The 72,089-nt window shown below is 36.5% G+C and overlaps 2 long non-coding RNA genes across 4 annotated transcripts; both read right to left on the reverse strand.

Annotated features, from left to right (window-relative positions):
- Positions 1–19,213: 19,213 nt before the first annotated feature.
- On the reverse strand, positions 19,214–22,041 carry LOC145797011 (uncharacterized). Its single transcript, XR_014337929.1, has 2 exons — positions 19,637–22,041; positions 19,214–19,557 (listed from the first exon to the last, which is right to left on the reverse strand). It is a non-coding gene; the product is annotated as an uncharacterized LOC145797011 (long non-coding RNA).
- Positions 22,042–25,391: 3,350 nt separating this feature from the next.
- Positions 25,392–31,527, reverse strand: LOC114312389 (uncharacterized). Of its 3 annotated transcripts, XR_014337928.1 has the most exons (6): positions 31,369–31,527; positions 30,869–31,246; positions 29,736–29,788; positions 26,385–26,478; positions 25,706–25,900; positions 25,392–25,576 (listed from the first exon to the last, which is right to left on the reverse strand). It is a non-coding gene; the product is annotated as an uncharacterized LOC114312389 (long non-coding RNA). The 3 variants fall into 3 exon arrangements; XR_014337927.1 differs by lacking the exons at positions 30,869–31,246; positions 31,369–31,527 and having other exon boundaries at positions 25,392–25,427; positions 25,509–25,576; positions 29,736–30,791; XR_014337926.1 differs by lacking the exons at positions 30,869–31,246; positions 31,369–31,527 and having other exon boundaries at positions 29,736–30,791.
- Between the last annotated feature and the right edge of the window lie 40,562 nt (positions 31,528–72,089).

Consider the following 72,089-nt stretch of genomic DNA (forward strand, 5'->3'; position numbering starts at 1 on the left):
AAATCAAGAGGGCAGAAGGTACCTCCCAGGTTCTCCAATAGCCGCCGACTATGTTCCCCCGTCCGCGGGAGGTCGCACTCATATAGCAATAGAGGGTAGCCAAGCTGGCGTCACCCCAGTCATACTGACCAACCTGCGTAAGGTCCACCAGGGCGCTCAGCAAATATAGCCCAACGGTGTTCGCCCTATCGGCAAACATAGTAGTCCCGAAGAGGAACATCAAAAACTCACGGGCGTACTGTGCAATCTCCTCAGGAGTCTCGGTCTCAATCCCCCTAAACAGTGTAGAAAACCAGGTGTATCGGACTCAGCCCGAAGATCGGTCGACCAGTGGGTGAACTCCCAACAGATAAACCCAGGCAGCCTCCCACTCACCCATGTCCTCATCGTAGGGGATCGCCCAGCCTCCCACGTCGAGGCCTGTCAACACGGCGAAGTCAAATGGGGTCATGGTCATGTCCCTGGCAGCTGAGAAATGGAAGGAGTTGGTGGTGTCCCACCATCTCTCCACCAGGGCGCCCATCAATGTCCGGCTAGCTGGATAGCAAGATATCCCGGTACAAAAGGTCCCGAATCCTGCCAGATCAACCCAATCGCGGACAGCCTCCGGGAGCTCCCCATACCAATCTCTCGCAGCAATGGAGCCGTATCCCCGTGTAACGCGGGAGGATGTCTGCATTCATAATAAACACATGTATTCAGTTTCAGAACGAAATGAATAAGCTGTGTGCAAACGAAAATATATGAGCTGTGTACAAATCAAATCAAATTCAATCAAATGTGGGCTGCGTGTTCACCATCAAATTTGGGATGTGTGTTCAGATTTCAGAAATTTAAAGTTTGGGCTGCGTGTTCAACTTTCAATCAAATGTGGGCTGCGTGTTCACCATCAAATTTGGGCTGTGTGTTCAGATTTCAGAAATTTAAAGTTTGGGCTGCGTGTTCACCATCAAATTTGGGCTGTGTGTTCAGATTTCAGAAATTTAAAGTTTGGGTTGTGTGTTTAACTTTCAATCAAATGTGGGCTGCGTGTTCACCATCAAATTTGGGCTGTGTGTTCAGATTTCAAAAACTTAAAGTTTGGGCTGCGTGTTCAACTTTCAATCAAATGTGGGCTACGTGTTCACCATCAAATTTGGGCTGTGTGTTTCGATTTCAGAAATTTAAAGTTTGGGCTGCGTGTTCAACTTTCAATCAAATGTGGGTTGCGTGTTCACCATCAAATTTGGGCTGTGTGTTCAGATTTCAGAAATTTAAAGTTTGGGCTGCGTGTTCAACTTTCAATCAAATGTGGGCTACGTGTTCACCATCAAATTTGGGCTGTGTGTTCAGATTTCAGAAATTTAAAGTTTGGGCTGCGTGTTCAACTTTCAATCAAATGTGGGCTGCGTGTTCACAATCAAATTTGGGCTGTGTGTTCAGATTTCAGAAATTTAAAGTTTGGGGTGCGTGTTCAACTTTCAACAAATGTGGGCTGCGTGTTCACCATCAAATTTGGGCTGTGTGTTCAGATTTCAGAAATTTAAAGTTTGGGCTACGTGTTCAATTTTCAACGAATGTGGGCTGCGTGTTCACAATTAAATTTGGGCTGTGTGTTCAGATTTCAGAGATTCAAGTGATTGAGTTGTGTGTTCAAGACAGAGTATTGTGTTATAGACTAAGCATGCAGAACAAGCTATGTACTAGAATGAGCAGAAGTATGACATGCGAATGTGTTCAGAACAAGCAATAAGCATACATAGCATGAAATGCACAAAAAATGCAGAATAAAGGCAGGAAATATAAAAAGGTGAAGTACATACCTCTCGCGCCTGATGGGAGAGATGGGACTCCGACTCCTGCAGTAGCAGGTCCACAGGAGCTCGAGAGTCGAAGTCGATAAAGTGATAAAAAACCGCCTGATGAAGGACATGAGTCGGAGGATCGTACCTCTTAGGGATGAATGGCCGAATCCTCGACAGCAGAGACATGATGTCTAGATCGCCTCCGGCACCTGGAGAACCTCCGCCATGGGGAAATTGACCCGCCATCTCTGGGAATCTGCAAAAATGAGCGAAATGAGCCAAAATTGAAAAAAGTCAACGAAAGTCAACTCTCGGGAAATGAAAAAGTCAACAAAAGTCAACTCCCGAGAAAATCTTCCAAATATTGAGACAAACTTACCTCAAGTGGTGAAAATGAGAAAAGGAGCTCCGAAATCAAATTTTAATGGGTTCAAAGTGAAGAAAACTGAAAATTTTCGCGAAACAACTTTGCGTGGGGCGTTGGAAAACTCGTATAGAGCGCAGATCTGAGAGAGAAAATGGTTTAGGAAGGAGGAGAAGGCAGTTTCGGAGTTGAAGTTATGAGGAAAAGAGCTTTGGACATGTACATTTAAAGAAATGAGAGCAAAAAGACCAAATTGCCCTAGATTTGGGCTAGGTGGTCGGCCGGCCACCTTTTCTGGTAGGCCGACCACCCCCTGCACTGAAACCTGGTCGGTGGCCTCCCCTGGACTCCAAACCTGGTCGGTGGTGTTCCCAAGGTGGTCTCCAAGGTCTCTTCAAATTTTGGTAGTCATCGGAGTCCCCGGAACCCGAGAAAGTACAAGAAAAGTGCACTTTTCGTCGCAAAATCCCTCTGCGGGAACTCCAACTCCAACTTTTGATGCGTGTCTCATCGTCACTCGTCAAGAGCAAGATGTATCCTTTTTGAGTATGCTGTGACCCTTTCGGGAGGTAAACCGGAGGTCGCGATTGAGTCGCACTCGTCAAAACTTGCATTTCTTTGCTCGTTGTTTCGTGTCGAACATGCATTCGAATTTGCACTTATCCTGCATTGTTGTGCATGTCACTTGCATTCTCATGCATACCACTTGCATTGTTGTGCACGTTTCATTGGTATTGTTATACCCTCACGCTTAGCTTGCGTTGTTACGCGCGTGTCTCTCGTATTGCGATGCGCTTGCCCATCAACACCCTGTTTGTCTGCATTCGATGTAGCGTTGAACATGTGTTGCTAACTATGTTGTACTTGTTAAGTTTCTTCCTCTTTCAGGCACGATATTGTATGTACGGTTCATTTGAAGCTGGTGCGACCAGACGAATCACGCAGGTATTGTATCTTCTCCGTGTGAGACGTGGCGAGAATTGAACAATTCTCCACATTCTTAAACTGCATGAAATGTAGTTCTTGCTTTGCATTCTTGCTTAAAACTATTGCGTGCGCGCTTCATTACAGCTTGCTGCTTTGCATAATCATGAGTTATATCCGGCTTTGTGCATATCATTTTGCATTTTGCCCCTGCCTGCGGGCACGTCTTTGTTATCTTGCATGTTTGTCTAAGTCTTCGGCCTTGTCAAAAATGGGTCGTCTCTGGGCTTTGACATTCACTCCCGTCACTTATGACTTCCGAGTTTTGTCAAAGAGGGACAACTATAGACACCCCATTTTTGACCGACCTTAAGACTTAGACGTCACCAGTTGAGTACTCGGTGATGTTGCATTTTGTGCTCGATCTGAGGTTTCAGAGTCTCGGCTGCGAGCCTTGCCTCCGGACTTCGGGGCTCTTTTTGTGCCTTGCCTCGGTTTGCGAACCGGGTCCTATTTTCTCTGTTTTCACTTCCCAAAGGGAGGGAGAGGTCTCGTAGATCATCTCTCAGTGGCTGTAGGCTACGTTTCGTGGTCGTAGGCCATTTTTCCCATTTGGAGCCCGATTTCCGGTTTTCGGAGCCGTCGGCCGTGTGCCTCGGTTTGGGACTGCTTAACTACCTCCGTTTGCTCCGTTTTTTGGCACACACCTTATTTCCTCCCTTTAGAGGGACACTATGGCCCTGGAGACCACCTTCGTGGTCATACACTACTTCCGGTGCCTAACAGCCTGTTTTCGGGGCCCCGAACCGCGCGTTTTGGCCACCGAACCTTCGTTTTGCATCCGTTTTGGTCCATTTTTGGTAGATACCCTATTTTCATTGTTAGGAAGGTGGTAGGATGGTGGCCGGCCACCTTTTCTCTTGAAAAACTAGTTTTCTCATTTTTTCTCTCCAAAAGCCGATTTTTCTGACAGAAAGCTGGTTTTTCTCACTTTTGAGCCACATTTTCTGGCTTTTCATACCACCATTGTGATCTACTCATCTGGGAGGCCACCAATATGCTAGGCCGACTAGTTTTCTCTTCTTGACCCTCTTGAACCTTGCTTAAAAGCTAGCTTTTCTCTCTCTTGGGTCGCATTTTCTAGTTTTTCTCTACATAGCTGTGTTGCACTCATCTAGGAGGCCACCTTTCTGGGGTGGCCGGCCAGAAAATTTTGTTGACCCTTTTGCCCCTGGTCGGCTGACCAGGGGGAGTGGCCGGCCGGCCTGCTTATTGCTTTTTGCTTTTTCTGAGTGTAGTCCAGTTGTGCCAGCTGGAGGCAATTTGGTGTATCCTCCATACACGTGTATAGAGGATACATGGGGACCTTTTTGGATAGTTTGGAACCTCTCCTCTATAAAGGAGAGGCTTGGCTTCATATCAAAGGGTTGAACAAAATTTACTAAGGCTTATAACCTCCCTCCTCCATTGTCATTATTCCAAGCTTCAAAACCCTAATTTTCTTGGTCCATTTGCACTACAACCCTTAGCACCACACCTCCATCATCCATTCCAGCACCTTGGAAGTCATTTGAAGAGGTTGAAAGCTCACCAACTTGGTCCAAAAGCTACTGGAGGTCGGCTCTTCAAGGGTAAGTGTCTATTTCCCTTAAACTTGCATTTTTTTGCTTCATTACTTAGCTTCACTTGCAAGTATTTCTGGGCTTTTTCATAAACTAGAAAGTGTCATATTTTGAGCTCCTCTTCAACTTTGTTTAAGGAAACTTTGCTGTTTAAGGTCATCTACTTCCCCTTTCCCTCTATCTCTCTTTTAGGGCTTTTTTTTCATCATACTTTAGACTTACTTGTGAACATTTTTGAGATTTGTTATAAACTGGAAAAAGCCTTGTTTTGACCTCCTCTTTAAGTTTTCTTGAGGTCACTTTTCTGTTTGGAGTCATCTCCTTCCTTGCATGCTTCATTCCTTCATATTTAGGGCTATGCATTAGAGCATTTGCATTGGACTTGTTTTAGCCTCTTAGCCACTGAAATCCAGAGGATTTTCAGTGGCTTTAATGAGGTTTTGAGCTTTGAAATCATGGAGGGGTGACCCTCTCACCCCTCATTTTCTTTACTAGCGTCATTGGCTTTCCAAAGGGGCTCTATTTTTCATGCATTGAAGTCACTTTTTGGGCCCAATTTTGTGGGTTTTAAGGTCTGCCTTAGGTCTGTCTGGGGCCCTTTTGATCATATTTTATGTCTATAGTGCATGTGCAGAACAATTCCATTCAAGGCCTTTTGAGGGGGCCTTTCATCGTATGCTTCCTTGACTGATTTCAGGGCCAATTTTGTGAGTTTTAGGGCTGTCATAACTCATTTCCAGAGTTGGTTTTTCCATGCTAAGTGTCTATCTTGTATGTGCTTAACAATCCCTTGCAAGGCCCTCCAAAGAAGCCCCTCATTTTTGCATGCATTGGCTGCATTTCAGTGATTATTTAGGCATATTTTGGCATATTTTATTCACTGTTTTTGGCTGGTTTGATGAGTTCTCATTTTCTTCATATACATGCCATGTAAACTATGCTTGTTAGCCAATGTTGCATGCTATGTTAGTCCATCATGTTAGCATCTTTTGGTCATGCTTTAAACCAGAAATGTGCATATTTTGGGACTGTCTTGGCTCTGTCTTTATGCTTCATGATCAAATAATGCTTGCTTTGTGCGCTTGTGGTTCAATGCATGTGCCTAGTTTTGAGTTTCGGGTCTTATTCCATGCATTGGGTGCCATATTTCCATGTTTCGGGACCATTTAGCATCATGTTTCAGTGCTAAAAATTACATGTTTGAATACCATGCTTCATCCTTGCCATGCTTTGGTAGAGTGGCATTTAATGCCTTAGGTTCGGTCCTCAGTTTGCGTGCATGTGTGCACGCATTTCGGTCATCTCATTCTCATCTTATGGCTACTGATGTGAGTGTGGCTGAGGTCCACTCATGATTGGTGTAAGTCCATTATGCATTGTGTATGCCTTTTCAATTCATAGCATTGCGTATGCTAGGTTGCGTGTTAGTGCATTGTGTATGCCATGTTACATCGAGCATCGTGTATGCCATCTCATTTGCATTGTGTTTGGGATAGGAGTTAGCCCGAGCACGGGAAACGAGGGACGTTTCGTACTCCGAGTGATGGAACGTGTCTCAATTCCCTATCACCGACACTCCGGATTACCCATGATGGAGTTTAGGTCTTGTTGTGTTTTCATGTGCATTCATTTCATATTAAGTCGTGCAATTTGGCTCCTCGGCCATCATGCATCGATATGCGTGATTGGTGGCACGAGGATCGAGGACTACACTCCCTGAAGAGTAGTCATGCATACATATATGAAATGCTTTGCCATGCCCCTTTGTTGCTCTCTGTTGCAGTAAATCAGAAATCAGTGGCCTTCTGGAGCGTTGCGCAATATTCCGAAAACAATTGCAAACAGAGGCAAACCGGGGCATCGTAATGGATTTCTACGCAAGGCAACTCGAGCATGCATCATTCATCATTTGGAACAGAGCTGAGGCGGTCCATGGATTTACGTAATTTACCTGCTTTCCTAGATTAATTTGTTAATTAATTAGGATTTTCTATTTATTCGGACTGTACTATTTATTCGGACTGTATTATTCATTCAGACTGTATTATTCTTTCGGACCCTCCGAGCGAGGGCAATGTTGTAATAAGTGTACGTGAGTGTGATGTATGTCTTCCAACCCCACATCTTTCTCCCTTTTATTTACCTGCTTATGATGGTTAGATTAGGACATGTTTCAATTAGCGTACAGTATGATAGCATGTTTGCATTCATTCATCTGTCTTGCATGCACCGGGCTCGGTGCATCATACTAACTGCATTTGTATTTCAATTCCAAGTTGAATACTTGTTAGTTGTAGCATTTCATATGCCATCTTTAGAATAGCCGAGCCTATCTTAGTTGCATTTTGCATGTCTTGCATTTGGCATTTCTATATAGTTAGGATCATGCATGGATTTCTAACATAGCTTCTGTTTTGGCTCGGAGTACTAGGTAAGATTTTATGCTTTAGCATCCTTGCATGAGTGTGAGTGTTGCCATGATAGCATGCTTGCCATGAGGCTAACGGCTTATGTGATATAACTACCTGAATGCCTGTGGGTGAAGGTTGGGTTATTTGAATTGGAACAATTCGTCAATTACGAGTTTTAAGCCCACTTGAGAGTGACAAATCATCATGTTTTCTAAGCCCACCTGAGGGTGGCAAATCCACATTTTAGCCTGGTTGCGAGTAGCAAACCATTTTCAAATAAACAAACATGAGATGTGTTGTTCCAATTCAGGCGATCCAGTCTATACTTGTATGTTGTGCGCATCACATAGTAAATCTAGGCTAATAACCGGAATAAGAATGCATAATGTTTTCAAAACTAGATATCATGGTTAGTAGAGGCCGATCTTTGATCGGGCGAGCGGGGGTGCTCACGAAGTGACCTTCCCCAATCGTACCCAAGTTCCCGAGCCGAGGCAACTTTGGTGATGATGGACACGTGGCCTTAGGCAATGAGTTAGGGTTTCCTAAATTTCCCCAAATAAAATATTTAGATGACGACTCTGTATCTGACAAAGCAGTCCATGTTTGGAACTTCTTTCAAAAAAATCTGTTTTCAAAAACGATTTGCCGGATTTGGACTCTTTGATGATTTCGTCAGTCTTGCATTGCACTCTGCGAGATTAGATACAGGACCGTGACATTGAGTCCTGAACTGTAGTGAGCCCAATGAACAAAACGGGGGGGATTCCCTCCCGGGACATTTAGGGACGTCTACAGTATACACACCCCATTTTTTACCGCCCTTAAGACTTGGGCACCTCATGTTGATAGCCTAATGGTGAAAAGCTATACTGTACACATGCTCAATTTTCTCAGCAAAAAGCCTCGATTCTCGAGTTTCAGCAAAAAGCTACGCTATACCTTGCATCACCTTTGGACCAAAACCTGATTTTTTTCAAGCCTGACCACCTAGAGGCTTGCAGGTCAACAGATGGCCAGCTGGCCAAAAATTGGTAGCCGGCCGTCCCCTACCTGACCGGCCGGTCGGCCAGCCAGGTTTCTCGACTAGTAGATATTTTCCTCATGTACATGCACTGCACCAACTGGCTTAATATAGATATTTACGACTAAGGCATAAGGTTTTCTATATATAGAGGACCATAACTTATGTTTTTAGGTTAGAAAAAATTCCAAGAGCTCAAATTCTTGAAAATCTCTCTCTCTCTCTCTCTCTCTCTCTCTTGCAACACGCATACACCCTACCTATACTTTCTAAACCAATATTTTAGCTCTCTTTGTTGAGATTCTTGAGTTTAAATTTCAACTCTTGAGGGTGCTTACTTATGAGTTTGTGAATCAAAGAGTTTCTTATCTTCAAGAGGTATAATCTTGGCCTTCTTTACACTACTTCTCCTCTATCTTTTGTTGTTGTTTTTGTACTGGCTTTACACTATTTTTATGGGCTGACACTTGTGGCTTAAAGCTATCAAAGGTGATAAGGTTAACCCCCATTCTTTGAACCTTTTTTTCTAAGATTTTGCCCTTGTGTTTCCCACTTCTTTCTCAACTTTTTTCCAACATTTTACCACTGCTTTTCAGAGTTTTTTAGAGGCTAAAAATGTAGTTTTGAAGTTCGAAAAATGGAGGGGTTAGCCACCCCTCCTTATGCTTGCTTACTAGCTTCATTTCTCCATTATTTTAGTTAACTTTTTTAGCTTTTTCATTCTAATTTCACCATTGTTTTTGTGAGTTTTAGGACTGTTTTAGTGTGTTTACTTCATTCATGCTTTGTATAGTATGCTTGTAGTGTTGTAGTCCTCATAGGTTTGGCAGTTTAGGCCTTAGACACCAACCTATTTGAGTTGATAGCTTTTATTTTATGATTTTCATACATGTATTCACACTTGTAATAACCATCTCTACACCCTCCCTCCTTTCTTGGTTTTATTTGTTTGAGAGTTGTTTCAAATGAGTGTTGTTTAAAGCATGCAAAAGAGACCCTTCCATGCTTAATTGTTTAATCTCTTCAGAGGCTCATTACCAAGACATTACATCTCTCTCATGTTAAGAATAACTTATTGTTTGACACTTCCCTCCATTTAGTGGACTTAATTCCCATTTTTGGACTAAATGATTAAAGAATGGAAAGGTAATTAAAAGAGGCTAATAAAATTGAACTAAAATGGTAACAAGAGTAATAAAATCAATTCAGGTTCAATCGGACGTTAATTAAATCCATTGAGTCTAGAGTCATTTCATACTCTCTAGTGATGATAATGGCTCAAGAATCAATGTCCACCACCTCCCTTGAGATAACTCCATGATAGGGAGGAGGTTTTGTTGGTCTTTACTTTCCATTTATTGAGACTTTGTCCCGTCAATTCATAGATCATCACACAACAAGTTTGCATTGATTGATGGTTTGCAAATCGAGACTACCCCTTCCTTGATCTGTTTCATGATAGGGAGAGGCAGGAAGGACAAACATCCCCTGAAAATACTCTGTTTGTGCTCTGTTTCCTTTCTGTTGTAGCAGGGCAGACCCCCAAAATAGTGGCCAGCCAGCCACCTAACCATCCAGCCGACCACTTTTTCTGGTCGGCCGGCCACTTCATTTTACATAGGCAATGCCATTTTCATGGCAGAACAAAGCAGAGGCTGGGGAGAAAACAGTTTAATTTTCTAACTGCAGCGCAGAATAGAAATTAGCAGTAAACAAAGAAGTTTTGGGGCAGAAATTCATGTTCACGCATGTGCACTTCTTCGCTATCTGTGGCTCATGAAATTAATGCTTTAATAGTAGTATATTGTAACTAAGTACTTAGATTTATTGGAACTTGTATTAGTGTCACAACCCAAACCTACCCGTAAAAGTTTGGCCATGACCAACTTGTACTGAGGCCTCAAAAGCAAAAGTTTTACAAAATAAATGCTAATCCATAACGGGGCCTAAAGCGATAGCAAATAAATAGCAGAATGTCCATTGTGCAGTGCTTATATGCCAAGATCATTAAACACCATAGTCAGATGATTCATATACATGGTTCATATATATATGTACAAATCATGTACGTTAACAACCCAAAAAAAAAAATTACATATTCACAAGTCCAAGCAACAGGCTTCAAAAGACTTAACAAATGTGGAGACAATTTCAAAAGACAAAAGGCTCCATTTGGAGGCTGAAGAAAACTGGCCCATCAAAAGTTTCCTGAAGCTGACCTAGGGCTGTCCTCCAAGCTTCACCTACATAAACATATATAAAAACGGAGTGAGCAAGGCTTAGTGAATAATAATAATGTAAGGAGGTTCGGGTGAATAGGCATATGTCTTGGAGAATATTTATTTAACGTATACATGTCCCTATAATCATATTCCAAAATGGCCTCGGGCCCATATAAGATGGAACGGCCTAGGGCCCAACGTAAGACGAAACGGCCTTAGGCCTAACATGATGCACAATGGCCTCAGGCCCAACATAATACATAACGGCCTTCGGCCAAACATATCAACAGCTGTTCTAGACTTTATAGGGTAGATAGAACATCGGCATGTCTCCATCTCCTTTTGCCTTAGAGCCATTAATCATAATAATTCATATCATGGTAGGGTAGATGGAACATCGACATGTCTCCACCTCCCTCAGCCTTAAGGCCATCATATATAACAGAAACAGAACGACCTTAGGTCCATTTCATATGCCATTGCTCATACTTGTACCATTGCTCAATCGTTTTCACCAAGGTATATTTTATGTAACGTATGCCATTCACAATCATAATACATAAATCAAAGCACAATTTAGCACACTTTATCTTGAATATACCAAACACAATCAAGGTACATAATTTATAAACAAAAATACAGAAATAAACATATCGTTACACTATTATTACTCACAGTGGTTTAGTCGAGCAACGGTCGATTCCGGTACGTGACCTACACATGGCACACAACTTGTAAGTAATTCACTTTTTCTTGGCCTTTTCTCTTTAGTCATTTGTCCGATTTGTTTAATTCTTATTCAATTGTCAGCATTTCAAAAGGATCAAATGTACACATTAACAAATTTAGAGGGTCAAAAAGAGTAACAGAAATGGACAAAATTTTTCCCTAATTCCCGCACGTGCGGAAGTCCCTCACCGCACATGCGGAGAGGTGTGCCACACGTGCCTTATTTCAGAATGCTGAAGTTGTTTTCCCTGTTTTCCACACGTGCGGCCGTGAGCCCCGCACGTGCAGTCCTGGGCCTGTTTGAGCAGCCCGAAAATTCAGCAATTTCAACCAATTTCACTTCAACAACATATCATATGATCATAATAAACATGAAACCTAAACTCAAGTGGATCATAACTTACTTTAATTTGGCATATACAACTCTAACTTTTATATTCCTTCATCTTCTTCATCTTTTCATGATATATAGATACAAACATATACATACATATATACATGAGTTAAAAACATGCCAAAATTAAAGATAAAAAGGCAATGGCCCACAATCTAACTCAAGACAACTCAAAACACAAGAATCAACCCTTTAATTAGCCAAATCCAAAGATTACATTTTCAATTTCATGAAATTGGTTAAGTTAAGACCATAACCCAAAACCCTAACTTATATACATGTAAGAAACTTCATTTTAAGATTTGATTCCAAGCAATTGAAGAAATATTGTTAGTATTTGAGTTGATTAACACTTACCTTGAGCCAATCTTTAAATTACTCTTCCAATCTCCAAGCTTAACTTGAATTCTCTTATTTTCTTTCTCTCTCTTGGGTGACTCTCCAGATTTTTCCACTCACCAAAATGAGAGGAGATGAGCTCAAAAGGGGCTTACATTACATATATATGTATATAGCTAAACTACTTGCCAAACAAGCTTTAACGAATCAGACTAAATAAATTTTCAATTATACTTCCCAAATGGCTCTAAAAATTCTCATTAACATATTCATGTACTCAATTTCGGTTTTTGAACTCATTAAAGTCATTAATTTCAGTTTCACAGTATAACTCTAGGAGTTTTAGCCAAAAAAAAAAACTAACTAATTCATTACGAATCAAATTTTTACAAAACTTCGTATTATGTTCTAAAAATCATGCTAATCATAATTGTAAAGTCAATTTCGATTTATCGTGCCTCTAAGGCTTTCAATTTTCAGTCTAAAGGTTGTAATTTCAACAAATGTTCTTATAATTGACAGATACACGTTCAGAAATATGGAATTCACACATTTAAACATGTAATTTCACATCAAGTACATAAGCACACATATAATCACACATATAATTAGGGAATCAAAGCAAATGTGAGAGTCGGGTTATTACAATTAGTTAGTTAGCATAGTTAATTAATTCATTCGGTTTGCAATAGCTAGTTAAAATTTGGATACTTGGGCATTCGGACCCTCCTACGTGAGGGCATATATGTAATAATGCATGTATGTCTTCCAACCCCCATTTCTTTCTCCCTTTTATTTACTCGCTTACGATGGATAGCATATAGCATCATATTTTCCTCAGCATTTTCCATGACTTGCATCCATTCGTCTTCCATGCATAAAGGTTCGGCTTATCATACTAATCAATGTCAATTTCAACTTTCTTAAATCGAATACATGCTTTACTGCATGCTTGAATTGACTCACATGCCATGCTAGGTGCCGAGCCTATTAATGCATATTGCATGTGTTGCATTAGGCATTTCATAGTTAGGATCATGCATTTTTCCAACTATTTTCTTTCTTTTGGCTCGCTTCGGATATTTTGGGGTACGCATGTTTTTGCTTTAGCATATTTACATGCGTGCGATTGTTGCCATGTCAAGCATATCTACCATGAGGCTAAGTGCTTAGTTAATATACTTGTTTGAAATGCTTGTGAATGGAGGCTCTTCACTTAAGTTGGGATGATTTGAATGAATATAAGTATGAGATCACTTTGTCAAGTGGTACATATTCAAAACACTTTTCAAAACAAACATGAAATCAAAACATTCCAACTTCTGTGAATTAGTCTATACTTGTATGTGTCACCTAGTGATGATAGCATAATAATCGAAAAAAGAGCATATAATGTACATAATAATCATATCATGATTAGTAGAGGCCGATCTTTGATCCGGTGAGTAAGGTGCTCAATTCATGACCTTTCCCTCTCATACCTAAGTTCTCGAGCCAAGACACTTTGGTGATGATCGACTAACGGCCTTTGGCACGAGTCACGGGTTTCCTAACTTTTCCAAACATATTTAGGTGGCGACTCTAAAATCTGGCAAAGCGGTCCATTTTTGACATTTTTTATTCAAAATCAAATTTTCAAAAGATTTGTCAGATTTGGACTCATTTGTGTATATTTATTTCACATTACACTTGTGAAATCAGATTCAGAACCACGGGAGTCCGAACTGTAGGCCTCTCATATTCGAGGAGACTAAACCCCTCCGATAAGCACCAAAAGCAAGCTACACCACGTTGATCAAGCATGTTTCCAACAAGACCTCAAAGTGAGTCGACCGGTGACAAGTATCATCCTAGAAACTTGGCACTATATTCACATAAATGCAACACATAAGTCCAAACACCTATCCTAACGATATGAAAACGCCCTCACCAAGCATAACAAACTCGCTATAGTAAAACCACTTCCCACAACACCAAGGTATTCAAACCCAGCTAACTCTAATACCAAGTTGTAACGCCCCACTTTTTATTTCACGGATACCATTACCAAATCCATTATTATAATACAATTTCAGAAAGAACGTTCGAAAATTCAATACATTAATAAGAACAATTAAGTAAAGGTTCTCTCATTCGAATGCAACATGAATGCAACATGAGTTATAATTAAATAAATTGCCCACAAGCTTACATCATTACATATAAAAGAAAAGGTCCAACCCTTTTTTATTTACAACAACGGCGTTCCGCCAACAAATAAAAAGGCATTGTGGCCAATAGATGAAGAAGATCCTCGATCTTGAACCACTTCTCAACATTCACCTGGAAAAAAAAAAATTAACAACGTGGGATGAACATAATGTCCAATAAGGATCCCAACATGATCCTAACAATAATAACTTATAGAGAACAATGATCATGAATGTTTCATCTCATACTATATAAATAATGTGACGGTTTATAACCAAAGTATACTTACATATGTACTTTTTCCAAAATCATCCAATTTATTCAACAATACAAACGGTTCACCTTCCCTTGTCATTTGCCATTTCATAAATATCACTCACCACTGGTTATTTGAAAACATGTTTATTTTTAGTACATTCATCGCATTTCTTGGCCTTAAACTCATGGTAAAAAAAAAACACTTTCAACAACTCACGAATATGCCCAAGTACATACGTATACATCTTACACGAAAACGGAAACAACACTTGTTTAACAACCTCTACCTAGTCATATAAGACAATCCGTACTCATTTAACCATAACCATCGCCATACTTGATATACACAAATACATTGGGATAATAATGATAAACAAACTCTATTTTACCTATCTTAAGCATGGTAAGCCAAGAATACACATTTTCATAACAAAATGCCAATTTACTAGACGCCAGCTGGAAAGTAATGGTACTTATACTAAGTTCTCCAAGCACTAGCTGGAAGGTAATGGTACCTTTGCCAAGTTCTCCAGGCGTTAGCTAGAAGATACTGGAACTTCTCATTCTAAGCGCTGCCAAGTTTTGCAAGCACTAGCTTCTTTTCTTTTTTTTTCTTCTCCTTTTCTCTTCTTCTTTTCTTTTTTCCAACTTCCCCCATGATCACACCACTCCCACTAAATAATCACTTCACCAACCCGCTGCATAATCACTTCACCAATCTACATGCACCGCACCCTCGTCAAGAAATTAGTAGAATACCGAAGGTGTCACGCATGAATGAAAAAGAAATTACATGAAAGCCACTAAATGTCAGTAGCGCTGTGGATTTCGACAAAAAATTTCTTTCTAATTCTATATTTATATTTTTCTTCTTTTCTAGTTCAACAAAAATGTTTAATCAATTACAAACTCTTAAAATGGCCAATACCCAGATTTGATTTTCCACTCCTCAGGTGACACATCAATCTCTCACCCTCTTTTTCTATCTATTTTTCTTTTATTTTAGTTGTCTAAATCTAATACTTCTTTGTTGCCAAACTATATATATGTGTGTATATTTAATAGATAGAAAACAATTCTTTCACAACACAGTGGAGATAATTTGTTTGGGTCAGTGAAGACATTGTGTTATTATCATCGTTAGTGCCAAAGCAACATGAATAAATGAGAATCGGTAAAGTGATTTGCTGGTGTGCAGGTGTTGCTTGGGAATTTGTTGAAGTTGGGATAGAATTTGCTATAGTTGGCAACAATGGGGAGGAAGAAGAAAGAATATATATATATATATATAGAGAGAGAGAGAGAGAGAGAGAGAGAAGACGAGGGCAAAAAGTTCAATTTACCTGTTTTGTTAACAGAAGTTAGTGTGCGTTTTAATCCACAAACTACATAGGATTATGTGATTATTTCCAAATGTTAAGATGATAAATTGCACATGGTCCAAACCATAGGAGGTAAGGTGATCTCTGCCCTCAAAGATTTTACAGCAAAGTTGTAAAGACGTTAATCTCATTTTTTTTTCTTACTTTATTGTTTTATTAATTTATTATTATTATGTTTATGTATGTATTTTTGGTAAAATGATAAGATTAAAATTGAAAAACAAAATAGAGTAGCACTGAAAAACAAAAGGATAAACTACTAATCACTATGCTTGGTTACCACTTTTCAAAAACGCTTTTTAAAAAATTCTACTTTCTTATTTTCCGTATTTTTTTTGTTTTTACTGAATTTTTTTAATATTTTGAGCAATTTTTTTTTTATTTTTAGACATACTTAACATAAATATACCTAAAAGGTTAAAAAAAAAAATTGAAAAAAACCTTTTAAAAATTCACTAAATACCAAAAATATAAAAAAAAAAAATATGAGAATTTAGTACATTTTTTGCATTTTTATGTATTTATTAATTTTTAAAAATATTTTTTTCACAAATTTTTTACTTTTTAGATACATCTAAGTAAGGTGTATCTAAAAAAGTAAAAAAAAAATGTTTAAAATTTTAAAAATATTCACTAAAAACAAAAAAATACGAAAATCAAAAAATTCAGTTTTCAAAAAACTTAATTCAAAAAACTCAAACCAAACACACTGAATAGGTCTTAATAGTTAGACTTAATTCCATTAAAATTTATAATTATTGACAAATTTTTGAAATTGTTGCTGAAAGTTCAAAATTAGTGACATTTTTTTTGATAATTTTTTTAAATTGTCACTAAAACTTATAATTAGTGACATTTTGTAACAAAATTTTCAAATTGTTACTGAAAATTAACAATTAGTGACGTTTTTTAATAGCGTTTGATGAAAACGTCATTAATTCTCACAAGACCTATTGAACGATAAGTTCACCTATTACGACCTACAAGTGAGTCCTCTACAAAACAAAATAGAGTAGCACACTAACAATGAAATTAGTAACCTCCATTTTTTACCAAATTATGTAGATCAAGATCAAGCTCATGGTCTGGATCTCCTCACCAAGTAAGATACCATAGATTAATTTTTTGGGGGGAAAAGAAACAATTATGCATCATTCACAGACTGCATGTGTACACACTGGCGTCATTAATAATATATTAACCTCTCTGAATTGGATGATTTGCCTGAGTTTTTTTGGAAAAGTGCATTACGAAAATTTGGAAAAACATATTTTAGCATTTAGGCCTCGTTTGGGAACAGGCTAATTTAGTAATTTTTTGGCTATTTAGTTAAAATATGAGCTAAAAAAAACTAGTATGTTTGGGATGACGTTTTGGCTTTTTACGAAAAGATATGCAAAAAGTAGAGAAAAAATAGAATTTTTGACTTTTTGGTATGAGTTATTAGCTTTTTGACTAAAAGGGAGGATTCCCAAATGAGGGTTTACTGTTATTATTAATATTATTATATCATTATGATTATGTCTGAATGAAATGTCATGGACTTATTGTTGAAACTTGATCTTGTTTGAGGCAGGATCAACTCAGGTAGTGGCTAACTTCTATACAACCGGAGTGAACTTTTTGTAGCCTGCTTGGATGAGACAGTTCGAGAGCATTTTTTTTTTATTGCATCTGAGTAGACTAATTATTTGAAAATGTCATTTATAAACCAATTCTAGGACTAGGTCTGAAAAAAATTTCATTATCATGAAGTTTGTCAATCGACTGAATCTGATCTTTGTGTTTTGTATTGTCATTAATTGTGAGTTAAAAACACTGTATGAATGGTTGGTGAATTTTTATTTATTTTATGATAGACTCTGGATTGTAGAACTGATCAGCTTATAACATTGAGGTTTGCTTTCTATGTCCAATGGAATTAGATATGTTGATGTGTGGACTTAAAAGACTCCACAAATGTTAATGCAGGATTATATTCATTTTTCTTCTGCAAACTTTGGGTCTTACGTAACAATCCCTCAACTGAACTACGGCTTAGGTTGTGTTTAGGTGAACAATAGCTCTAGTCATTCTAGCAGATGAGTAGGAAATGTTCACTAGTTGCGTTTGTAAGACTGCTTTTGAATCTTGAATCTTGAATTTTTTTATTTTTAGTTTGGATACATTGAGGGAGTTGTGGCCTACGGAGATGGAATCTTGGCTGTTGTAAGGCATGAACCTTTGATTTTAGAGGCTTAATATATTATGTCCAGTTATGATATTTGTAGTCTTTGAGTATGATTAATGGTGATGTTAGTAATGATTTATTATAATTATTATTTTGGTTATGATTTAATAAGTTTTTTGTTATATTTTATGTGATCTTGTGTTATGGTAACTTGCATATGATATACTGTTTTGAGGACGGAAATTCTAGAATGGCCCATTTATTTATGTTAGTATTAGTGTACAACTACAAGAAATTCGAGTTTTAGACATTTTTAAAATGCCACTAAAAGTCTGAAAATGCCACAAAATGTTACAGCAACAGTTAAATTTTCATCGTTAATACGATTGTCGCAATAGCTTTATCACATTTGAAAACTATCGCTAAAACCATTAGGCCCATTTTTTTAAAACGCCACAAAATCTTTGACATCCGCTCCTGCTTCTGCTACAAATTAACATGTGACGTCATCATGACGTCATTTAGTGACTTTTTTTTTAAAAAAATGCCACTTTTTTTGTTTTTCCGTTTTTTTCCTCCTAATTCTAAAATTTGAGCAGAATTACAATCAGTATCTTTTTTTTAGTTTTTTCCTTTTTTTCCTCCAAATTCTAAAATATGAGAAGAATTATAATCAATATCTTGTTCAAAGCATAACATTTCAGAAGATATGCACTGAAAGATTCAAATACAGTTATGAGGCCCCGTTTGCCAAGAATCTAAAATACAATAGAAGCCAAAGAATTTAACTAAAGAAGGTAGCTTGAAAATTTAACTATGAACACAAATGACTCAGATTCACATATGCACCAACCATACATCAAGCTAATTAAAATTTTTATACATCCAATATATTATAATCAACACATCATAAAATATTATACGGAGTTGGAAAAAAGTACATAAAAGGACTCAAACTCGTCTATGAACCTTGGACTGAGTTAATCCCATTGAATTCTACAGTATAGGAATTTTCTTCTAAGGCGTCTTCTGGTACTGAGTCTGAGTCTACAACACACGTGGTTGCTCCTGTATCCAGGATTACATTGTCACCTTCAATTCGAACACCTCCATACATTGATCTGATGAAGTTGCAGCCGATAATCATTTGAATCCTTCCGCCAAGATGAAACTTCACGCCTGAACTACCTTGATCTTGCCTCAAAAGAAAAGCCATCCACAAAAGAACTAGCTCATAATATTTCTGTAATCTACAACAGAGTTTGTTTATTAAGTAAAGTCTCTCTTAAGGAATTTCGAAATCTTTCGTTAGAAAATAGCTCCTTAAAGTTATCTGTGGAAAAACTTAACCAGATACTGATATTTATGGGCATCATACAGAGTATCCCAATGTGGCTGGGCAAATTAATTGCACATTTCTTGAGATGTTTACTACACACAATATATCCCAAAAAAACAATCCACGTGCAACAATCAACCATCATCGACTAAATTAGACACGGAATATATCGGAAAAAAAACAGTTCAATTCATATTGCTACGTGCTACAGTAGTATAGTATTTATATTGCTGACGTGCAATGTCAGTAGATGCATCCACTTCAATTCCTTACATTTGTTACAGAACTTAGGCCAAGACAATAAACCTCCATCACGGGTGTGTATCTCTGCCCTGATCTCTGACCGATTCATCTGCAAACTGTAGCTTCCTGGCCACCCCTCACCATATCAGTCAAAGGAAAAACCTTCATTATATTAGTGAGACATTAAACAGTCCAAAAAAATAAAAATAAAATAACTCCATTCACAACTTGGAAAGCTTACGTGTAATAGATCAATGGTGTATTGCTAGGGCTCTGGACCCTCCAAAGGCAAAAATATATTCAGTTTTAGCACAGCACACACTAATAATTTATAGAATCATCTATACCCGTAGAACATAACTCTGCTTAGAAAGTTTTTAAAAGAAGCAGCTGTCTAAAAATATAAACACAAATCATCATGATGCCCTAATGCAGAAGGTTGCATGAGATAAACTTTGATACATATATATTGTACAAATATCTAATTAGGGAATCATAAAATTATGTATCAGTTCACAAAAATACAAATATATGGGAATACATATGGGATACATAGGTAAGCCATAAATATATGACAGAGTCACACGAAGGAGCACAAAAAACTAAAGGTCAAAAAGTTATTTGACCTTGGAAGAACTCAAACAACAAGCACAGTTTTAGTTTATAATTAAGTTGCATTCATATCATCTGATTTAGCCAGCTTATAAGGTTTCTAAACCACTTGCCAAATTGAGAATCTAAAAATTCATGAATGCCTCCTCCAGACTGCAAGCAATCACGGGGTGGTCAACCACAAGTTTTTGAATTCAAGGATTGTCCCGTATAATATTACAAAGAAAAATATACCTTAACAGCAAAGTATGTCCACACATTTGGCTTGCTGTTAAAACTCAGCTCTGTAAAAAATCCAATGACTTGGTAAATGTTCATAATGAAACAAACCCCCCAAATAATATGATAAGGCGAGGAGTGACTGAGCAAGAAGAAAAGGATGCTGCGGCAAGGAACATAAGCTTCACCTAATCCCAATCTACCTAATCCCAATCTGGTAGGACGGACTCCAGAGATCAAGCACCGGGTATATCCGGTTAGTCTCAACTCATGGGATTCTTCTCATTCCACTTGTCACTCGGAACAGGACCAGTAGAAGCTGGCACAAGCTCAGTGCTAGGATGAAAGCCCCTAGTGGGAGTACTTTTTATCGTTCCCGCTAACCTCTTAAGAGTAAGGAAGGCCAAGGAAATGCTCTTCTTAATATGAATGGTAAGAAACTGAACCCAAAGAAAGGTAGCTAAACGGGAGTGATTCCTGACTATCAGTCAGGATGACCCGAGTTCTCTCGTTTTAGAGCAAGCAGAAGAAGTGGCTCAAGAGCTAAACTGGTATGAAAGGTAAATGGGAGGCGCCCAAACAAAAGAAAACTTTGGCACAGGATTCAGTTGAAAGGTGGAAAGGAAAGGTTTATCCGTTCATAATGATTGTAGAGTCCCCCCGGGTTGGAGGTTTAATAGTAGTCACATCAAGTCCTCCCCCTCTTACTCAAGATAGCTAGCAAGAGGAATACTACTTATTATCCATGAAAGAAGGCTTTGAAGAATGAAATAAATCTTATCTAAGGATAGAGAGGCCCCCACCTTCGTTTTCAGATACGAGTCAGTGAGCACTTTCTCCATTTATTTTCAAGCTTGCTCTTCAAACTGGCCTATCGCTCTCCTCTATGAAAAGGTTCTTCCTAAATTACTTTGAATAAGGCATCCATTCCCTTTTCAAATGAAAAGAAAACTATACTTTTTTCTTCATCATTGAAATCCTCCATTCAATCACAGTGCGCGGTGCTCTAAAAAAGCTCAATCTTTTAACGCTGAAACGAACAGATCAGGAATTTAACCTGGGATCCACCCGTTCCGATCCTTGCTTACTAAACGCACCCCCAGATATGTATGTTGCGAGAACCACATGATTCTTCCATATGGAAGGGAAGGAAGAAAGAAGGCAAACACGAATACTAAAAAGCGGTTCATGGGGACCTAAAAAAATAGTGGATAGAGAGCGCGGAACGGGCTTTCCAAGCATAAAACAATCCTTACCTACACATTACATGGCAACAGACGGAAGGCAGTTTTGTCATCGTTGTTAACCCCAGGCCCATTCCCATTCCCAATAATCTCCATGAAAAGACTACCATTATTCCCCAACGAACCAAGGGAGAATCGAGGCATGAAAAAACTTTTCTATGATCCGGTTATTTTCAAGTACGTATCATCTGCTGCGTTATCCGCCGCCTCTGCGGCCACCAAAAGAGTTTACTACTCCGTTGATCAATCCAACGCGGCTAGGCATCGGGCTCAATTCGGCATCAGGCAACAGAATCGGAAAGAAAAAACCTTACTCAAAACAAAGAAAACCGGGTAGGGGTCCTTTCAAGGAAATGGGATTTGTATTCTTAACCTACGGAGATACCGAAAGAAAGACGAGACTTGAAGCTTGAAAAGAAGAAGCTTTTTTTTCCCAACCGACTTGTGCGTGCTATTCCTTCCGCCCGGGTTCAAGGCTAAATAAAAGACTAGCCAAGGCTTACGTAGTGAAAAAGGGAACTAGCTCATCCCCCCAACCTCTTCAATTGGAGCTAGCTATAGAGATGTTTTTCTGGTAGTGACCCAGATTTAGGGGTTGTTTGGGATGACCTAAATAAATGCACTTTTTGTCTTTTTACGAAAAGATATGCAGAAAAGTAGAGAGATGATGTGATGGAAAAAAGATAAAAAGATAAAAAAGTATGTACTTATTTAGGATAGCCAAACTTGGCCTTAGACGCATTCCAAAAAGAAATTAAATATGGATTGAAAGGATTCAAAAGGCCCATAGCGAAAAAACATTTATCCAAAAGATTTATTCATTACTACTACATAAAGAACTACATTACATAAACAACCACATATGTCTTTACTAGAGCTTTAAAAGCATTATGCTAACTACATTAATTATTTAAAAAACATAAAGAAGTAACAAGATAGGCCTTAACAAGTAGACAAAAGATAAGGTAACTACTTTTCTTAATTTCTTCTAGTGGTTTTCCTGGTCACTGAAGGTGACAGCACGCACAATGAGTGCTTGCTGCTCCTCCCGCAACACTTGTAGCCTCCTCTCCAAATACCTTATGTTCTGTCTCGCAACGCCAATGCATTCTTCTGCCTCTGCAGGATCTCTTGCTCTAACATTTCTCAAAAAGAGGTTTAACACTCTACGACGCTCTTGAATTTTATTTTGTAGCTGCCCCATTTCGGTAGCAATTGCAAAAAGCCTGTTTGTAGCAGTCATAGCCACACATGTTGTTACTCAATTTTTTTGATTTGAATTTGATGAAGACACTTGTCAAGCCTCCATTTATAGAATGGTAGAATAATCTAGCCATGCAGCACGAATTTGATGGTAGGCACAATCCTTATTTTATTAGTTTTCTGCAGTTGATCGGGAAGGACTAGCAGAAGAGGAAAAGGCTGGAGGGCTTGGCTTTCAGTTGCTGCCAACTCTCTTTCGCTTTGCCCTTGACTTAGTAGGGACGATCCCTTGACTCACGCAAAGGCGAGCCTCCCTACACCTTTTCCTCACCGCCACTCTCATGACTTGGGATTTGAACCAATCAAGCAACTTTCTCTTTAAAACTAGCTGACAGAGCAGCTAACTCACTAGCTGACAAAGCGGCTAACTCACTAGCTAATAGAGATTGAACCTTGATACAAAGGCTAAAGTGGTTGCAGAAATGAATAAGCAGAGAGTTCACTAGATGATAGAGATATAAGTTGGCTATCTATTTCTTCAAGTGAGAGATCAAATCGAAAAATCTCGCCCAAAAGTGCCTTGACTAAGGCCAGTCACCGATTTCGAGTAAATCCTCTCAGTACAAATCAGAAAGTGAGTTCCAAGAAAGCGGTCGTTCACGTCAGGTTGATGTAGTTGCTTGTAGTCTAATTTTGTCGTGATTGTGTTGGTGTTCCGTGTACCTGAGTACAAGATCGAAAGCTTTGCATTCTTTCTTTTTTTTCGATATACCGCTCCGCGAGCAAGGAGCGAAAGAACCAAAGATCGGTGATGATGTTAGAATTTTCACCTATTTATTTAGTGATTGGTCTGCTAGTTTCTTTGATTCTACTCGGTGTTCCTTTTTCCAACAGTTCAACCTATCCCATTTTCATTCCTTTCCTCTTCCTAGCCACTATAGTTTTGTTTTTTTTATCATTTTTGTTTGAAAATAGGTTTGATTTGCTTCACACTTGATAGAAGCACTAGTCCCGCACGACTCCCATGTCTACTTGTTTGTCTGTCTGCTGTGCTCTTGTTTGAATTTACTGAATCAGGAATTAGCCTAAAGGGTGCATTCTTGAGGAGAAGCGTAGGCTTGGTGCTTCACTCGATAGAAGCGCGGAGAAAGAAGGAATAGCGCAGCTAGTTTCTAATTCAAGGGCAAAGCCAAAAAGAGCCAACAACAACTGAAAGCCAAACCCTCCAGCCTTTCCCTCTTCTGCTAGCCCTTCTCAATCAACTGTAAATAACTAATAAAATAAGGACTGTGTCTACTATCAAATTCGTGCCGCACAGCTAGATTACTCTACCACTCTATAAATGGAGGCTCGATAAGTGTCTTCATCAAATTCAAATCAAAGACATTGAGTAATAACACGTATGACTATAGCGGCTACAAATAGGCTTTCTGCAATTGCTGCCGAAATGGGACAACTGCAAAATAAAATTCAAGAGCGTCGTAGAGAGCTAAATCTCTTTTTGAGAAATGTTAGAGCAAGAGATCCTACAGAGACAGAAGAACGCATTGGTGCTGCCAGAGAGAACATAACAGATTTGGAGAGGAGGCGGTAAGTGCTGTGGGAGGAGCAGCAAGCACTCATTGTGCGTGCTATCACCCTCGGTGACCGGGAAAACCACTAGAAGAAATTAAAAAAAATAGTTACATATCTTCTGTCTACTTGTTAAGGTCTATCCTTTTACTTTTTTATGTTTTTTAAATAGTTACTGTAGTTAGCATAATACTTTTAAAGCTCTAGCAAAGACATATGTGGTTGTTTATATAATGTACTTCTTTATGTAGTAGTAATGAATAAATCTTTTGAATAAATGTTTTTTTCTCTACAGGCCTCTTGAATCCTTTCAATCCATATTTAATTTCTTTTTGGAATGCTCAAAATTCTACTTGCGCATCTAAATCTGAGTCACTACCAACAAAAACATCTCCGAACAAGATTCTAGCACCATACAAAATGTGTCCGAATAATAAAAGCAAATGAACTCTGCCCTAAAGTAAACCAACCCCTTAGATTGCTATGAAAAACACCATCAGATTTCAAAGTAGCACGATCAAATTCACAACTCTCAGGTGTCAATTGGGACCTGAGAGTTGTAACCAAGTCGTACAAGTGGGTTGACAAGGCAGTTGTGTTTAGGCCGGAGCTTGGGAACTGACAATCATCAATTATAGACAGGTTGTTAGTCATCTTTGCTCCAACTCCCTTCTACTCGTTCCACGCCCAATTTGATCAAACTCGTGTCTTGATTCAAGACTCGGATCCTCTCTTAATATAGAAGGAATTCATCCCAAAGCAAGGACCCAAGCTGGGAAGGTGCATAATATTGTAGTGTAAGCAAAAAGATAGGTCTGAAAGCGATGAGCAGCAAAAAGGTAGCTTAACAGCAAAACCCTCCTTTTACTAAAGTAGAGAAGTGGGAGATTGATTCGTTTAAGTAGTTAAGGCCATTAGCCTTTAATGGAATCACTAGTAATCGTGCATTAGCATGCCAGCTTTGCAGCTATTTCGGAGTGGGGTAATTTTCCTAAGAATAAGAAAGAGTAAAGAAGTACTTTGTTCGAATAAACGTGTGTCACGAATGAGATTGGTTCTCTTTTTACCTTCCTTTAGTTTATAATTAAGTTGCATTCATATCATCTGATTTAACCAGTCTATTAGGTTTCTAAGCCACTTACCAAATTGAGAATCTAAAAATTCATGAATGCCTCCTTCAGACTGCAAACAATCACGGGGTGGTCAACCACAAGTTTTTGAATTCAAGGATTGTCTCCTATAATATTACAAAGAAAAATATACCTTAACAGAAAAGTATGCCCACACATTTGGCTTGCTTTTAAAACTCAGCTCTGTAAAAATTCCAATGACTACAAAACCCACCCCCCCCCCCAAAAAAAAAAAAAAACCCAAAATAAATAAATAGATAAATAAATAATAATAAAAGAAATAAATGAGATAATAAAAGAAAGACTTCCAACTATCCTTGATAATCTAACCTGTACTTTCCCACTAGTAGGCTTAAAACCATCATCTGGATCCTCACTTGTTACACGCACAGCTATATCGTCATGAAAATGGCGTCGGACCTTCTTGTCAATCTTCTTAAGATCAGAAAGTCTGTATTTCGCATTGAGTGGTTCCCTGTTGAACCGGACATCTTTCATATAAACATCACCTATAGATCTAGAAACCTGAATCAAATAAAACCATGAAGTTTATAAATAGAATCAGTAATCAAGAAAGCATTCAAGATTCAAATTACTAGCTTCTAAAATGGAGAACATACTAAAACGATGAGTTTTTTTCTTCTCTTTTTTTAGTAAGTACTAAAATCTGAGAAAATATCTCTAGAGAATTTTCTTAAAATAAATGGTTTCAAAAGTAATAAAAATCAACAAGATCTGGTTCTTGCGTTTCCTTCAAACAATTAAAATCCATTGTTGTAATTTTCAAACTAAAGGCAACAAAGCTTGTATGTGGTACAATTTCTACTCCCCATTTTTTCCCCTTTCTTCGTAAGGTTAGGAATTAGTCACTACCATAAAGTGCTAAAGAAACTCATCCAAAAAATCACCTAATTTCTAGTTAAATAGGCACAGGAAAATAATTGACATAAATAACACAAAAAATTGTAAAGATTTTAAAACAAAACACCCAAATCTGGTAAGATTATACCGGGAATTTGCCAGAGAGGAATCCCCGTTCCCACTGCAACCTGTACTGCTGGCAGATTTATTTCAGCTATCCACTCAGTCACAGGGTGTTCTACCTACAGTAGAGCTTGTTGTAAGAAATTTATAATGATCATGGTGAACATACATGATAAAGAATAGGGACTAGGATTGGATATTATTGATAAAGAATTATTCTAGAGCTGAAACAGAGAACATAAGAAAAGTAAATCTAAGCTGAATTGGACTTTCTACGATCTTGTATGTCGAAGATAATGTAACTTTGTGAAGTAAAGAATTATGTTCTCACTATTCAATTCATTGCTCAAAAGACTTACAAAACAGAACAAGACATGAAAAGTTAAGAAATTATGTTATTACAGTTCAAGTAATTGCTCAATAGTCTTAAAACACAAACAAACACCACTACAAACATGTGTATCATTCATTCTAAATTTGAGTTTGAGTTTAGCAACACAGAAGAGAGAAGCCAGATCTGAGTTAGAATAGTAAATATGTAACAAAACTAACACTTCTTAGAAATCACCAACACCATCTTCAGGATTGCAATCTTTGGTGAAAATAATTCATCAAACTGCTGCAGATCAGGTCCCATGTGAACTGTGGGCTCACAACACCCAGTCTAGCTATTGCTTGCTCATTTGAATTTTGCTCCCTGGCTTTCATTTGGCTAGGAAGTAGTCAACGTTTGGTGACCAAACAATTCAATCCGGAAAATGATATTCAAACAGAATTTTTATACAAAATTTAAGACGACAATAATATAGCAATGACATTTTACAATTATGAACAAATGTGATTAATATTTTTGACTTCCAACAAATCCTTTAATGCTCATCGAAAGCATTCTAGTGGCCGATTGACACTAAGAGACCATAGCTAGGGGAACAAATGGGATTAGATACTTGGAGAGATTTTCATGACGACTTCAAAAGCTCAAGAGACACTGATAGGTCGACCTCACATGATCTTAAAACTAAAGCTAAAACCCTCTCTAGCACCAATTAGTTTTAAGAGAGACATGGTGAAAGCAATATTAACAGATTAAAAGGAACACCTTATGGAGAAAGATTTGGAATCATACACATAACATTGTAAATAAAATAAAATATTAACCCAATAGTACTAAATAAATTCTAAATAAGCACATCAAATATAGAGAGAGAGGGACGTGAATGGTGAGAGACGGATGTGAATGTTGTCTTTCACCATCAAGTGTAGCCAGTTATGAGGATAGTAAATTAATGTATCAACCAATCCAGTGATTTAAGTGAAGAGACCCTCCAATGCCAAACAGATCACCATCATCACACAAATCTAATGTAGATGATAGGTTAAAAGTATAACATCCAATATTCTTCAAACCTTCCAATGTGAATTTTATTCAAGCACATGATAACTGCCAAAAACATGGTGAGAAATTAAATTAGAATTTAAAACTAAAACCAGCATAATTCCAAATGTTCAATACCAAAAAAAAAAACAAAAAGCAGCAACTCCAAATTCAATAGCAAGGACAAGCAGTAATCCCATAAGCAAACAATGCACAATAATCCCATGTAAAAGTATCTCTAACAGCAGCAGCCACCAATTAAAATAGCAACATTAAATACACAACCTCATTACTAATTTTGAGATCATATTTTGTGAATACTTCATTCAACCAGTAGATTTAACAATTACATTGTCAAATTGTTCAAAAGACGTAGCCTCATACTAAATTTCCCCATATAACTACTGCAAAGTAAAATAAATTCAGAAGCCACAAAAAGAAACAAATCGAACACAGCCAAGGTTCTGAAAAGCGGTTGCGGTCGCCGTAACGGTGGCGGTGACGCGGTTGCGGTTGCGGGGTGTAAAGGCCGTAGTGTAACGGTTGCAGTAACCGGAACCGTGAATTTTTTTATTTTTTGCACAATTTGAAAAAAACTTACCGATACGCATATTTTTTTTCCATGATCATATTTATTGGGTTAAAAATAAATATTGATCAATTTTTATAAATTTTTAAGTATGATGCAATATATTTCATATTTTTAAATCACTATAAACTGAGTTTTTTACATTTTATTTTAATAATTAATGACTTTATATTATACAAAAAATCAATTACTAACTATTATACATAAGATAAACAATGACAAAAGTAAGAGAATAAATAAGAGGCTAAATATATATATATATATTTACATATTTTAACCAAGCCAAATAGATAATGACCACACTTATTATTATTATTATTATTATTTTCAAACAATATATAGATAGACACACACAAACAAAATGGTTTAGTAATAGCAGCTGAATAGAATAGCATAGGTCTTACAGTTTCAACAAATTAATAACATGTTCTTCATCTTCCCTCTTCTCTCTCTCTATCTCTTGCTCCTCCATTTTCTCTCTTTATCTTCTCTCTTCTCTCTTCTCTCTATCCCTCTTCCCCCATTTTTAGCTTCTTTTTTTGTGTTTTTTTTCGGAAGAAACAGTTTGGAACTGTTACGTAACGGTGCATAACAGGCCGTTACGGCTGTTACAGCACCGTTACGACCGCTACAGCAACCGCTACGGCCGACACACCTGTGAATCTCAATCACACTGCAAAAGCGACTGTAACGGGTGGCGATAACCGCCAAAACCGTTACCTAACGGCATTACGTAACGGTTGCGGCCGCTTTTTAAAACCTTGAACACAGCCTATAAATCACATTTGAAAGATGAATAGAAAAGGGCAAATCATACCTGTCATTGTCATAATCCATTTGGGCAAAAAGTATCATTTAGAACACTTGAATTGACAGTGTGTTTGGTTTGAGTTTTTTGAATTAAGTTATTTGAAAACTGAGTTTTTTTATTTTCGTGTTTTTTTGTTTTTAGTGAATATTTTTAAAATTTTAAACATTTTTTTTTACTTTTTTAGATGCACCTTACTTAGATGTATCTAAAAATTGTGAAAAAATATTTTAAAAAATTAAAAAATACATAAAAATACAAAAAATGTACCGCATTCTTGTTTTTTTTTTTTTTTGTATTTTTTGTATTTAGTGAATTTTTAAAAAGTTTTTTTCACAATTTTTTTACCTTTTAGGTATATTTATGTTAGCTATGTCTAAAAAGTAAAAAAAAAAATTTGCTTAAAATATTAAAAAAATTCACTAAAAACAAAAAAACACGGAAAACAAGAAAATAATTTTCTGAAAAGTGTTTTTTGAAAAACCTAACACCAAGCAATGAGATTAGTTTTTTTTTTTTATTTTTTAACATACAAGCAACAACTAGTAGAACATAAGCAACAACTTTTTTTTTAACACAAATAAGATACATAACAATCTCATACCTGAGTAGTGCAGATATTGTTGGCGGCCTTGTCCCTCCAGATATGTTTGCTCTCTTGTCAGCATTGCCATACACAGCAGATTTCCCCAAACAATTAGTAGAACATAGGCAGATTTCAATTAGACCAACCGTGGAAACATAATTGTATGTTCTTTCCAAGCAAATAAAAATGAGTAAACCAAAAAAACAAAAACAAAAAAGAATCTAGATCTTGATGTTCTTTTCCTAGTGGAGAGGTTGGGTACTCAAAAGGGAAAATCAACAATGTTAATATATAACTTACATCAAGAAAGAAATCGTAAATTCTTGGTTATACTTTTAATTTCTGCCTTAAAATTGCACACCCATATAATAAATCATGAAAATCATGCCAAGAAAAGACTATATTAGCAACATCGAAAAGAACATTCAATTGATTCTTGGAAAAGAAAAATAAATCCTCAGTTAGCAATCTGAACCAGCCACTCAGCAATACAAAAGAAGCCTCATATAAAGTTAAAGGAAGTACCAAAAGGAGACTATTGTGGTGACAGCAAGCAAAAGAGGCTTTTATAAACTAACTGAAAGTACCAAAAAGAGCCTTTTATGGACTAACTTGAGATTCCTTGACAAAAATTAATGCATCCAAAACAATAAACATGGGTTTTCAAGGAATAAAGCTACAGATGGGAGGTTAAAAGAGATCCGATACACATAAAACCTTTCACTAACTAACATAGATTCCATGCTCTTCTTCTGCAAATTAAGCCTCAAAAGCTTGTAACGATCTCAAATTTATAGCAGAAACAAGCAAAAGACATGAAATGAGGATGGCCGAGTTTAGAATTTACACATTGACAATTAATTGAAGAGAAACCTTGCTGGAAAGGATAAATACACAGGTTAAATCAAATTAGTCCAAAAACCATACTAATCCAATGGTTCACAAAATTAGTGATCATGACAGGTTAAAGAAGATTACGTTAGTGAATGATAAATTCACTTATCAAGATGCCTCTATACCGCTATACCAATTTATAAAATAAAAAATAATAATAATAGTTAAAAAAAAAAAAAACAACAACAACAACAGACTAGCAAAATTTCCCAATCTCTCAATACAAAATAGGCGATACAGAACAGTCTAATCCACACCTGTTCTAGTTTTCTGGGAACAGAAAAGCCTATCATTTCATCAGCTGGTTTCCAGCCAGGTCATGGTGAGAACGATTTTGTAGTTGCAGAGGAAAGCTCTTCCGTTGCTGAGGGTGGTGGTTAAGCAATGAAGTCGCCATCGACGCCGTTGGATTAGGCGGCAACATCCTCACCGCACCACCACCGCTGGCGGTGGCGGCGACTCCATCGTCATCGTCATCATTCATGCTCTCCTCTGAACTGTCCTCACCACCATCTTCTCTATTACTCCCGTGAATCAACCTATCTCCTCTCCTCCTCTTGCTCCGACTCGACCGATCTCGGTCCCGGTCCCTGTCTCGATCCCGATCATTCTTCACCCAACTGGTCTATCTTCCTCTGCAAAATTACCAGAATCAGAATCAAGAAAAACAAAAACCCGTCAAGAAATTTCAACCAAATCGATTCAAGAATAATCAATGGATTTAGAATTAGATCTGAACAAGTAATCGAAATCGAACCGAGTGAATCTCTCAAAGAGAATGAGGAGAGACACAGAAAACCTAGATCTAGGACACAAAGAAAACGATAAGAGAGAAATGAAGACGGAAAACAAAATGACGGAAAGAGAGAGGGAGAGAAAGGAGACGGAGCACCGTTATAAAGTGGAATGCGTGTTTATAAGAGAAGATAACGCGGGTCGGGTTTGGAATGACTTAAATAAGTGTATTTTTTATCTTTTTATGAAAGGATATTCAAAAAAGTAGAGAGATGATATGATGAAAAAAATATAAAAAGATGAATTATTTGAAACTTCCCAAACTTTGTCTTAATTTCTCTTTATGTGTCGTTTGATGCAATAAGAAAAATATGAAAGTTTGAAAAAACGCAGCATACATCATTTGAGAAGATATCTGTCAATTTACCAAACTATTCTTCGTCTTATGTAATCTCTTCTACTGTTGATTTCTTCCTCCTCCTTTAAGTTGCGCTTCCAACTCCTGTGAACAACTCAAGATGTTGGCTTCTACCACTGACACTGCCTCCGAAATCGCCATCCACATCCTCGTCGTTGCCGGATCTGCACCATCAGGTAAGCCGAAAACCCTCTTTCATTGTTGTCTTCTTGCAAATATTGACAGATCAATTTCCATGAAATATTTGTTCAAAAATTAACGGATCAGTTGCTGTATAACTTATATATGCTATAATGTTGCTCCATATTCATTCCCACTTGCGATTTCGACTTGTTTGATGTTTGTATTTCCGATCTTTGGTCGTCGGTGTTCTGTGAACACAGACATGTCTATGTACTCATCCCTTTCGATCGATCACTGTACAAGTAAAACGGAAGAACACTATGTTGCACCAAGGGTTGAGGCTTGGGTGCAACAGAATATTGTTGTGTTAATTTCTATTTTAAATTGACAAAAATGCAAAACAATATTTTTTGTATTTTTTATTATTAATGTTTAGAAAAAAAAAATGAGAAGATGAATTTAAAAAAGCCTTACACTTGGAATAAACATTTATAAACTCCAAGGTTTTCTTTTATTGGAAGCGAATATGGGTTTTTATGGTTTAAATGGTCTTCGGACTCCCTATTTTTCTTCTCTTCATCTCTTTCATGGTTTCCGTTAAAGTGGTTGTATAACTTTGGAAAGTGTTGTTCCCTTTCACCATAATAACTTCTTCAATCAGGGCATTACCAAGATTTGATTAATGGATTTTGATATGTTAATGGTCAAATTTTAGTCTCGAATAATTCCTTCAATTAGAAAATCATAGCAACGATATGATTGCCTTTAAATTTTGATTTTTTTTTTTTGTATACCCATGTGGGGCTTGTGGGGAACATGGTGAATGTTGTTGTGTTACTTTCTCTGTTTTCTCCATGACCACAATTTGTTGCACAGTGGATTGAGGCTTCGGTGCAAGACATGATCCTGTTATAATTTTTGTTCTAAATTGACAAAATGCAAAATGGTCATATAATTTTGAATTGATTGGTCAACTAATTTATCTGTTTGTAACCTTTTTTTTTTTGGGTGCGCGTACAAATTTTGCAAACTGGTTTCATGTCGTGCTTTTTTTTTTTTTTAAATTACAATCGTTTATAATCCAGGTACTTTTTATGTATTTGAATAGACCAAAACAATGTCTATAGCAAAAAATAGTGCCAAGATATATATTTTCCTACTTACGAAGCTACTGTTACATTTTCCATCTTTCTCGATGTATAGATCTTTTGGTTCTATAAAATGAATGTGTTTATACTATTGCCAATTGTTTTGTACATTATAATTTTACAAGGTCTTGTTAGTTCAATTGTGACACTGGTTGTATACTATCGGAGTGGAAATTCATATAAAATCTGATTCCTTAATAAGATTTCAATGAATATTTCATACCAATGACTTGTCGAACATTAAATATTAACAGAATTGTACTAGTCATTGTACTAGTCTTTGTTATGCATGCATAAAAGATATAAAAAGATGATGGAAAAAATTTAGTTACCAAGACAATAGGGGAATACTTTTTAGGGAAGACATGTTGCTTGGTGAGGCATTGACGAACCCATGGGCCTGAGACAAAGACACGTGCAGCTTTAACTAGATCTGACTTATACAGCAACTTTGTGTAGAAAATGCATTCAGTCTCTTTTGTTGCTGACCATAAGGCTAATTAAAAGCAAAAAAATAAAAATAAAAAACAACCCTACTCATCAACTAATTAAGGCAAACCTATGTAAGTTATACTAAGGCAAAAAACTAAGGCAAATCTATGTAAGTTGTACTAAGGCAAAAAAACTAAGGCAAACCTATGTAATTTGTACGCACTGTTAGATTTAAATGTCATCCCCTTTAAAAAAAAAAAAAACTGTCCAATACATAAGTTTCTTGTTATTGTATTGCCTTGGCTCCAAAAGTTTAATTGTATCCATTTTACTCTTTACTTCTTCAAACTACATCAAATTAGTTCAATTTATAACATGTACATACAAATTACTAAGTGTGAGGATATATTTTCTAAGTACCAACACGTGGCAAGGTGACGCCGACATGTCAGCCGAGGTGCCACGTGTCCTGGTCGTGATGCCGAGGTGATCTCGGCAAGGCCGAGGTTATCTCCGAAGATATCGGAAACCGAGATAAGCGGATAAGGGACAAGAGTCCTAGAATGAAGAGGGAACTCAACTTGGATATGGACAAGAGTCCTAGATTGAGAGAAGACTTCAGTTTGGGAAAAGATAAGACTCTTAGAGAGTTTATCCTAATCCCACTGGGAGTCCCAGATTAGCAGTAATCCTAAGTCCATTAGGGCCAGGCTCCTTTTGGGACTAGGATTGTATTGGCTATAAAAGAGAGGCACCCCCATGGGTCTAAGGTATGCTTTTGATACTCAAGCTTGTGAGTTTAGTACTTGATTTATCTTTGAGAGATATACTGACTTGATCGTCGGAGTGCCCCCGGGTGGTCGAAACCACCGCGGGATTCTTATATTTCTGTTGCAGGTCCGTCAGGTGCCATCTATTCTGCCAGTGCTCTCCAGCTGGTTACTAAGCGGGCAGTGTGGTCAGAAAATCACCCACACAATTTGGCGCCGTCTGTGGGAAAGAAAGAAGAATAGATGGCCAATGACGGACAGAAGGATCAAATTAGAGACAATGCTCCTACTGGGAGTGAGAGACCTATCGATCTCGACATTGAAGGGGACGATCGCAACACAGAAACTCGTGACCAGAGTCACGGAGTGAAAGACGCCGGCCAGGAAGGTGACACACCAAAGACAATAGATCGAAGAGGATACTACAACGAAGATGACCTCCAGGTATGGAAGGATAGATACCTGCAGAGGAACGAAGACCCTTCCAGAAGGGATGCAAAGACAGGGGGCATGAGCGCTCCCAAGGAGATAACATTCAAGTATAGAAGAGCTCAACCTAAGTAAGCAAATCCCGGATCCTAGATCCCAGAAGACATGATCTCAGCCTAGATGAGTAGGTCCGAGAAAAGAATAGCTCAACCTGAGTGAGCAGATCCAAGATTCCAGAAGATAAGATCTCGGCACCTGAGTCCGAGAAGAGAAGAGCACAATGAGCAGATCTCAAATCCCAGAAGATAAAAAAGAAACACACAAGATCAGACTAAAGTTGGCCAGAATTGAGAAGTATGCTAAGGCCGAGGAAGACATGCCGGGAACAAAGGCGTCGGAACAAGAAAAGAGAAACGGCTCACCGATGCGAGGCCAAAAATCAAACTTAGGTTGGAGCCAAGTAAGATCAATAGAGAAACCAAGGCCGACAACCTCGGCGACAAGGTCAAAGCTACATGTATGATGAGCGCCCAAGTGGATTTTAAGTTCACACTGGGGGCGTAGAGAAGAAGAATGCGTTTACCACTTGTTGAAATTTGTAGCAATTTACAAGTTGGTTAAACCAAGATGATGCTTAACCGAAGTTAAGCCGAGATGATGCTTAACCGAAGTTAAGCCCAGACGATGCTTAACCGAAGTTAAGCCGAGATGATGCTTAACCGAAGTTAAGCCCAAATGATTTTAACCGAAGTGAAACCGAGACGATGCTTAACCGAAGTTAAGCCAAGATGATGCTTAGTTGAAATTAAGCTGAGATGGTTCCTTACCTTCACTTGTTGAAATTTGTAGCAATTTACAAGTTGAAGTTAAGCTGAGATGGTTCCTTACCTTCACTTGTTGAAATTTGTAGCAATTTACAAGTTGAAGTTAAGCTGAAATGATTCCTTAATTCACTTGTTGAAATTTGTAGCAATTTACAAGTTGGAATTAAGCTGATTCCTTAATTCACTTGTTGAAATTTGTAGCAATTTACAAGTAGGAATTAAGCTGATTCCTTATCTTCACTTGTTGAAATTTGTAGCAATTTACAAGTTGGAGTTAAGCTGATTTCTTATCTTCACTTGTTGAAATTTGTAGCAATTTACAAGTTGGAGTTAAGCTGATTCCTTATCTTCACTTGTTGAAATTTGTAGCAATTTACAAGTCAAAATGAAACCGAGGTTATAGTTTGCACACTTATAGCAATCTACAGGTTGGTCCAACCAAAGAAGATGCTTAACACTTGTTGAAATTTGTAGCAATTTACAAGATAATGTTGAGCCGACATGTGATCATCTGTTGAAATTTGCAGCAATTTACAGGTTGAGGTAAAAGCTAAGTATATTGTTTAAACACTTGTTGAAATTTGTAGCAATTTACAAGTAGATCATTGTTATAACTTGAGAAAAATTTACAGTATATGTTAACACTTGTTGAAATTTGCAGCAATTTACAAGTAGGCTAGACCGAGATCACCGTTTAAACACTTGTTGAAACTTGAGAAAAAGTTTGCAAAAGTTAATATTGAGTAGTATATGGCCTTGTTTGGTACAGCTTAATTTCAGCTTATTTCAGCTTTCAGCTTAATTTAAGCTATTTTGATGTGTTTGGTTTAGCTTATAGCTTATAGCTTATAGCTTATAGCTTTGTGGAAGTCAGAAAACAGCTTATTCTTTGAGTGGGGCAGGAGATGCTTTAAGAATAAGCTGGAAATCAGCTTAAGCTGAAAGTTATAAGCTATAAGCTGTTTAGACATAAGCTATAAGCACTTTCCCACAGCTCTACCAAACAGGGCTTATGTTCCACACTTGTTAGAATTTATGAAAAGTTTGCAGGTCAGTATCTTGCCGAAGTAAAAGTTTTGTAGCTATTATACCCGAGGTATGTAACCTCGAGAAGATTGCACAAAGGAGGCAAAGTATGAAAGGCATGCAAAATATTCTAAGTATAGAATCATGCAAGAGCAGTTAAGAAGAAGATCAAGACAGAATTCATGGTGATTGACACGCCTTCACCTTACAACATCATCTTGGGAAGGCCATGGTTGCATGCAATGGGGGCAGTTCCCTCAACGTTGCATCAACTATTGCGGTTCCCCACAGTACATGAGATTGAAGAAGTCAGAGGAGACCAACTGCAGGCAAAGAATTGCTCCATGGCAGCAATGAAAACTACCTGCAAAATTCGGGAACCAGGGAAGGCAGAGATTGAAGACGAGGACATGGAGGTCCCAGATGATGTTGGCAAGGAGCCAGCCAAAAAGAGTGAAGAGACACTGAAGAAAATCCTCGTCTAGGAGGGTGACGAAGAGCGCTTCATTCAGAGAAGGAAAGTTGAATTAGACATTGAAGAACAAGGAGGCACATCGGCCATATGCAGAGTTTACATTATCTAAAGAACAAAAAGGTACAAGAGTACAAGCGACAAAAAAAAAAAAAAAGGAAAAACTTCAAAAACTGAGATGATGCTTAACCGAAATTAAGCCGAGATGATGTTTAACCGAAGTTAAACTGAGGTGATGTTTAACTGAAGTTAAACTGAGATGATACTTAACCGAAGTTAAACCAAAATGATGTTTAAATTCTGAGCGAATTTACAAGTTAAAGAGTGCACAAAGTTAAATGTCGGCAAAAGATTCGCCGGAGTCAAACGTCGTTTTGATTAGAACCACTAAAGTGCACGCCAGAAGTGGTGACCAGAATTGTGAAAGGAATAAATGCTTCAGGAAACAGCGATGATAGTTTGCAAAGGCTAAGAGAAAAAGGGTCTAAAGGGGATGAATTAAATACCAGAAGTTTTAATACATTGGCGAAAGAAGAACACATCAGGTCCGTGACTACAGCACGAAGCCCACTTCCCTAATGTGATCCTAACGTTCACATTAGGGGGCAGGGAGAAGGTGCAGGGGGAATGAATGATAATTAAGGAGCAAGGAATGTTAACACTTGTTGAAATTTTTGAGCAAAATTACAAAATGAGTTAACCAAAGATTATGAAGTCTACCACTTGTTGAAATTTGTAGCAATTTACAAGTTTGGTATAGCCGAGATAAACACTAAAAGACGTTTCCGAGATATGATCAACCGGGATGACCAACTAGTTTGTTAAGAGCTGAGAAGGTTGGCAAGTACAAAAATGAAGACCTTAAAGAACTAGGGACTGAAAGCAAGAACGTCGGACTAATCTGCTTCGACGGACGACAATGGTTCAGCCTCGGCAGTCAGTTGGAGGAGCTTCTCTACCGCTACCTCGGCATCAATTTCAAGAATGAAGCAAACTACTCGGCATCAGCGGTAGGTTGTGTCTCACCCCCAGAAGACAGTTGGAAAGAACTTCTCAGCAGCCTTCTCAGCCACGAGCTCAGTATCGACCTCCTGAAGAGTTTGATCAAAGCTCTTCTTGGCGATTGGCACCTCGGAGTTTGAAGGCAAAGATTGAAAGCAAGAATCTGGAAAAAGACACAAAAAACAGAAACATGAATGTAATTCGTAATCACGAATGATGATGAAGCTATCAAGAAATCAAGGCAAAAAGATTGCACAAGTGTGTCAAGCCAAGAACAGTGGTAGAAATCAACAGATGTGTGAACAGTGTGTATTCAAGAAGATGATTTGGAAATAACGGGTAAACAAGCAATGGTGATTAACAATGAAGCAGAGCTTCTTGGAAAGCAACAAGAATTAAAAGCAGGAGGAACGGTGGCTTACCAGAAAGAGGGAAGCTGGAATGAGAATTGCCGAAGTCTGACGACAATGACAGAATGACGTAAAGCTTCACCGGAGGAGAGAAACGAAGACAGTTGTAGAAGCTTGAAAGCTTGGAACAAATGGCGGATTCAAGCAAAAGAGCTATAAAGCGAAGAAGCCAGAGGATTAAATGAAAAAAGAGAAAAACAGAAGTCAAGAAGATGACAAAGTTCAAAGAATAAAGCCAAGTGCACAGGCACTAAGTAAGTATGTGAAGAACAAGAAAGTAATGAACCAGACATGATGCTCGCAACAGAAAGCGGATATGACAAAGAACAGTTCCAGGCATTTTAGCAAATAAGAAATCAAAAACTTGAAGACAGACGAGAACAAAAGGCCACATATGGCAAATAAACAGATTCAAAGTAAATCAGAAGAGTTATGAAAGATTGAGCTTAATAAAAAAGTAAGAGTTTATGAACCTACAAAAGTGAAATGAACGCCGATATGAAAATCGCCGGAGTTAAATAGGTGACTGGAAATCGGGAACTCACCAGAGAGTGTGAGTGGAGCAGTTGCAAAACTCTTGGAGTTTACGAATTAATGGAACCAGAATCTCGGCTAGGAGGTACGATTTCAAGCAGCTTGGAAAGCATGAAACTTGACTCTTGACACCAGTGGACTGTAAAGTCCAGGGAACTTTGAGGTCGGCGAGTTTGATCTCGGACAGAGGGGCACAGGTGAATGAACAGTGTAGGTTCCATCACCTCAGAATGCCGAGGTAATAGAACCTAGGGGGCAGTTGTGAGGATATATTTTCTGAGTACCAACACGTGGCAAGGTGACGCCGACGTGTCAGCCGAGGTGCCACGTGTCCTGGTCATGATGCCGAGGTGATCTTGGCAAGGCCGAGGTTATCTCCGAAGATATCGGAAACTGAGATAAGCGGATAAGGGACAAGAGTCCTAGAATGAAGAGGGAACTCAACTTGGATATGGACAAGAGTCCTAGATTGAGAGAAGACTTCAGTTTGGGAAAAGATAAGACTCTTAGAGAGTTTATCCTAATCCCACTGGGAGTCCCAGATTAGTAGTAATCCTAAGTCCATTAGGGCCAGGCTCCTTTTGGGACTAGGATTGTATTGGCTATAAAAGAGAGGCACCCCCATGGGTCTAAGGTATGCTTTTGATACTCAAGCTTGTGAGTTTAGTACTTGATTTATCTTTGAGAGATATACTGACTTGATCGTCGGAGTGCCCCCGGGTGGTCGAAACCACCGCGGGATTCTTATATTTCTGTTGCAGGTCCGTCAGGTGCCATCTATTCTGCCAGTGCTCTCCAGCTGGTTACTAAGCGGGCAGTGTGGTCAGAAAATCACCCACACACTAAGATTATAGACATGGCGTCCTCCATGTCAACTGCCACTTTATCATGGCCACCGAGGATGTGTGCATGTCCAAAAAACTAATTTAGTTCAATTTATAACATGTCTAAAAGCAAAAGAAAACTAATTTTAATTCTTTCACTTATTTAGCTTGAATTCTTTCAGTTATTCTCTTTCATTTCTCACGCTACTTCATATCAACTCAATTTATAACATGTACAAAAAAATAAAAGGATTACAGAGATGGCGTCCTCCATGTCAACTTCCACTTCATCATGCCCACCAAGGATGTGTGCATATGGCTTTGGATATTGCGTTGTCAAGATATCTAGATCTGCCAAAAACCCTAATCATGCGTACTATGTTTGCCCTAGTCCTACGGTGCGTTTATGTTGCCTCTCTCTTATGCACTTAGTCTTGTCGTCGTTCATTTGTGGTTCTATCGCATAGTATGCATGCTAACTATCTACTTTTGTACTACAACGCTATGTTGCGTAGGTTGGTTGGTGCGACGAGTTTCGCAATGCCAGATTTGGTACTGACCACCCACATAATGTTGTCGATATGGGGTTACGGCGGACATTGTGCACATAGATCAGTGCCTACGTATGCTTAGGACGGTCGTCGATGTTTTATGCATCGTTGTTTTGGTGTTGTTGTTTCAGATGTGATGCATTGTCATGGATGTAATATTCTGCATAGTTACTTTTTGTATCACCTATGTACTTCTTGTCAATTATGTGTACGTCCTGTTACATAACATTTCCTCAATGTGTAATAGAAATCGTCTTTGTCTTTTGGAATGCCTTGTACTATTTGTTGTTATTATTTTAGTAATTGTCTGGAGACTTCAATTTCACTTTTGGGGCATGAAAAGAATATGTACTCTACTTTCTTTTGTACTGATATTTCATTAAATTTACAAGCATGATTGCATTTATCCGAACTCTTTCTACACCAAGCGCACTGCTCATGGCAATGAACCGATCATCACCCCGTACCCCTTCCAAGAGTCGAGGTAAGGCTATCACAGCAACGCAACAACAACCAGTCCACAAATGCCAATTTGACAGTGACAATACAAAGCTGTTTCTTCAACTTGTCATTGCTGAAATGGAAGTTGGTAATCAACAACCGTGCGGATTGTCCACGACTGGGTATAAGCATTAGGTATAAGAACGTTGCGAACAATTTTCTGGAAAAAACTACATTCGGCTAAACAAATGAAAAATACATTTAACACCTTGAAGAAAGATTGGGTAGCGTGGAAGAAGCTAGAGAATGCTAGCCATGGCTTGACAGGGCTTGGATACGACCATAAGACGGGTTTGTTCATTGCACCTAACCATTGGTGGGCCAAAATGCAAGCGGTATATATTGCAACCATTTATTTTTCCCATTATTGTTGTACTAGTATTTGTCATTTGTGGTGCCATATATTGTTCACGCTACTACTTTTACAAATCAAAGCACTTTTTTAATATACTACTGATATCTAACAAGCTAATTGCGGTGAGTTTTATTATTTGTAACGTTTTCATTAGTTGTTGCGATAATTTTTATTTATCATATGTTGCGCAACCCACAACTTGCCATGTGTACACTTAATTCTATGCTTACATTTATTGTTTTATAATTATAACATTTAATCGCTTCAAGTGTTCAACCTCTTTTACTGTCATTGGTGCTACCCTTTTAGGGCAGCAAATACATTTCCAGCTTTACTTACATAAGTGTTTTCTTCTTTCTTAGATGAACAACCGATGTGCTAAGTTCAAGACTAAGCCTCTCAAGCACGTGGACCTCATAGAGCGGGTGTACTCTGGCGCGGCAGCGACTGGAAAACATGCATGGACTCCAACTGAAGTGTGCAATGATGATGCTGCCGCAACCAATGCCAACGAGGACAACGGGATGGGACCTCTTAGTGCGTGCACACCACCATAGCCTGGCCATGACACTATTGGGGAGAACGTGGTGAATAGTTCCGTCTTCGACAATGCTCCTCCCTCCCAAGTTAGCCACGGATAGATCAGCCAACGCAAAACGTTGCAAGCGGCCAGTGCTTGGTACTATCGCTAGTAGCATGGACAACCTCATGAAAGCAATCAGCAAACAAAGCCGGGAGCTGAAAGTGACAACACTGTGGGGGACTGTCTTGTAAGGCTTATGAACACACCTGGATTGGAGCCCGGCGATAAGTTGTTCTCATTCGCATGCAGCATAATGGATTCACCCAATAATCAGGACATCATCATGGCCCTCCTCGTGAATTACATTGTGAACTGGTTGACAAAAAAGCGTACCTGCACGCCGACCAATGTTGGCAGGGATCGTAAACGGGGGACACAGCTATTCAAGAGTAATGGTGCTGTTGACTTGGACTAGGCCTCTGTGGTTGGATTGTCATTTTAGTATTTACTATCATAGGACAGTAGTTTATTTTCAGTTGTTGTTTTCATCGACTGTTTTGTATAACAATTTGTATTATTATTATTATTTTTATTTATTTATTTATTTTTTTGCTGTGGTGCACATGCGAAACTATTCGTATTTTTTTTTTTTTTTCTTTGGTTTGGACGTTTATTTATGATTGTTGGGTACCCATTGTTTAGGACTTGGGTACTGTCTGAGAGTATACAAGCCACAAGATGGCACTATTGTGTCACATGGTTGTTATGTTATGCAAAATTGTCATGGCTAGGGAATCTATACATGGTCCATCACCATGTATGTTTTGTTTGTTGTCCAGGGAATTTATGCTTGGTGTGAAACATATAGGTTCAACTTTGTTTTTGTTTGCAAGCACTTTTTTGTTTTTTGTATAATTATTTATTTTTGGTGCACCATAAAAGGTCTATTTATTTAAATTTCTATATGAATTTATTTATTGACTGGATTGGTATTCTATTTATGTTGTCTATGGATCTCTGTATTAATTTATTTGTATTGTAATTTTGTGGTCGTTTTCTGTGGGGCAAAAATCAGTGGGTCGGGCGTATGGTGATTTGAGGTGAAAAAACTCAAATTGCTCTAGAATAAATGTGTGGTAAAAATTAATGGGGCAGGCAGATGGTGATTTGAGGTGAATAACTAAAATTGTTGGATTGAATTTTTAAAATCTATTTTATATTTGAGAAAACAAAAATTAATTTGACAAAAATAAACACTATTTTTTTTAAAAAAATGAAAAAAAATAATAATTTAGCCCCAAGGAAGGAGGAAAAAAAAAGGAAAAAGAAAATGACGAGTTTTTTTACCAAATTAATATTAATTTATTTGAAGAAAAAGAAAAAAACGAATAATATCTTTTGAAATCTTAACCAAACATTCAAAATTTGATATAACTAAAAGCATAACTTGACATCCCTAAAAATTGACATCACTAAGAATATCAACAGTGTGACGAAATTTGTCCAGACATTAAATTTTGTGAAACTAATCTATATTGTAGAAAATTATTCATAAAAATGTTTGATTTCAGTTCAATTATATTTTTGCCACGCATTTATTAGTGGTTATTACTTCCAAAAGTGTGTTCCATTAATTTATTTATTTAGATTTGTTTACTTACTTTATTTTAACTAAAATTTCTGATGCAATATTTAGGTTATTTGATGTGTCAGACGTAAATCAGTAGCAAATGAAACTTGGTTGCTTACATGGAAGCATGCAGACAAGAAATTGTACGAAACTTGGGGAATGTACTACCATTCACATGGTAGTGTCGTGTTGTTCATCTGTGGGTAATCACATGGCAATAGTATGAAATGTGGTAGTTGAAGATGCCTAACAAGTGCTATATTACCAATGCAGTTGATCAACCCATGTTGCGAATGCAAACTACAGCTTGTAATTTTTCTTTCATATAATTTGACACATCTATGGATCCGCAAGAGGGTACTAGCTCGAGACTTGTACGCAATAGCCAAATAAATGCTTGGATATGAGAGACGATCGGAGAAACGGAATCGACGAAATCAATGATTTGAGTGGAAATTGCTCGCGTTGCCAATGAGTACGCATATGTTGATAGGACTCTGTTTGACACATCATCATTAACTGGTCACATGTGTATGCGGGAGATGCTTCGAGGTCAAAATGATGCATTCCAACGAACTTTTCGGATGTCACAGGATGTGTTCTTAATGTTGTGCAAGACATTAGTTGAGGATTGCGGCCTCCCAGTACCACAGCGTCCCCATAGTGTAGACGTAGTTGAGAGTGTCGGCATGTTCATATTCGTGTTGCGGGGCTTCTCGAGTTAGGATATAGAAGACCATTTCCAACACTCGGAGGAAACAGTATGGCATCATGTAATGCGAGTTCTTAAAGCTATGAAGTTGTTCATGATTGCACACTGCTGACCGACAAGGTCACAACATAATAGACATTCGTACTTAGAGTCCTGATGAAAATATTTGCCATTTAGAGTGAGTGTAATAATTTTTCGCACATTTAATTATGAATAGGAACCACATTCAGAAAATAAGAGAGAACATTTTTCAGGTTAAAGCATTTCTCCTCTATATTTACGCAATTGCTTTGTGTGCTGGTACAGAACTGTATTGGCGCGCTTGACGGCACACATGTGGAGGCACATCTCCCGCCGTAGGAGGCAACGCCATATTTTGGCCGTAAAGGACGACACACGCAAAACATACTCATAGTGTGTGATTTCGACTTATGTTTTACTTTTATATCTTGCGGATGGGAGGGTAGTATGCACGACGGTAGACTTTTTAATGAAGTAACACAGGACCCAGCCAAACAATTCCCCATGCCAGAGGAAGGTTAGATAAATAAGGGCTAGTCAATTTTTTGTATTACTTGTGTGCATTTGATATTTGTAATGATGTTACTTACTAATGCAAAATTATCAAATTACAAGCAGGAAATTACCTTGTTGATGTGGGGTACATAAACCAAAAAGGCTTTTTGGCGCCGTTTAAGGGATGCCGCTACCACCAGGAAGAGTTTCGCACAACTGGATGGCCAAAAAATGCAAACGAAGTTTTCAACACGATGTATTCCTCCTTACGAAGTGCAATTGAATGTACATTCGAAGTATAGAAAGCGCGATGGGGATTCCCATATAACATGCCGCGATATGACTTTGGGAAAATGTAGGTGCCATTGGGCGGGGCTTCAATGGCATTACATAATTTTATACGTCGCAATGCCAATGGCGACGAAACGTTCAACAGGGTTGCGAATGCAGAGAATTTTACTTTCAACGACATGTCACATGTTGCGGATGTTGGTAACGACGATAATGGTGAACCAGATGGCGATGATGACGTATACATGAACAAAGTGAGGAAATCAATACGGAATGAATTAGTACGACATCGACATGAACTTGGGCTGTTATCCTGTTTGGTCCGTACGAGTTGATGGTAAATGAAATGAATGTGTCAAACTGTTGAAAGTGTTAAAAAAAAATGTATGGTTCTGTTTGTAAACTGCAGGTTGTGAAGGGCATTTAGCAGCTTCTAATGTGGAAATGAATTAATGTAAGAACGCAATTTGTTGGCAAAAAATAATAAATTTAATATGTCATTGAATAATTTAATAATTTTACTGTTATGTGTAGTGTAACATGGAATAATAAAAAAAATCTCATAATTAAATAATTTGCACTGCATAACATTGAAAAATTATAATATTACATTAAAAAAAAAAAGTGTTCAAATACAGAAGGGCAAAACCGTAAATTTCATAAGTTGGTTAAGGGTATTTTGGTCATTTTAAAGTGATTTGACACCATAACTAAATATTAAACCAAAAAGCAAAAAGTCAGCTTTTTACCAACTTTCCAAATCACTTTCCAAAAAAGCCAAAAAGATTGGTAAAAAGTCAAAAGTCAGCTTTTTACCAACTTTCCAAAACACTCCTACGTCTTCCACAGCGTTTTTCAAAAAAACGTTGTCTAACAAACATGGTTATAGGCAATTTTTGTTGTAGTGACTATTGGGTCAACAATTCAATTGTGTATTAAACAAAAAAGATGAAATAAGATCAGAGGATGTCAAATTGTATCCACGATGCAATAATCTTGATCATACTTTTTTTTGTTTGTTTGTTTATATGATACTGTTCTGAACAAAGAGGCTAAAGGAAGTGCTGGCTGTTGATCATATTACTAGTGAACACCATGTTGCTGTAATGGATTTTAACACTAATGTATATTTTTAATGCAATGCAGATAATTAAATTGATACATTTAATGGTAAAATAAAATAGTAAAAATAAGATATTATTATAATGTTATTTTTTTAACAGGGTAAATTACAAATACACTTCATGAGGTTTGCTTAAAATATAGATCGTTCTTTGTGATTTGGAAAATTATGAATAACCCTTGTCAAAATTTTTTATTTAATAAAATTAACTGAAAAAATGAAATTCATAATTGTTCGTCTATATAATAATAAAATTACCTAAGTTGTTAACTGAAACATATATATTTCTAACATCATTAAAAATTGTTAATTAATTTTATAATTTATTAATAAAATTAGAGATTTGTTATGAAATTAGAAACCTCAGGAGGTGGAATGTAATTTTTAAAAAGTGATTCGTATTTTAATCAAATCTCAAGGGGTGTGCTTATAATTTACTCTTTTTATCATAGTTGACTATGAAGATGTGATTTTTTTGTAATGAGTATCGAGCCTTTAAGCTTATGAGGAATTTTGATTTTCCATAGCCACTGGCAATCAACAGCCCTACTGATATTATCTATAGCCACATCATAATTTCTCAAAGTAGAAAAATTCCATCAGGAGACCCTTTCCGGATAGGTTTATTAGTGTTTGAGTTGTATAAGGGGATTTCTCCTTAAAAATGGATTCAGCCGCACAAGGGGAAATAGCTTGGTTAATAGTATGCACGTCCTAGTCTCCTTTAGTAAGGATTGAATTCACCTTAACTGGGTTGTAGTCAGTACGGGGACTGGTGGAGAGAATTTCTTCAATGGGTCTTTCCTCATTTAACAAATTTTCCAAAGATGTTTATGGTTTTCTAGTTACAGTTTTCAGAAATTATTTTAAGATAAGTTTACATTTGTCTTTATTGAACTTTTTCATATTTTTGTCATTTTTTCAAAAAGTTTTTAAATACATCAAGATTAGATGTATCTAAAAAAATTAGAGTTAATTACTTAAAAGTCCTATTTACAAATGTTATGGTAGTTCAGGTGCTATCTAAATTTTTTTGAACCAATAAGTCCTATTTAGTAAAACTGAGAATATTATTAGTTTTTTTCAATTTTTAAGACTAAGAATATTATTAATTTCACACAATAGTGTTCTAGATAATTATTTTACTAATTGATAAAAAAATAGAGTAGGATATTAAACATTTTTACCCTTCTACTTACTGGTTTGATTCAACTATCCAATAAAATTGAGACATTATCAATTTTTTCATTATTTATTTATTTTTTATTTTTAAGTTTTGCATATCAACGTTCATCATCATGATCTTTCATAAATACAAAATTTTCAATTTTGCACAAAAAAATAATTCAATATTTTTATAAAAAAAAAACTTTTTTTTTTTTGCCCTTAATTTTTTTTGAAAGTTTTTTTCAATTTGAAAGTTGATATTTTAAAGTTTTGAATATCAAATAAATGTCAAATTATTATGTTCCTTTATAGATAATCATAAATGATGAACAATCATTATTTGAAGGGTAATTCCGACTATTAAAAATTTAATGGGATTTGTAGGTCTAAAAAATCTTAGTTAGGATTTAATGGAGTATAAGTTCATAAATTATGACTTGTATGTAAATGTTCCCAAATTTTTTTTATCAAAAACAAATGAAAATTCAAAGAAAAATGCATACACATTTTGTTTGAATTTTTGTTTATTTTTAGTAATTTTTAAATATTTTTAGTCAATTTTTATTACTTTTATATGCATGTTGATTAGGGATATAAGAAAAATTGACCAAATCGATTGAACCAAATCAAACCAGCTATATTTGGTTGCTTTTTTTTTAATATGAATCGGCCTGTGCAATTTTTTAAATTAATTTTTTCGATTTTCAGTTCAGTACCGATTTAGGCACCTTGTGCACCGAATTAAGCAAAACCGACTGAAAGTTTCACATATTAAACATAATATGTATTAAATATATAATGAAATTGGTTGAGTACAAAGTTCAGTTGATTCACTTAATTGTTTATTTTTTCTTAAATATTCCAGGTTTAACAATAGCTACTAGCAATGTGATATCGAGGTATGACAACAAATACAAAAACTACAGGACACACAGAAAATGGAGCAAGTTAGAAATGGAAGTTGGATTCTGGTAGTGAGCCAGCAGAAAGGCGGTGGAGCGCAAGGCAAGGAAGCAAAGCATGGACTTTTTACTGTCTTTGTGTATAACATACTGACAAAAAATGATACTAAATCACTGTTCAAACTTTTCACAAAGTTTGGTATTGTGAAAGATGTCTTCATCCCTTTCAAAAGAAGGAAAGTGACAAACTCAAGATTTAGCTTTGTGAGATTCGATTGTCATGTAGCAGCAGATGTAGCCATCGAAAAAGCTAATGGCCTTTTGGTGGATGACGTGGTGCTAGAAGTCAAAAAAAGCTACTTTTGATAGAAATAGTAGAGATGAGTAGAGCAGGAGAAAACCTCAGTTTACCAAAAGACCTTTTGAAACAAACAGATCCAGGGGTAAAGTTTTATCTGGTGGTCATAGATGCTTTGCTGAAGTACTTAAAGGGGTCACTCCCAGTATAGCTGGGAAAGCAAGTGTCACCATAAAAGTATATGAAGAGGGCCATGGTTGGCTTTATGAAAGTGCCATAATCAGATTTAATGTTGAATATTCCACTCACATTATTATTCGAGCCCTGAAGGAGAAAGGGTTGGAGCAGATAATGGTTAGAAAAGGGGGAGGTCGCGATGCCATATTAACTTTCAAATCTCAAGAGGAGCTGAAATCCAACATTGGCAATATCAAAGATTGGTTCAAGGATTGAAGTCAATTTGTGGTGGAATGGAAGCCTGAATTTCATCTAGAACAAGAAAGATATGTGTGGTTGAGGTGTTACGGCATACCCTTGAATCTCTGGAATAGGAACACACTCAACAATATTAGAAGCTTATGGGGTTCTATTCTCAACCTAGATGAAGATATTTGTCAACCAAAGTCCTTCTCCCATACCAGAATCAGAGTGGCTGCATCGTGTATGGAGCTTATCAATAAAACTATTATTTTGGAGTGTAAGGACAAACCATATCCCATTTTTGTGTGTGAAGATCATCTAGCAGATTTTAGTAGCATGAAGCACAATGGAATGGATGATTATAGCTTCATTGAAACCTGTTGCAGTGAAGAGGAAGGAAACACTCCAGAGGTAGACGGTAGGGAAAAGAAAGATGATGATGAGGTGGTAGAAGTGAGTGCTTGGTGCTGAGTTGACATGTCCTAATGAGGTAGAATAGACAAAGCCTATTGACTGTCACTTAGGAGAGGAGGTAGACACATTTGTTGAGGAGACAACCTGTGAAGGAGGATTCAGCAGAGAAGGTGCATGCATAGAGGAGCATCCGATGGAAAAGACAGTGCACAGTTCAAAAAGCAATGATGTCAATCAAAGGTGTGTTGAACCAGTCATTACACCTGGATTCATCAAAAGCTTCAATGAATCTAGTGAAGGACTTAGGCTTGGCATCAACTTGGAAGTGGATTTGGCCCATTCACCAAGTAAGATCCTAGTCAGTGGCCCTTCTATTAGGCCTAATAAGCCTATCGATATCAACCCTGGCAGTAAAGGTATTTTGGCCTTGGGCCATACTGATATGCACTCTTCTGGGCCTCTAATAAAAAATGGTCCTAATGGGAAAAGTATTTTGAACCAAAATCATTTTGGCCAAGCTAGGCCACTTGCCTCCATCCCAAACCTCCTGTGAAATGAGAAGAAAAAAGGGAAAAAGAAGTCTCAGCTAGAGGGGTTCACTAGCTTTGCTAGACTTCATGGTTTCAAAGCTGCTGCAGTCAACAAGCACTCCTCTAAGTCTATCATTTTCAGACCAGCAACAACTGCTATTGCACATTCAATTCTATATGAATAAGATACATCTTTGAACAATTATCTCCTTATAGAAGCTAAAGCCATTATACAATTGTATAAAACTCTTGGCATCAACTACAATGGGAAAAAAGATGTTATTCTAAGCAAGATTATTGATTGAGAGCTCAAGAACAAGGAGAGAATCAACAAGGAGGGGAAGACACAACAGTAAGTTACTATAGATAGGAGATTATGAGTGTATCAATTGTTTCTCCATGAAGCTATTATCTTGGAATATTAGGGGCATGGGAAAGGCTGAAAATAAGGGTAGAATAAAAAAGCTACTAAAGGATAGACATATCGATGTTGCTTTTTTTCAAGAGACCAAGAAAGTAATGGTTTCTGATAATGTAGTTAGAGGGCTTTGGGGGAGTAGGAATATGGAGTATATGTCTGTGGATCCTGAAGGAACAGTTGGAGGACTATTATGCATCTGAACCCTAATGTATTCAAACTTTCTGGTTACTGCTACAATAGGAGGTACATTTTACTTTTTGCCTCTTTACATAACTCTTTTGATTGTGTATTGCTCAAGATATATACCCCCAATGATGTCAGCAATAGATCCACTCTTTGGGATAATCTTTTAAAGCTCAATGTCTCTTTCCCTAAACCTTGGTGCTGGGGTGGCGACTTCAATGAAATTAGACACATGGGTGAGAGGGTATGAAGCTCTAGGAGGGATAAAGGGATGAAATAATTAAATGAGTTTATTAAAAAAAGTGAGTTCAATGACTTACCTCTTTATGGAAGGAAATACACTTGGTGTAATGCCCATGAAACAAAGACTTGGAGCAGAATTGATAGAATCTTGCTCAGTTCTAAGTGGTTGATTAATTTCAAAATGAAACTTTGGGGACTGCCTAGATTAATTTCAGATCACTGCCCTTTGTTAATGATGGAGGATGAAAGAGATTGGGGCCCTAGACCTTTCAGGTTTTTAAATGCTTGGACTCTTCACCTCAAATTTTCTTAACTTTTTGTTAACTTCTGGAACAACACTACTTTTGTTGGTTGGACTGGATTTATACTTCTACAAAAGCTAAAGCATCTAAAGTTGGAATTAAAAAATTGGAATATTGAGGTGTTTGGTAATATCTCATCCAAACTCAAGACTTCAGAGGAAGAGCTACATGCAATAGACATCATTGCAAAGGAAAGGGCATTACTTGATTTAGAAAAAGGCAAGAAGAAGAGTGGTTAGAAGTGAAGTGTGGAAACTTTATAGAATGGTAGAGTGGTTATGGCATCAAAAATCCAGATTCAATTGGACTCTTAATGGGGATAAAAACACTAGGTTTTTCCATGTTTTTGCTAGTACTAAGCAGAGTAGAAACATGGTCAACTCTATTGCAGTTAATGATGTGTTCATTGAGGAACCTAGTAGGGTCAGGCATGAGGTTTTTCAACATTTCAAGACTCATCTCATTGAAAATTGGGTTAAAAGACCTGTTTTGGGAGGGGTGTTCAAATCTATTGAGGCAGATTATGTTTCTCATCATCTTGTATCTGAGTTCAGTAAAGTAGAGGCTTCGGTAACAATTAAAGATTGTAATAACAACAAAGCACTAGGACCTGACGGGTTTAACTTGTTGTGCTACTAGAAATTTTGAAAGGTCATGAAGTAGGAGATCATGCAATTTTTTTTAAAGAATTTCACTCCAATAGTAGCCTTACTTATGGTATCAATAATACTTTCATTGCTCTCATTCCCAAGTTGGAAAATCCCATTGGCCTATCTAACTATAGACCTGTTAGTCTTGTGCGATCTCTTTACAAAATCTTGGCTAAAGTTCTAACACACAGATTGAAGCTAGTGCTACCCTCAATTATTGGTGAAACTTAGACTGCCTTTATAGGACGGAGAAATATCCTTAATAGGGTGTTCATTGCTAATGAAGTGGTGGATGGATGAAAGAAGGCCAAGAAGCAAGGTCTAATTATTAAGTTGGATTTTGAGAAAGCTTTTGATTCTGTAAATTGGGAATTCTTATTCTCTATGATGTTCAGCTTTGGTTTTGGGCCTAAATGATCTCTTGGATGAAAGCTTGCATGTCTATAGCCAGAATCTCCATTCTAGTGAATGGATCACCAACTAAGGAATTCTCACTCTCACATTTCATGTTCAATATAGTGTCTAAAGGGCTTAACATACTTTTGGTTAGAGCACTTAACTTTGGCATTCTTAAAGGTTTGCTAGTTGGGGCTAATAACGTTCTTATTTCAAATCTCTTTTGTTGATGATTCAATTCTCTTTTGTGAAGCTAATTGGGATCAGTTGGTGTTTGTTAAAAGAGTTCTCAGATGCTTTGAAGTTCTCTCTGGTCTCAAAATTAACTATCACAAAAGTGTTATGTGTGGTGTTGGTGTGGCTGATGATCTAATGCTCTCTTTTGCTAATCTTCTTAATTGTAAGGTACACAGCCTTCCTTTAAAATTTCTGGGGCTACCCATAGGAGCTAACCCTAGTAGAAAATCAACTTGGAAGCCTATTCTTGACAAAATGAGATCTAGATTGTCAGGGTGGAAGAGAAAACTGTTATCCTTTGTAGGTAGACTAACTTTGATCAAGTCTACCTTATCCAGCTTACCTGTGTATTTCCTTTCTTTATTTACGATGCGCGAAGGTGTGGCTAGAGAATTTGAAAAGATTGAGGCTGCATTCTTATGGGATGTTAATAACCTTAAAAGGAAAGTTCATCTGGTAAAAATGGGAGGAGGTAACAAAGAGTATTGATCAATGGGGTTTGGGCTTCAGAAAGATTAGGGATGTCAATGCTTGTTTACTACTCAAATGGCGGTGGAAATTTGGAAATCAAATCAATGCACTTTGGATGAGAGCTATCTGCAGTAAATATAAGATTAAGGAAGAATGCTAGCATCCTCCAATGAGGTCCTCTTACAAGCATTCTAGAGTATGGAGTGACATCTTATCCATTGGGGCTCATAGTAGGACTATTTTCAACTTCTGGTTGGCCAACTGTCTAATTAAATTGGGGAATGGTAACAAAATTAGATTTTGGTTTGATAGGTGGTATGGTGGCCTTTGTCTTAAAACTGATTTTCTTATTCTTTATAATCTTTCAACTGATAAGGAAGGCTCTCTCCACCAATTCTTTGCTAGGAAAACCAGCTCAAGTGTTTGCAGCTTTCCTCATAGAAGAGAGTTGTATGCTTGGGAATTGATTGAAGAAGCTACATTGATTGTTGTCTTATCCTCAGCTCCTCCTAGCATTGAAAGTGCAAATTGCCATATATGGACTAGTGCTTCTGCAAGCCATGGTGAGTTTTCTGTATCTGCTTTTTACTCTCTTAGTAGCTCTCTTTTTGGCCCTCCTCTCAGAATCTATAAACATGTTTGGAGTAATGCATTACCCCCTAAAGTTTCCTTTTTTTGTTGGTTGGCCTGGAAAAACAAAATTAAATCCTCAAAGTTTTTGCACGGAATTGGCATTCTTGACAACAGCGTTTCGATCCTTTACCTCTTCTATAGCTCTGAATTTGAATCTTTTGTTCATGTCTTGGTCCATTGCTCTTTCTCTTGGTTGATTTGGTCTGTAGTGATTCATGATTGGGGGTTTCGTTGGTGCATTCAAGAATCAGTAGATGGTCTTCTCAATTGGTGGATGGGTGGAAAATTCAAGAACCTTGACAAGTTAATTTGGAGAGCTATCCCCTTAGTTGTTCTTTGGTCTCTTTGGAAGCATATGAATGAATATGTCTTCTTTGAGGCTCAACCCAATTTCTTTGCTCTAAGTGAACTCATCAAAATCCAAGCAGCTTTTTGGCTCAAAGCATCCATTAAGGATTTCCTCTACTCAATTGATGATCTAGTCTTCAAGTGGAGACAAATCAGGGGCTGTGTTTGACTCTTCAGCTGGGCTTTGTTCCCCTTTCTTCTTCTCTTGTTTTTGGTTGGTTCCTTATCAACCATGGGGTGCTTGCATTTGTTTGAGCTTCTCTCTCTGGTGCCATTTTTTGGGATTAGTTTAAGAGTTCTTTTGCTCTTTGCAAGTCCCCCTCTTTATTGATTGTATCTTTGTTCCCCTTTTGCTTTTCCAATCGATAAAGTTTTCTTTGCCGATAAAAAAAAAAAAGAGAAAGAAGATATTGGAAATGTGATAAGTTGGTAGTTTGATACTCATACGTGCTTGAGTTAAGTTTTGATACTACTATGCCTATATAACTATCTCAAATGTTTATGGCGTTTTTAATTTTTGTTTTTTTTTAACTCTACTTGATAGACTTGTGAATGATAGACTTGTGATTTAGTTTTATGGGTTGAATGTTTTAAACTTAGGTTTTACTTTGGTGTCACAACTTTGATTTTCAAATTATATTTTGTTTTAATTCTACTTCAGTAAAAGCTTAAACACTTAGTATTTATTAATTCTTTTGTTTGTATTTTTGTGAATGGTTGAATTGGATATTGAAGTAATGTACAAATGGCTAATTCAATATTTTTATATAAATTATTTACTATACTACAAATTTAAGAAGTAACTCAAAAAAATAATTCAAAAAATATTTTTGTGAATGATTGGTTTGGATATTGAAGTAATGGACAAATTATTTATTTTTGTGAATTGTTGATTATATGCATCTAAAAGGTATAAAAAAAATTAATTAAAGGGTACTCGGTCTATAAATCCAAATTTAAATTTTGTTTGGCCAAAGATCTAGTCGCTGAAATACATTGTCCATAAGGGCAAACTCCTACAAAATGACCAAACTACCCATTCCATTCCTTAACCAAATAGTTTCTCTCTCTCTTTCTCTCTCTCTCTCACTCTCTCATCACAGCCGAAATCCTTCCGGCTTCCTTCATTATCCACCTCTGTAGATCCGATCAGAAAGGTTGTTATCTCCATTGCTGCTACTGCCTTAGCTCTTTCTCTTTCTCTCTCTCTCTTCCACCACTACCTCAAAAACCCCTCCAGCTTCCTCCGTCTTCCTCTATTGTTGACCTCTCCACATCCGATCGGAGAAGTCACCAACGCCACCTCAGCTCTTTATTTCTTTCTCTGTTCATCTTCTCTCTTCATTTTCTCATGAATCTGTGGACCAGTGATTGATTTTAGTCCCCGATCTTCAAAACCAGATCTACGAAGCCCACGAAGTCCTGATCAGATCCTCACTCTCCTCCTTTAGATCTGTGGCTGTCCTCCGTCGTCGTCTCCTCCATTGCCGTCGTCTCCCTACCATCCCCGCCTCTATTTTACTTTACAAAAGTTATTGATATAAATATATATATACATATTTATACAGCCCTAGTGTTGGGCTTCGAGGTTGTTACAACATTGGACTGTGAATAGTGTTGTTCATCGACAAATTTGTATAGTATAATTTCATTTTGGGTTTGCTTTGCACATTTTAATATAAAGGTTTGTATGTAGGCACGGGTGGAGGGAATTGAGGACCGGAGGGGAGGGGCACATGCCCTCTCAATTTTTGAAAAACTGTAGTATTTAAAAAAAAAAGTTTCAATTTAATCCATTTAAATATGATATTATATTTTTAAATCACTATTTTCTTTACATTTTCTCTTCAAAAAAACTTGTTTAATATATTATTATGTGTCACCAATTTTTTATATTAGACAAATATTGTTTGTCACTGAGTTTTTGTTATATCACATATTACATGAATACTTATAATTAGTTCCTTTGTTTAGAAATAATTATTACACAATTAACAACAACTAATCATATATTATTATGTAATTCAATGATTCAAAACTGTAAAAAATAAAAAATAAAAAGTGATATGTAGCAGTTTCTTTGTATTATTTATTCACATTCTCTCTCATTTTTTTAATTCCTATCTACATCTTTTTTTTTTTTTTTTGTGCAACTTAATATAATTTTGTTTTCATATTTTATAAAGCATGTGATTATTTTTCAAACCATGTGGTCATCATGCATAAAATCAAATTAAATTTTTTTTTTATTAAGATTGGTTAACTTGAACTTATATTTTAATATAACATTCGCATTACAGTGGTTTTTATTCTTACCATCAAATAAAAATTAGGTTAAGTTTGATTGTGATTTTTGTGAAGATTTTAACTCAATGGTGTCTCATCTGAGCCAAAATTTTGGCTCTGCCTCTATTTGTAGGGATTACTTTGCTTGATTCAAATCATTTATTTTATAAATTACTATATATTAGTTATGATTTTTTTTTTTGGTGAAATTGGTCAACTCTTTTGATTATTTGATAGAGTTTTCATTTTTTTTCCCTTCGCAAACATTTATTTATTTATTTTGTATGTATGGATGTTACCAGGGTTGGTTGATTTTGAGGCAATTTGAAATTGTTCAAGTCTTGCATTTGATAAAATTTTCCAACTAAACAAACAAGCAAGCATGTTTTGTGTAGCTTGAGGTGAGGTTAACATGTAAGTGAGATGTAGGTCCGAGATGCACACGTTGTTTGGTTTTGCCACTACAAGAAATGACATTTTTGATGACTAAATTTTTAGTTGCCAAATGTCAAGTTTTAGTTGTCGAAGATTTTTAGCGACTATATTTTGGTCGCTAGATTGGTCGTTGACTAATTGTCATGGAAAGGTATTGGCGACTAAATGTTTTTTAGTCGCCAAAAGTCATAAATTGGCGACTAAATATTTAGTCACCAAAAGTTTTGAAATAAAATTAATTTTAGTTTTCAGCGACTAAAACTTTTAGTTGTGGATAGGTTTTAGTCACAATATTACTACATTTACGGACCAAAGAATTTAGTTGCCAATTTTTTTTTTCATTTTATTTTTTATTTTGCTACTAACTATTTAGTCTCCCAAAGTCTCATTTATTTTTGGCTATTAAATATATAGTCGCCAAAAAATTATTTTTCAACTTAATTTTTTAGCTACTAAACTATTTAGTCACCTAAAGTCTAATTTATTTTCGCCTACTAAATATTTAGTCGCCAAAAGAAATTATTTTCATCTTATTTTTTTTAGCTACTAAACTATTTAGTCGCCTAAAGTCTTATATATTTTTGGTCATTAAATTTTTAGTCGCCAAAACTCTCTGGTTTATTTCTGGCTACCAAATATTTAGTTGCTAAAAATATTGATTTCCTTTTTGGCTACCAATTGGTGAGTCGCCAAGAAGTTCACTTTTCTTTTTTAGCTACTAAACATTTAGTCTCCAAAAACTTTGTTTAGTGTTTTTTTTATTATTATTAATTTCTCCATAACCTGTATATAAACAAAACCATACATATACTTGTTTCTATTTCACTTTCAACCATCAAAAAAATTGATCATTTAACGTCAAATTCCATACAAACTAAATATAATCCATCCTAAAATAATAATTCCATAAAAACAAAGCAAAATTTTTTATTTAACCATCCAATATGTTCCTAATGTCACCAAGGAAAAAAAAAAAAAAAACAAACCATAGCCAAATTTACAGATATTTGTGAACAGAAGCATCTACCTTTCTAAACAATGAAATTACAAAAGCATATAATGTCAACAGCCATGCTCATGAACTTTGTTTGATTGGCATCTACCTTACAACATCCATTCCATATGCTTCAGCTGATAGAAAACTTTGCGAAACATAAACTAAAAACCATTAAGGATTCAATTCTATACATGAAAACTATATGACCATTAGATTCTGTTCAATGAAATTATTAGGACCAAATCATTGTAGTTAATGATTTACACATTGATTAAGACTGTACAATGGTTATGGTGTTAATATTTTCCATTGAGCAGAATCTAATGGTGATGGTGCAATCTTCTAGTGGAAGAACGTTCGCCATATTATGATAATCTAGTGACGTAATATAGTCATGCAAGCCAAGTGGAAGATTGTAAGAATTTTTCCTGAATATGGCTTAATGTGGCTTATACATGATTATACTAGATTCATCTCATTAAGCAAGATACATGTACATCAATTAGATGGTGACTAATCATTTATGAATGCACCTATATATACGTGTATACGTACCTTGATCCATGATAGTATGAAAACCTCTTTTGAGAAAGAGAAACCTTGAATAGAAGACCTTGATCTTCAAGTTCTTTATTTGTCTAAGATCTTCAAACCACTTCTCTCTCTCTCTAGGCGATGGGAGCCTTCTTGTGGTGACAACTTGAGTTTCATGATAGAGAGTGTGGTTTAGGACCTTACACTATTTATACTAGTAATCTTCCCATTAAAGAATCCATTCATTAAATGAACCTCATTAGATAGATTAATGTATCTTCTACATCCATAATAGATACACAATGCATCTCTAAGATTCATTCATAATGAATCTATCACATTCAATGCATTGACACTATCTTCATTAGTTTTCTATACATTATGTATATATAGGTGCATTCATCAATGATTAGTTACCATCTAATTGATGTACATGTATCTTGTTTAATAAGATAAATCTAGTATAATCATGTATAAGCCACGTTAAGTCATATTCAGGAAAAATTCTTACAATCTCCCACTTGGCTTGCATGGTTATATTACGTCACTAGATTATCATAATATGGCCAACGTTCTCCTACTAGAAGATTGCACCATCACCATTAGATTCTGTTCAATGAAATTATTAGCACCAAATCATTATAGTCAATGATTTACACATTGTTCAAGACTGTACAATGGTTATAGTGTTAATATTTTCCATCAATATGAATAAGTGAATCTTAAATCACAGAGATGACATTAGCAACATAATGGTCATTAATGCTAATTCATCTATAGCGGTCTCGTTGTTTATATCTTCTTCTAAATTGTGCACAAGTATGAAGAATGAAAACAACAAACATAATCATTACTAACATAAGATGATTATAACATAACATTTATCATGAACATAATACACTCATTTCAAGTCTAAACATGATAAACTTTCTACTAAGCCCATGCACGCAACATGTTTTTGAAAGAGCTTAGGTGTGAGACCTTTAGTTAAAGGATCTGCCAACATGAGTGTAGTGCCGATATGAGAAATGGAAATAGTCTGGTTTATAACCCTTTCTTTAACAACTAGATGCTTGATATCAATATGCTTTGATCCTCTTAAAGTTTTGTTATTATTGGATAATTGAACAGCAGCATCATTATCATAGTAAATCTGTAAGGGCCTCGAAATTGAATTGACAAGTTGTAATCTAGATATGAAATTCTTTAGCCATACTCCATGACATGTGGCTTCATAACATGCTAGGAACTCTACCTCCATAGTGGAAGAGGTTATCAGAAACTGCTTATGACTCTTCCATGAAATGGGTCGATTAGCAAGCATAAAAATGTACCAAGAAGTGGACTTTCAAGTGTCTTTACATCTAGCATAATTAGCATTTGAATAACCAATTACTTCAAGGTTGTCTGTTCTTTGAGTAGAAAGCATGTAATCCTTAGTGCCTTGCGAATATTGCAACACTTTCTTAACTGCTTTTCAATGATCAAGTCCTGGATTGCTTTGGTATTGACCAAGCATACCAACTACAAATGCTATGTCAGGATGTGTACAAACTTGAGCATACATAATGCTCCCAACTGCAGAGGCATACGGAATTTCTTTCATTTGTGCCCTTTCTAAATTATTTTTGGGACACTAAAATTCACTAAATTTATCACCCTTAACTAGAAGGCAACACTACTTGAACAATTTTGCATGTTGAACCTTTTAAGAACCTTTTCGATATAGGCTCTTTGGGACAATCCTAAAATACCACGAGACCTATCTTAGTGAATTTATATCCTAATGACATAAGAGGCTTCACCAAGATCTTTCATTTCAAAATTCATCGTAAGGAATTGCTTTGTCTCATGTATCATTCCCAAATTATTGCTAGCAAGCAATATATTATCAAGACAGCTCCCCGTGTGAGCCTCCAGTCGCCCTAGACCTCAATTGACTAGATAGTTCTAGTGGTACAATTATTGGTTGAGCCATCAACCTTGTCTTCCTCCTTTGGTTCTGTCACGACCCAAACTTACCCCTATAAGTTTAGTGTCGTAACCGGCCAGTAATCCTGGGATTACCGAAGGCCTCTAGACAAATTAAAAAAAATTAAGGGGCTAGCAGAAACAAATACATAAATATAATCATCATGAGCTGTCCAAACTTCAATAAAGCACAATATTTAAAACTTTATATATACATATCCAAAAATCATTCTCACGTTATATCCACACACTTAACTACAGCATCTTAAGTGCAACCAACAAAAACAAATGAAGTCTTATATACAGGAACAATCGGAGCTTATAACACGCAACACTTCAGGAGCCATCACGTGCGGCACAATGGTTGGCTTGACAAAATGGAAGTCAGACAAAAGCCCTTAGGCCTGGTCTTGCACATGCTTACCTACATATACATATCTACAAATAGTGAGCTAAAACCCAGTGAATAACATTAACGTAAAGAGATTAGTGAACGAATTCTAAACACATCATATCCATAAACAGATCATAACATAATCAATTCTCATATTCGAACATAATATTAGTAAACCAATAGAACATATCACATCATCATCCGACTAGAGTAATCGGTTCTGGATACCGATTAAACACATATCACCACAATGAAGTGGCTAACGAAATCTCGTAATCACATATATGTCATGGACCCGCATTAACATGCCGTTCCTCTTGACTTGGGACTATCTATGGATGCCATAATAGATTTCAAACATAGGACATTTGTTCAAGTAAACAAATATCATTTCAAAAATTATAACTTATCAAATCACATTTGGAACATAATTCATATGAACATATCTTTACAATAACGTTACTCACAGTGGGCTTTTGGAAACGGTCAATCAATCCTCGAACATTGACCTACAAACACAAAAGCACATAACACAAACATATCTTATTATTACACATTCATATGGCCAGCATGGATTAGCTTTCTTTACATTGATTCTCATTCTTTCTTATCATATCACATGCTTGAAACAGACACTTGTAATCTCTTAACTTAGTACATTCCTTTCTTAGTGTGTTCCTAATTCATATCCACATCATTATGGCTTAATTAAGGCTTAGGAATGCCTAGGATGCAATGAGGATGCCAAAATGCACTTTGGAACACTTAGTCAAATTTATGAAAACAGGGTCATTGCTCGAGCGCAACTTTGGTTGCTCGAGCGGTCTGCAAAATTCTGTAAAACTTCTGGGAGCTTGATTTTTATGCTTCAGCGTAACTTCCTACACCTGAGCTGAGGATCAAAAATAAGGGTGGTCACTCGAGCGTAGGTTCTGTCGCTCGAGCCAACCTCCTAACTCTGCAAAAGTACTAGATGCTCACCATGTTCGCTCGAGCGGCAAATCTTTCGCTCAAGCGACTTGCAAAAATTTTGGGTTTTCAAAACAGAGTTTTGAGCTCCAAACATGCAATTTAAAGCTTTTGGTCATGCATGGCTTGGTCAAAAACACAAAATTACTTTAAAAAACATATATACATGACCCCTTAAAAACCATTTGCTTTGAAATTTCACGAATTTACGAAAATTGAATTCAAACATTTTTGCATGTAAAACCTTTCAAGCTATTTTCTCCAAAACTCATGAATTTAACAAACTTGAGCTTATAAGCCTCATGCATGTAAGAAATTATTTTCCAAAACATGAAATCAAGGTTCAAAACATGATAATTCAAACATGCATGTGCCAAATAACTTACAATAACAATTTAGATGCTCAAAACCAAACTCAACATGGCTAAACTTTCTATTCCATGCATGGATGTCTCAAATTCATTCAAATTCTTTCCTTCCACTTTAAACACATGTAATTGAGCCTCAAACCTTTATGAATTATGCATGCATGTGATTTCTAGCTTTTAAGTTCATCTCTAATGGCATGAATGATGCTCAAACATGAGAGTTCTTGACAATTTCATACATATATGTATGACTTAGTGACATGTCCTTCATTCTAAGCTTATTTTATGCATTTAAACTCATAATCTTGATGAAATCTCATTCTAGATAACTTAGATTCACAATTCAGAGATTGAATTCTTACCTAGAGTCTTCAATTAGCTAGATACTTTCACAATCTTGAAGAATTGAAGCCAAAGCCATCAATTTCACTTTAATTCCTACACTTTCTCTCTCTAAAAGTGAACTCACTCTCTCTCTAGAATACAATCTCAGATTTTTGCACTCAACAATGGGCAAAGATGAGCTCAAATGAGCTTAAGGCTCCTATTTATATGGTTGTAGTGGCTTAATACAATAATTAAAACATTTGGCCAACCAAATACAACTTAATTAATTAAACTGAATCAGTTTTTAATAAAATTTTCCATATGATTCTAAAATTCTGAATAACATATTGATGTAAACAATTTCAGTTTCAGAGGCCTACACGGCTTTCAATTTTCAGATCAAAGCAGAATTCTAGACAGATATTTCTACGAATAACAAATAGAAAGCCAAATAGCATACAAAATGCCCAATTAGCACATAATTCCATTCTAAACACTTAGTTAGCATTCTAAATTATGGATTAGTAGTTAATTATGGATTGGGGTTGTTACGGTCTCCTCACCTTAAAAAGTTTGGTCCTTCAAACTTGAGTTACCACATATATATATATATATATATATCAAATGCATATCAGATGTCTTAGGTTCATACTATTTCCCATTTTCATAAGTAGCTTCCTTCCCATTCATCTTGTTTCAGAGACTTGATTCATTTCCCAGTCATTTAATAGTTCATTGTTCAATTCGGTATTTGATTCAGCAATCCACCACAGTTATTCAAAGTCATTCAGAAGTTATCAGATATATGAGGCAAATTTGTGTATTAACCTCATAGCAGTGAACGCAATTCTGAAGTAATCATTCACATACTGTTCATTGGCCTCAATTTCCACAGATTCAATTGTATTACACTTTAATATAGAAGCGATCATTCACAGAACATACTAATTACATATACTTGCAAGTAATCAGGGTTTACAATCAAACTAGTATGCTGTCAACAAGTCCCATAGCATCAATTTTGAAGTACAGTAACACAAAAACATCCATTCTCTAAATCAAACAATCTCATGGTAGTAACAGTAATACCAGACCAATTAATCACGTGTCATACATACAGTATTCTCATATTCCTAGAGCATAAGTTATAAAATCCTCTAATCCTATTCACGTGTGTTTCCAATCAGTTATAGGCATATGGTTAAAAGCTATTTATAGTCACATAGTCTGCTATTGACGGTTCACATTCTTCATAAGTGTTCAAAATTGGTTCAAGTTCTCAGTCGATTAGTTCCCATAGCAACACATAACGTAATCAACTTAGATAATGGTTCTCAAATTAGGTAAAGGTCTCCTCAGATTAAATCAAATGAAAGTCCTATCGGATTACATCAGATGAAAGTTCCATCCGGTCAAATCAGACAAAAGTTCAGAGCGTGTGTCATCAAACTAAAGTTTTATCAGATCAGATCAGGTAAAAGTTATATCCCCATTATTTTCAACCGAAGTGCATTTGGTTCTATAGTTCATACTCCATTCACTTAGGTACCTAATCAATAGCTTCATAATTGTTCTAAGTTCATTAGTTCTCAAAATCATATCTGAGTCATGTATCATACTAGTTCATATCAAAGTGTTTTAGGTCATATACAATGTGACATTCTTCAAATAAGTTCACATGTAGGTGCACAGGCATGCAGCTGTTCAAGTAAGTATCATAGTCAATATAGCAGTTTCTAAATAAGTCTTTTATGCAGGCATACGGTACATAACAATGTATCATACAAAGTTCCTCGGTGGCATGTAATAGCTAGGTGTTATGCAGAAGTTCCAAATCAGTTATATAGTCATCAAAGCATAGGTTTACTATCTAGGGTGTCCAAATAAGTCACTCAATCACAGAGTCATAGTCTCAATGGTCTAGTTAATAAAACAAATAACATGATAATTCATTTTGAGCAAAGGTATAGTTATATATGTGCATGTCTAGAATCTAATAACATTCCCAGTATGGATTCAAAAGTTCGATGCATGGATGAACACAAAACAGTTTCCCCAGATACGATAGTTAGGGCACTGATTCATAAATCTGCTCAGTCTAGATACAAATGCAGTAGATACAAAAAGCGTGTCGAGTTTGAATCCATTAACGTCCCAAGCAAAGGTAGCATAGGTAATTTGTCAAATCCATAGGGTTTCAAAAACGTTCAATAATTAGAGTTCTATCCCATTAGTTCTAACAACATTTCATACATCAGTAAAAAAAAAATCAAGGCATGAAGCATAGGCTCATGATTCTAATAATTCAGTTGGTTCAATCAATATATTAACAATTCATCTCATGCCAAACGTTATACGAATTCCCAAATCGATTTTCATACATACATTTGTACATAATTAAAATAGCACTTGTGTCAATCGTCTCAGTGTTCTGGGCATTTTCTGGAACTAGGATGTAAACCTTTCCTTGCCTAAGATTGTTCCCTTCAGGAATAGAAATTGATTTTGTTCTTGGCACCGAAGTGGAATTAGTCATACTAGTATTCGGCCTATTGTTGTTCGGATGGGCTTGTGGGTAAGATTTAGCCAAGTGTCCTTTCTGTCCACATCTAAAACAAGCTCCCAATAGGTGGCGACAAATGCCCCAATGTTGTTTCCCACATTCTTTACAAATAAGTATAACATTGTTCACATTGCTTCCCCGACTTACATTGTCAAAGTTCTTGCCTTAGATTTTTCATTCACGGAGGTCATCGAATTACTAGTCAATTCAACTTTTTGTTTCTTTTGTTTCTTACTCTCCTATTTAGTTGATGATGATGACTTTGATATTTTCAAAGCTACTATGTTTGCCTCAGACATTAAGGCCCTATCAAGAATGTCCACATACTTTGAAAATTTTAAAACACCAACTCGGTCAAACACATCTAAGTCAAGCCCACCTTCAAATTTTCTAGCCTTTTTGTAGTCAGTGTCTATCATGTGTGGTGCATATTAGGCTAGTTCAGTAAATTTTTCTTCATATTCTGCCACAGTCATATTGCCTTGTCTTAGTTGTTCAAATTTGGATACCTTCCTATCTCGGATGCATTGGGGAAATATTTTTCAAAGAAAATTTCTTTAAATGTATCCCATATCATACCCTTATTGTCATTCCGCACTAACATCCACCATCTCCTAGCTTCTTCTTTAAGTATGAATGTTGCCAACAAAACTTTTTGTGCCTCAGTACATGGAAATACTTCAAATATTTTCTCAGTTTCTAAAACTCAAGCCTCGGCGATCAACGGTTCAATACCCCTTATAAATTCCGGTGGCTTCATTTTATTGTATTTCTGTGTAAGAGTTATCATATCATTATTAGCTGGTTCAAATTGTACCGGGAAAGGTGAAGGAGGCACATGTATTTGCCTTTGTTGTTGTTGCCTCAAAGATTTAGTTAGGGCTTCAACCATTCTTTCTAGCCAATTAATTCTAACATCAGAAGATTCAGATCCATCTACATTTCTCATTTCTTCCATTTGTCTATATGTATGCAAAGACAACAGTAAACATAGGCAAATAGTGCTTGTAAATCATGTAAGTCTCATATTCATGTTCACATCAGTTTCATGTTCAATATCAGAATCAACACGATATGTTATTTCACATAACTTCCTTGTTCTTACTCATAGTTTTTGCTTTCATTTTCTTATCAAACATGTACCAAAAAATTTACACAAACTTACACATGATAATGCAATGTCCCTATTTCTTTTCTAGGACATCCTATAGCTCACATGGACTCGTGTGTGTGGTATACCTCATACTCTGATAGCACTCTACCACGACCCAAACCCGCCCCTATAGGTTTAGCGTTATAACCGGCCAGTAATCCTAGGATTATTGAAGGCCTCTAGACAAATTAAACAAAATTAAGGGGCTAGTAGAAGCAAATACATAAATATAATCGTCCAATGAGCTGTGCAGACTTAAATGAAGCAAAATATTTAAAACTTTATATACATATATCCAAAAATCATTCTCATGTTATACCCACACACTTAACTACAGCATTTTAAGTACAGCCAACAAAAACAAACAAAGTCTTATATATAGGAACAACCGAAGCTTCTAACACACGACACTTCAGGAACCTCCACGTGAGGCGCAGTGGTTGTCTTGACAAAACAGAAGTCAGACAGAAGCCCTTAAGCTTGGTCCTACACACGCTTACCTACATATACATATATACAAACAGTGAGTTAAAGCCCAGTGAATAACATTAACGTAAAGAGGTTAGTGAACAAATTCCTAACACATCATATCCATAAACAAATCATAACATAATCAATTCTCATATTCGAACATAATAACAGTGCATCCAATAGAACATGTCACATCGTCATCCGACTAAAGTAATCGGTTCCAGATACTAATCAAACACATATCACCATAATGAAGTGGCTAACGAGATCTCGTAATCACATATATGTCATGGACCCGCATTAACATGCTGTCCCCCATGACTTGGGACCATATATGGATGCCATAATAGATTTCAAACATAGAATATTCGTTCACGTAAACAAATATCATTTCAGAAATCATAACTTATCAAATCACATTTGGAACATAATTATATGAACATATCTTTATAATAACGTTACTCACAATGGGCTTCCGGAAACAGTCAATCAATCCTCGAACGTTGACCTACAAACACAAAAGCACATAACACAAACATATCTTATCATTACACATTCATATGGCCAACATGGCTTAGCTTTCTTTACATTGATTATCATTCTTTCTTATCACATCGCATGCTTGAAACACACACTTGTAATCTTTTAACTTAGTACATTCCTTTCTTAGTGTGTTCTTAATTCATATCCTTATCATTATGGCTTAGTTAAGGCTTAGGAATGCCTAGGATGCAATAAGGATGCCAAAATGCACTTTGGAACACTTAGTCAAATTTCTAAAAACAGGGTCATCTCTCGAACGCAACTTTAGTCGCTCGAGCGGTCTACAAAATTCTATAAAACTTCTGGGAGCTTGATTTTTATGCTCGAGCATAACTTCCTACGCTCGAGCTAAGGATCAAAAATAAGGGTGGTCACTCGAGCACAGGCTTTGCCGCTTGAGCCAACCTCCAAACTCTGCAAGAGTACTAGATGCTCGCCATGTTCGCTCGAGCGGTAAATCATTCACTCGAGCGACCTACAAAAATTCTGGGTTTTCAAAATAGTTTTGAGCTCCAAACATGCAATTTAAAGCTTAAGGTCATGCATGGCATGGTCAAAAACACAAAATTACTTTATATACATAACCCCTTAAAAACCATTTGCTTTGAAATTTCACGAATTTACCAAAATTGAATTCAAACATTTTTCCATGTAAAACCTTTCAAGCTCTTTTCTCCAAAACTCATGAATTTAACAAACTTGAGCTCATAAGCCCTATGCATGTAAGAAATTATTTTCCAAAACATGAAATCAAGGTTCAAAACATGATAATTCAAACATGCATGTTCCAAATAGCTTACAATAACAATTTAGACGCTCAAAACCAAACTCAACATGGCTAAACTTCCTATTCCATACATGTATGTCTCAAATTCATGCAAATTCTAGCACGTTTACAAATGTACCGAAGCTAACTCACTCAAGTTCTAATATAGTGGACAACAAATAATTCACTTTACATAAGCACTTAGTCACATAAATACGAACGGACTTCCTTTCTAGATAATGATCATCCCACGACGATGCTAAAGTTCCAATTAGAAATAAGCAGTGATCAAGTGCTCTTCTAGCAAAACTTCTAGAAACTCGTAGACCCAAATAATATCTTAGAAATTAAGTCCCATACCCACTTAGTCACATATGCATGTTATCACATAGTATACCAAACATATAAACATCTCTATCAAGCGAGACAAACCCAATGTGGTAAGAACCATTTCCCACTTACCCAAAGTATTCATACCCGGTGCGCTCTAATACGAGGTTGTAATGCCCCAAAATAAATGACAATAACCCATATACTACATTAGTTAAATAACAGCACACGATGAAATAATTATTTTCCATTAATCCCAACTACTTGTACAAAAGGGTAACATATGCAGGTATACATTCATAAGTCTGACCCTGAATCTATAGCATATGTTAAATGATAAGGAAATAGAATGAAAGTTGAGTAAATAAGGAATGCCATAAAGGCTCACAGCTTTCTAAGATAGTGTTTGGTTACAACAAAATGGATTTAAATCCAATACAGTTAAAGCCCTAGGCATGTACAAAATAAATACAACAAAATAACCAAAATGAAGCTCGTGCTTCCTAGTCCTCCTAAGTTATTGCCTTAACGGAGGCATATTATCAGCACCTGAAAATGGTTTGCCCACATAAGGCGAGCCAAAGCTTAGTAGAAATAATCCAACACAGTACATGAATCTTAACAAAGATACAAGTAAATCCATATGAGATGCTCGTGCCAAAACATTTTATGTCTTTTTCCAAAACCATGTAATGTCAGGTTAATATCAAAATTCATAAATCACTTCCTTTACAATAGAAAACAGAGTAGTGAATCACACTTTGGGAATCTCAAAACAATTTTATCCTTTCATAGAAATTTTGTCCACAAGAAACCGTAAACCGACACCCACGGAAATGTAGGCTGTATAATCACTATTATTGCCATTTCAAGGAAATTTCATCCGCAGGATTGGCACCCATATATATGCGCGATTTTTAAGACTTTCACCATGGATACTTAGGCCAATTTATTTCAATGAGACAACAGATACTTTCTAGATTCACCCTTTTTCTCAAACTTTAAACATTTCCAATGTATAAATATGAAATAATGCTAGATGCAAATAGATGAGACAATAGTTTTAATTCTCCTAATTCTCATGCAATTTCTACAACAATCATAATTATCCTTTATCGATAGCCCAAAACAGATATTTCTAAATAGATAAACGATTTTCAATGAAGATAAACTTTCCAAATTTTAAGATTTGAGTGATAATACATATCCAACTCCACCATCCTCATCAATTCCACATTTCCAACATCAACTTCATTTATCCTTTTGAAATCAACTCTTGATATATTTATGGTAAAACCCCCATTTCTTTATCAACCAATTTCAAAGGCAAGAATCCACAAATTCATCATAACTCAACAATAAATACATTCTTTTAATCATTTCCAACAAAGCATTTGAAAACCCCTCTTTTGAAATCAAGCCAAACCCTATGTTTGTCCAAAATTCCTCCAAATCACAATGTTGTTTTATAAAGACAAATATCTAAGTTAAAAATCATAAGTGCGGAGAATCCCTACCTCAAGCTTAGAAGATGAGAAAAAAAGTGAAGGAACTTCAACAACGTCCAAACCCAACTTCGTTTGGATCAAAAGGAAGCCCACGACGTGCTCTACCTTTTTAACAAAAGGACATGAGTAAAGAACTCAATCGATCTAGGTGTATTTGTAGAGAGAAGTAGAGTTTTAGAGAGATAGAGTGAAATGAAAAAGTGACTCAAAAGTGGCTTTTTACGAACTGATATACGCACAAATCACTCAAGTGCAAGAAGTGTCGCTCGAGCGACCAGACACAATGAGTTGCACCGCTCAAGCGCAAGAAGCTTTGCTGGAGCGAAGAATACCAACTCCTAGAAGTTTTATAGACAGAAGGCCATTGCTCGAGCTCAAGAAAGGCCGTTTGAGCCAACACCACTCAACCGCAAGAAACTTCGCTCGAGCGAAGAATACCACCTCCCAGTAGTTTTGTAGACCTGCAAAAGTATTAAGAGTTCACAAAGACCGCTTAAGCACAAGAAGGGTCGTTCGAGCAAACACCACTCGAGCAAAGAATACCACCTCCTAGTAGTTTTGCAGACCTACAAAAGTACTGAGAATTTATAAACATCGCTCGATCATAAGAAATGTCGCTTGAGCGAAAAAGCAAAATCCTGGGCAACAACAGTTTGAAAAACAAGCTACCAACCTGTTCCAAACGCAACCAACACATCCCAATGGCTAAAACATCAAATTGGTCGAGTCTAAACCAGAATTGCTATAGTACCTCTCATTCTCAGCGCGTGACATCACCAATCATTACACAATGCTAAAGGCATAAGTAATGCAAGTCTAATACATTCACATACTCTATTCAACACATCAACGTCATCCTCCACTAATGACCAAGAGCAAAACCTCTAGGCACATGCATTTAATATGCGTAATACATTAATCCAAAACTCATGGGACATTAAGCCCAACAACAATTATAACATGTAAAGTGTTCAAAGTTTAATCCCTGTTCATTCTCAATTTACAAAAGAGTTATGGCTTCATTTTCTTTTTCCAAAAATCAGTTCTGTTATTCCCAATAATTTAATCATTTTCCACAAATTCCCTTTTTCTTTATTTAATCAAAACCTAATCCATGGATATCAAGCCACAACCCAACTCAGCTCAACTTAACAATTGTGTAATCAAAACAATCACACCATTTTGGTTAACCCTCTTTTTAGCAATTAACCCATTAATACAATCCACATGATACAAATATAATTATTATTCAACATTATCCCTTTATCTAATTGAACCAATTATTTAACATTAGGGCTTTTTCCTCCCCTCAACATGAAGATGTTTAACTACTCTCTAATTCAGCAAAACAACTATCAATTTAACAATTAAAATCCCCAACTGTCAAACCCTAAATCCCTCTTTCATGATTTTTGAAAAATCCATAATAAACATGATTTAATGCAATGCCAATCTACCATATGTCTATTTATAGACGAGGTACTAAAAGGAGCAAAGAAATCCATATCTCTTGAAGCGATGAGGAGAAAGCTGAAAATGTACGATGATAAAAAACACGATCCACTCATATTAAATGGAAGCCCTCACTGAGCCCTACGTTTTGGTATATAGAATTAGGGGGTCAAAGATGTTTAGGAATAGATGAAATCAAGGTTAAAAAGCTTGGAAACTTAAAATGGCAGAAAGAGAGAGAAAAATGAGTGAAAAATGAAGAAGTTTGACCCAAAAAATGACTTTTGAAGATATGATTTTGGACATACCGCTCGAGCGGTCAAAAGTGCACTTGAGTGGTGAATCGAGACTTCTTGTATCTCAGACAATTTTGAAAAGTAGAGCTAGCAGGGTCTATGGACCGCTCAAGCAGAGAAAGTTACGCTTGAGCGAACTATGCACACAACAAAGATTCATAAACTTCAAATAGGCATAACTCTCTCGTCCGGACTCTGTTTAGGGTCATTCTTGTGTCCAAATTGAAGCTCTAGAAGTAAGCTTTCCAATAGTTCTAGCCTCACATCAAGTCAAAGTGTGGAGAGAAAAAATAATAAAAGAGTGAAGATTACTTAATAACAACTATTTGAATTTGGAATTTTTAATCCAATCTCGCCCAACCACTATGGTAACACCTCAACCAAGGCTCAAATATCGACTAAGAAGCTTCTCAATCAAGATAATCAAATAGTCAAACATAATTTCATTACAACAGGAAGTACAGAGTGCTACAACCTTCCCACTTTAAGAAATTTTGTACCCAAAATTAAGAATACACCAAAACACAAGCCAAACCGACCACAAAAGAAATACGACCACCAATCCAAGCCTAGATCCATAATTGGGATAATTTCCCGGATCACGGTCCAACACCTCAAGGCCCCAAAGATACCCGAATGACAAGAATACAATAAAGAGGTCATGAATGATTCTTCAGCCCACATAACTCATTGGGATCTATGAGACGAGAAAACAAACAATGGACTCCACATACACCCCAAAGACGTCAACCACCACTAAGCACTCAACACCCGAGCACTTAGGAAAAGAAAACCACCCTCACAACAAAACCCTCAGTTAACTCTCACAAAAGAAGAAGACATACCACGAAAACAAGGCCTAAAAGACAACGCTCCGACACAATAAGTCCCAACAACGCCAAACCCTCCTCAAAACAAAATACCTAAACACACGACTAACAATCCAAGCTAAGTCACTACACAACATCTATCATCCCAAGTAAAACAAACAATAACAGAACTTTGTTTTTTTATAAAAAAAAAAACATAAAAAAAAATCCGCTATTTCTTAACTCTTTGAAAATCATTCTCTGGTATATAAAATATTTCTCAAAAGATGCTCAAATTTTCCCCGTCCATAATCAAAATAATTTTTTTGCATTTTTCATATA

The sequence above is a fragment of the Camellia sinensis genome, chromosome 8, assembly GCF_055761805.1.
Source record: "Camellia sinensis isolate YWXY chromosome 8, ASM5576180v1, whole genome shotgun sequence".
Lineage (NCBI taxonomy): Eukaryota > Viridiplantae > Streptophyta > Magnoliopsida > Ericales > Theaceae > Camellia > Camellia sinensis.